Source organism: Lissotriton vulgaris, chromosome 8, assembly GCF_964263255.1.
Source record: "Lissotriton vulgaris chromosome 8, aLisVul1.2, whole genome shotgun sequence".
In the NCBI taxonomy this organism is placed as follows: Eukaryota; Metazoa; Chordata; class Amphibia; order Caudata; family Salamandridae; genus Lissotriton; species Lissotriton vulgaris.
In genome coordinates this window covers 13,764,837-13,836,925 of record NC_141696.1, presented here as the reverse complement: position 1 = coordinate 13,836,925, position 72,089 = coordinate 13,764,837, and the positions used below count along the sequence as shown (strand labels likewise).

The following is a 72,089-nucleotide window of genomic DNA, read 5'->3' as shown; positions in this document are numbered from 1 at the left end:
AATCATGTCGGCCTGTAGGACAGCACATCCCCACACCTGTAACACAAACTGCACAGCACCACAGCCAAGGGACACAAACACACCCGCACCCTGAACAGTCACTCCCACCACCCCCACTACCTGCCCAACCACCAACAACTTCTGCACAGTCACTCCCACCACCCCCACTACCTGCCCAACCACCAACCTCTGCACAGTGACTCCCACCACCCCCACTACCTGCCCAACCACCAACCTCTGCACAGTCACTCCCACCACCCCCACTACCTGCCCAACCACCACCAACCTCTGCACAGTCACTCCCACCACCCCCAATACCTGCCCAACCACCACCAACCTCTGCACAGTCACTCCCACCACCCCTACTACCTACCCAAGCACCACCAACCTCTGCACAGTCACTCCCACCACCCCCACTACCTGCCTAACCACCACCAACCTCTGCACAGTCACTCCCACCACCCCCACTACCTGCCCAAACACCACCAACCTCTGCACAGTCACTCCCACCAACCCCACTACCTGCCCAACCACCACCAACCTCTGCACAGTCACTCCCACCACCCCCACTACCTGCCCAAACACCACCAACCTCTGCACAGTCACTTCAACCACCTGATCAACCAGCCCTTGTACAGCCACAGATACCTAATGTGCAGACACCATCGGCACCTGCACCTCTTGATCAGCCTGGACAACACCCACAGACACGAAGGCGATGACCTCACCCCTCACCGCGTTCCTCCCCCCCAAAATTGCGGAAACGCAAACCTGACCGCCATTGAAATGGCTTATTTGTTTTGGGCTCCTTAGGAGTATTTAGACAATAAATATCTACTACAGTAATATTCTGTTGTGTACTATGTCTCTTCTGACGATGTAGGCATGTGTGTGTGTGTGAGACAGGTACAAGTGTAACACATCATGGCAACACGTTGTAGTGTGCATAGCATATGACTTACTAAATATGTGTCTATATTTGGCAATAGACATTCAAAATGAAGTCAAACTAGTCAGACAAAGTATAATTCTGCAAAGTCATTTATGTAGAAACACAAACAAACCGTCCGTTTCGAAGGGAGAAAGGAAAACAAATGATGATGTTAATGCAGAAGGAGAAGAGAACTTGGATTTGGGTGGGGCAAAACAAATATAATACATCAGGTAGCGTCATGGGAACCAGTCTATTCACAAGGGGAGAAAGAAATCTTCGTCCAAAACAATGTCTCAGTCCAACAGTCAAGTGTCTTTCTGGTCATCATCCAGGAGCACAATGTCTATCTCCTCAGGGTCGGACACTTCCACAGGTCTGGCTGATGCAGGAACAGGCACCACACGGGAACGTGACACACGAGGAGTATGGGGGGAGCCAGTGTGGGCCAACGGACAGGGGGACACATTGACGTTGGTATGGGAAGGCACTTGGGAGATGAAAGACGTAATGGCTATGTTCAGGGACTGGAGTTGTGTGCCGATGTTGTCCATAGATCGGACTAGGTGCGCTTGCATCGAGCGTATCTCCAGACACACCTGTAGCAAGATGCGAGCGGACATGTTAGGTTGACCCTCGACCATCCAACTCAAGTCCCCTGGCACAGCCACAGGAGGAACAGCACCGGCACTGGGGGAGGGGGGGGGCACAGAAGGGAAGTGGTGCCTCAGGTCCGGAGCTGATGGGTTTGGCTTGGCTGCTAAGAGGAGGGAGACAGGTATCAGGGGATTGAGCAGGAGCCCCCAATGGCATGGGGGACTCTAGAGGTACGGTGGGGCAGATGGCAGGCCCAGATGGAACGTTGGCCTTCCCCGGGGACACCTCTTTGTGACCCACTGGTGGTGTACGTGTGGGTGAGGGGCTATCCCCCACATCATGGTCCGAGGTGTCCGGTCCTTCACCCCCCCTTCAATGTCCACAGCCTCCACCTGGGACATAGTACCAGTGTTGTGTTTGTCTTCATCCCGGGTGGGTGAAACCCTCTGGCCTGCAGATGTTGATGGCTCACCTCCTCCTCCTCCTCCTCCTCCTCCTCCTCCTCCTCCTCCTCCTCCTCGTCCTCCTCCTCCTCTCCTTCATCACTGGTGGAAAGAGGGTTTAGCCGTCGCCAAACTGATGGTCTACTTCTCCGGACTTGTTCCTGCGGATCTCCTGTCTCATCAACCGTGCCTGCAGAAGTGTAAGCAAAATCTTGATGTGGTGGTTGTTCCATGCATGACGCTACACATACATAGAATAGCCTAGGTCCAAATTTGTTTATCTCTGATCACACTGTACAGTTATCAGGGGGCGATTTACAACTTCTGGCGCATCTCCGCTAATCAGCAGAGGTGTGTCTGATGAGTTGCAACGCATCAGCCCACCCGTGTGTCACCCCTGATGGACCACATGTACAAAGCGGCACACCGTGGCGCTTGGGTGGGCAGATGTGTGATGCATCCCCGGTGGAAGAGCCGGGCTTTGCTGGAGTGGCGTGGCAAGTGCGAACCTGCCTCCAGCAAGGCTCGGGGGTGCACGATCGCTAACATGCTGCGGCAATCCTGACACCTGCTTCAAGCAGGTACGTAGATTTGACTTCTCTTGGCCCTAATAGTGACTGAGTGGAATCTTGTAGTTTCACTCAGCCACTTTTAGGATGCGATCCTGCACCGTATGCGTCACGTTGTAATAATCCAGCAGCATGGCGCTTTGTGTGCTCCGCCGCTGCGTCACTAAAGTGACCCAATGGGGGTGCAAAGAGGCACAAGTGCCTTGTTGATCTGCCCATCAGTCCTTATGGACTAAATGGTGGTTGGGAGCACACTGCCTCACACTCCCAGCACAGTTTGCCCCTTTGCATCCGGGTATATGCTGTGTACAGTACTAACTAACTCCTGAATCATCTGTGTTTGCTGGGAATGCTGCCAAGTTATTCTCAGGTCACAGTAACACTCACAGGCACACAGCAAACCAAGATGATTTACTTTGCTCTCTCTGAAACTGCAGCTCTCTACTGATGTAGCGCTCATTCCAGGAACACGTGTCTAGGGATATACAGCAAAGTCAGCAGCAAATTTGGTGTATGAATCCAGATTATTCCAAAGTAAGTTTGGAATGTGTACTGCATTTACCAGGATGCAAAGGGACAAACCGTGCTGGGACTGTGAGGCAGTGTGCTCCCAACCCCCATTCTGTCCATGCACTTACATTACATGTATGCACACTGTCATATACTGATTTGAGTTTGACATGGACATCTCATGTGTATTATTGTGGCTTGCGCAACGGCATTATCCAAACCTCAGCCTTGGCATTGTTGTGATCTGTGTGTTGTGTCACTTCTGCATGTACCAGTTCAACTACAAGTCCACCAGAGGAGAACATGAAGAGTCCAGATATAATAGATATTGGCTATTGATATTGATTTGCAACTATTTAACGTCTGGACAAGTGTCATCTGCTTTGTAGCATTGTATGGGACAAGACAAATGTGGGTCACACATCCACGTGGGGTCTGGACTACTCCTCTAGCTACATTGTGTGTCTAGCTTTTTGATGTCCCCACACATCTTCGGACAATCCAGTGCCACATAGTGGCTTACTTGACTAACAAGGTAGTGCAGTACACCGCTGAACAGTGGTGGGCGGTTGTGACAGCTACCTGTACATGTAAAATGTCATACAGGCCACTGAGGGTGAGACGTCTGTCAGTGGACACACCTTGCAGACCTATGAAAACTTGTGAGTGATGCAAGAATCTCAATATCTGTCTTGACTCCAAGGCCCATGATGATCTGTCTCAATTGGAACACAACGCTACAGGTGCAATGCTAATCACAACATCCAATCCCCTATGGCCTGCCTTGTGCAGACTGGACAGTCTCTGTACCATCGCTCATCCAATGCACACATCCGTTATGATAGACTTGGTACAATTGTAGTGGTGCTGGCAGAGCAGAATTCAATATGGATGCATGAGTGTGGCTCATTTACCCAGTTGTCATGAGAAAATTACAACTCCCAAAGTGCACTCTGGCCTGTATAGTCCATATGCCACAGTGTGCCTCTAAAAACTTGGTGACTGCTGCTTGGACATGTAATTGGCTAATGGAGGCATGGGACACACAATGGTACAGCACGGTTTCACTCACATCATACTCCCAGATTCATATTGCATATGATGCACTTACTAGGTCTATGCTGCTCGTGCTCCTCCAGCTGAGCATGGAGGGTTGGCCACGCTGCTCGCAGGACCCTCCTGTACAGTGGTGAGAGGCGAGGATGATGTACATGGTGCTGGGAGGACAGGCCAGCCAGCTCCGTAGCCTTGTGACGGGCCCACCGCTTCAGGTCCTCCCAGCGCTTGCGGCACGCCCTAGCCCTCCTGGTGGACACTCCCACTGCACTGCAGCGCTCGGCGATGTTGGCCCATAGCCTGCCCCGGGCTGCAGTGCTCAGCTGATGCTAAGGGTCCCCATATAGCTGAGGGAATTTCTCCAGCACCCCCTCCACCAAGGTGTCCAATTCCCTGTCTGAGAAAGGGAGGGCTCTCTCCTCATATTCCTCAGCCATTATGGGGAAATTGGTCAGATGAGAGCAGCAGGATTCCTGAGGATCTGATCAGTGAAAGAGGATGATTCTGAATGACCACAAAATGTCTGCCAAGTACTTCCTGTAAAGTATTTCCTGTCTCCCACTCGATGTATTATCTTGCCTGTATGCAATGATGTGTTCTAGTTTATTTTCGTGATTTACGGCCCGAATTCGTAGTTTCCGGTTCTGGGGCGTCGTTTACGCGCACGCGCATTACGATACGCCGCCGGAAACTACGATTTTGCGCCGTAACTTGCGAAAATGACCCGGAACACATTATTTCATACACAAATGTGATACAGGTAGTGGGAGACAGGAAATACATCACAGGAAGTATTTTGCAGCCATTTTTTATTCATCCTGGGCCATCCACAATCAGTAAACAAATCCACTGCCATCCGTTGTTCTGATGTAGGGGAAAGTGAAAGGACAATGCAGGTGTGATTCATGATTATGTATCAAAAGGGGGAACAGTTCATTTCATGTCATTTATGCACTGACAGGGGGTAGAGGGCTGACAACATCCATCCCACTTTCCTATTCTCATACTTTGCATTATGGGACATATAGTTCATATTGAGTACTCAGTATCAGAGTTGAATGAAGTGTTATGTAACATTGGTGTGGAGAAGTGTGGATATGTCAGATACATATGGGGGCAGCTATACGACCGCTGTGTGCCCCAATTGCGCCACAGTAACGTAAGTTTAGTGGCGCAGCAGCGCCTTGACGCCCACCGGGCTTAGTGTGCGCAATACAAGAAACCAGTCATTCATTCATTCATACGCCAACTCCATGCTGTGGGGTATCTTCAACGTGACGCATCTGTGAAATGTGTCATATTGTAAGGCCCTGCACCGCAGTTGTGTGTTCCTGCACGGGGGGCGGGAGGGAGGCCTTCCAGCACACATACGCCTCCGAACAGTGGCAGCGTGAAATGTACAAAATTACACTCAGTCATTTTCATAGCCATGCTGCGTCCCAACCCTGCACCTGCTTGTAGGAGGCCTGAGAATTGATGCTGCATGTTGGGCATCGGTTCGCCGCTTGCCTTGCTGCAGCTGCGTTGCGCTTGCGACCCAACTCCAGTGGTGCTTCACCTTTATGACAGCATATGCTTCACGCTTCTGTCTATACTTGGCCCAAAGCGCACAGCTTTGTAAATGCGGCACAGCCATGATGGCGCAAGGGATGTCTGCTGTGAGGCACAATTACTGGGGCATCCCTGCTGATATGCAGAGATGCAACTCTTATTGTAAATCTGACCCATGGTGCATGATTCTACCATGACATCATCACTCACATTCTGGGCCCATCATTTGTGGGGGAGTCAATTCTCTGGTGGTCATAGGCCTGAGTATGGAACCTTTTGTGATTTGGTGACCCATCCTTATGAGGTCCAGGTATGTCTCTCAGGACATGTATTGTTTGTCATCAGCGTGAATAGTTTGTTTAAGGGATGTCCACTATGCTGATCGCTGACATGGGCACGTAACCTGAGGCACAATCCACCTTTTGACTTCAGTCAGCAGCTGTGATTTGCATGCAGTTAGTGTGGTTTGCAAAGTCGTTTCAGGGTGGGATTTATGGACACTGTTGTGTCTGTCCACATTTCATCATTGACAACAGACAGCAAACCACATGTTGTCCGTGGCACTACAGGTTGCTCATGAGAAATATGTGGCAACGAGCAGATCACGGACTTGCATGCCCTGACATCGGTCATGTGCAATAGCCCGTTCTCCCACATTCAGAGCTAGTCGAGGGTCGAGAGGCATGTGTAAGCCATGCATTAGAGAAATGTTGTGCAAAACACAACAGGCTAGTATGATCTTGCACACGACTACTGGGGAGTACAGAAGCACACCCCCTGTACGGTTGAGACTTCTGAATCGCGACTTCAACAGACCAAAAGTGCACTCGATGATGGCTCGAGTACGTATGTGTGCCCTATTGTACCTACGCTGAGGTACAGTGTTAGCACGCCTGTAAGGGGTGAGGAGGTGTGGAGAGAGTGCATACCCAGCGTTGCCTGAGGAGGGAAGAATGGGCAGTTGTTAACATTTAACTCTTTGACTTTCACAGAACATGATCTATACGTTCATACATGCAGTGTCTGTTGGGTCATGTTTCTTATTGTACAATTGTTACTATTGGGGGGCATTCAGACATTTCTTTGACGCATATCACCCATTTTCAGTGCTTGGTACTTACCCAGTAGCCACATGTTACCAAATTCTCCAGCAGCCATACGCCGAGCAAGAGGTGACATGCGGAATATGAAGCTGTCATGTGTACTGCCTGGGAACGCTGCATGCACATTGATGAACCTTCCACTGGCATCACAGACTGCTTGAACATTGATGGAATACCATCTGTGTCTGTTGCAGAAGATGTGTGCAATGTGGCGGGGTGGCTGAAGGGCCACATGGGTGCAATCTATTGCACCCAGCACACGTGGGAATTGTGCAAGGAGATAAAAATCTCTTGCTGCCCTTTGTCTCATGTCCAGTGTATATGGCATTTTGATGTAGTTGGGGGCTCTGTCAGTGATGCATCTCAGAACCTGATGCAGGCACCGCGACTGGCTCGCCTGGGAAATGCCCACATGGTCACTGGTGACCCTTTGGAAGGACCCAGTAGCAAAGAAGTGGAGGGCAGAAAGGATCTTGAGGTATGCTGGTATTGCATGTGAGCAGCAGGTCACAGAGTCAAGTTCCTGCTCCCACTCACATACCATTTCCAGGATTACTTCAGGAAGGAAACGGTACCTGGCCCTTACATCCTGGCTGGACATTCCAAATAGGTTGATCCTCTGCCTGTAGATCCTCTCTGCTCTCCTCCTCCTACTCCTCAAGTAGTTTTGCTGCATGGCAAGGGGTAGTGCAACAAACACGTTCAGTGACATCCTGAAAAGGGATTGTTTGTGTCTGCTCTGCATTCATACATGCTGCAGGGCTGGTGTGGTGTTGGGTTCTCCAGGCCTACATACTCCGCAGAATACCCTCTACACCATAAAAGATGTTGGCACGGAAACTAGAAAGTACAAAAGACAAGTTTATTAAGACCCCATGGGGTGGTGGTACATTCCTACAGCACCCTTCGGTAATGCAAGAAGTATCACACCGAACATCAGTGCAAATCCTTCTTTTATACAGTTTTACAGTAATAAAAAGGTAGGCGGAATACAATTACAGAGTTTTAGGTACATATATGGTCATTTTTTGGAACACAGCCAACTCATGGGAGGAGCTATAACACCACTGGTCAGTTTGGCGAAACATTCCTAAGTGATGACTGTTCAATCTAAACTGCGCATGTGTGAGCTTGACCAATACTAAAAATAGCCTGTTGCTGGGCAAACACGAGTGGTCAGTGGTACAGAGGAAGGACAAAAGGGCATGCTGACCACGAGGCAACGCATTCAACTGCAATGGCCGCCGATACATACAAAATGGCTTCCGACAACCATAGTCAAGATAAGGTAAATACGTGTAGCAAAGCTTAACGCTAACCCGATCACCGTCAAATTACGACAGACGACCCTTTTAGCGTTTAGCTGAAGCTACCTCATAGTGGACGTAATCAGGGTACTCATCTTCAATATCGATAGACATAATGTTGGCTACTTCTTTATGAATCATTTGTTCATTTTTAGCAAATGCTCGTTTGGATGGAATACAAGTAGAAAGACACATAGAACACAATACAGGGCCACACTGGATACAGAGGCATAAAAAGAATAATATCCCAATTATTACACATAGAATCGTCAGCAACTTCCAACCCCAAGTACTAAGTAGTGACCAAAACCACCCCGAGAATGTCCATGTACCATTATCAGGATGTATCTCAGCAGCAATTTTATGTAATTTAGATATTGCATCATACACAGAAGGTGAATTATCTGGCACGTATACACAACAACTACTTCCGATAATACGGCATGCTCCTCCACGATCAGCTAATACTACGTCTAATACCATACGGTTTTGGAGCGTTACAATTCTGGTAATCTGAAGTTCCTCTGTCAAGTTTCCTAAAGCAAAAGCTGTATCATTAGCAACAGCTTCTACGACACGAGTTAACCGTCTTATTTTTCGACTGTTCAAAGCAGCCCCAACAAATGAAAAGAGGCCTAGGTTAAAATCAACATATTGTTGTAACGCAGTGTCGGTCTGGTCAATATCTTCAAGAACTAATGCTCTCTTTACTCTATTCAATATAAAATCATGGTACAGGACGTAGTTATTATGATACATAGGTGGGGCAATAAACACAGGGGGTAATACAAAAGATATATAACATGTTCCTAACCATCCTATAGGAAGACGATGATAGCCTTTATTTCCACATATAAAATACGTATTTCAGGAGGCCACAAATGAAATGCCATTTGGAGTGTCAAAAGTAAGAGTGGTGTTACATTCACTTCTGCCTACTGGGATTGTAGCTTTATTACGAACACAAAGATCAGATTTGGTATCGATAACAGTAATCACATGTGAGCTGGACATATTTACATTCCTCTGATTATTATAAACTCGTGGTGCTGACACGATGTCGAGGCGGTATTCCTCCCATTCAAACTTAGTTCCTTCAGCTTGCGGATAACCATCTCGATCGTTGAAGCAGATTTTGTTGAGTCGAAAAAGCAGCCCACCTTTCGTTGGCCATCGCAAAGTGAATAAGAGTGTGTACCAGGCATTGCAAGAGCCATTATGGGAGAACGGGAGTGGGATAAGCGGTGTGCCCCCTTTCTTTTGATGTCCAGGCAACATCCCACATACCCAGCAGTTCGAAGTGCTAGTCATATTGTGGGTGTGATGCAGAATCTGAATAAAGCTGTTGTTCAAATAAGTTTGTCTATGTCGTTCTTCATGTTAAGGCAGAGTAAAATGGAAATGTTCGGGGTAGTTGGCAATAAATGTTCTCTTACTGGCACCAAAAGTTCTACTACCCAAGCTATCACAGCTATCACAACAATTGTCAAAACAAATAGCATTGCACCAAGAATTCTCTTGTCTCACACTGCAGAAGATGCCATAGTTCAAAGTTCAAAATGTCTCAAAAAACACAACTAAAAAATAAAAATATGAGTGCTGAGCTCCGAGGTAGCCGTTGGTTTCTTCTCCGAGATTCAAGACGGGTGTCGCTACACTTAGCAGAACATATCCCCCCCCTTGATATTCCCGGCTTCCGTTTCACAAACCCCAGAGCGGTAACTCAACCAGTCTCGTACAAAAACAACTGCTTATCGTGGTCGTAGATTGTATCTCTCTCTTCCAGAAACAGTGTGGTCCGGGAAGGCTCCCTCCGATTCGACAGACGTTACAGTGGGTTCTTCTCCTCATTCAAGATATCTCGATAATCAGACAGCACAGTTGGGCTCACCAGATCCAGAGAGACACGGCGGCAGTGAGTGGAGTGTACCCACCACTTCCTGTTGGTGACTCGCACAGCCGTTCGAGTTGCGAGCAACACCTGCTCGGGGCCACGCCACCTCGGCTCCAAGCTGCTTGTTCTCTCAAAGGACCTGATCATCACATGGTCCCCAGGACGAAGATTGTGAGCCTCTCCAAAAGAATTGTCAGGGAGCGCTTCTCGAACCTGTTGATGAATAGAAAGTAAATCATTTGTTAATCGTGCCAAATAATCGTTCATCATTATACAAGGCACATCATGTAACAATCGAGGCTTAGGAACTCCCCATATAATCATAGGCCTTCCAAACACCACTTCATAAGGTGTGAGGCCAGTTCGGGAATGGGGGGCACTGATCTGATGGATAGTAATGCCAAAGGCAGAGCATCTGGCCATTTCAAAGACGTGGATGCCACAATCTTTGCTAGCTTTAATTTCAGAGTAGCGTTATATCGTTCAACAAGACCTGCTGACTGAGGATGGAATACAGCATGAAATTTCTACTGAATTCCCAATCCCTTCATCACGTATTCCACAATTTTCCCAACGAAATGAGGACCATTATTGCTCCACAAAAATTTGCAAACACCGTATCGAGGGAAGTACTCTTTGAGCAAAACCTTAGCTGTTGTCAGCGCTGTATTATCCTTCGTGGGGAAGGCCTCAATCCATTTACTGAAAGCACACACCACCACTAAGACATACTTAAGGTTATTACAACGCTCAAGCTGGATATAATCCATTTGCAGTACTTCAAACGGTGCAGTATGAATGAATGAATGAATGAATGAATGAATGAATAAAATATTTAATAAAGCGCACGATGGCCAAGCGGCTTCCTGGCGCTAGGGACCTGATCAAGAACTCAGCAGAGGGGACCTAGGGGAGTTTAAGAGGGGAATGCCTGAAGGAAGAGGAAGGTTTTAAGGGCTTTGCGAAAATGAGAGTAGATAGGAATGGAGCGAATAGAAAGAGGAAGGCTATTCCAGAACTGGGGGGCAAGGACTGAAAATCGGGTTCCCCCCGTTCTGGATTTGCGGAAGCGAGGGGTGTGGAGAAGAGAGAGAGAGGAAGATCGGAGGGTGCGAGCAGGGGCATGAGAAGAGACAAGAGTGTTGATGAACAAGGGTGCGGATCGAGAGTGAGCCAGGAATGCTAAACAGGCCAGTTTAAAGAAGGATCTGAAACGAACGGGGAGCCAGTGAAGTGATTTAAGAGCCGGGGTGATATGAGAGGATTTAGGGAGGGAAAGGATGAGACGAGCAGCTTGGTTTTGAATGGCCTGTAGGCGGCGAGATTCGTAAGCAGGTATGCCCACGTACAGGCCATTTCCATAGTCAAGGCGAGAGATGACGAGGGCCATGACTATGGATTTGAGAGCATCAGTAGAGAAGAAACGGGAGATTTTCCGAATTAAACGGAGGGAAAGAAAACAGGAGGACACAACAGAGCTGATCTGAGTGTGCATGGATAGGTCATGACTGACTTTGATGCCGAGAGTGCGGACAGAAGAAGAAGGAGCAGGGGGGGGACCAAAAGAAAGGGGCCAATGTGCGGGGGTCCAGGGGTTAGAGGGGCCACCGGTGAGAACAAGTTCCGTTTTATCTGGATTGAGCTTCAGTTGGTTAGCGCACATCCAGTCAGAAATGAAAACTAAGGTGGAACAGAACTTGGGAAGAGAATCCGGGTGGAAGAAAGATCGAAAACGAGTTGAAGGTCATCTGCGTAATTATACACAGAGACCCCCAGCTCAAGAAGAGAAGTGATGAGGGGGTGAATATAAAGATTGAAAAGGAGAGGGGAAAGAGAAGAGCCTTGGGGAACACCACAAGTGACAGGACGGGGGGGAGCGGAGAAACCGGAGAGATGAACTGCCTGGGACCTATCCTGAAGGAAGGACGCCAGCCAGGAAAAGGCCGCGCCCCGAATGCCCGCTGCGCTGACACGGTGGAGGAGGATGGCATGGTCAACCGTGTCAAACGCAGCGGACAAGTCGAGAAGGACCAGAGCTTGGGGGAGATTGGAGTCGGCCTTCCCATAAGCTCGTCCAAGACTGCGAGGACCACCATCTCCGTGGAGTGGCCCGGGCGAAATCCTGCCTGGTGGGATGCAAGGAGGCCGTTCTCCTCAATATAAGAGGAGAGGCAGGAAGTGACATAAGCCTCGAGGATCTTGCCGAGGTAGGGAAGGAGAGAGATGGGATGGAAATTGGAGGGAAGAGAGGGATCTAGACCAGTTTTCTTTAGAATCGGAAGGACTATGGCAGATTTGAAAGAGGAGGGGACAGATCCGAGAGCCAAAGAGGAGTTGAGGAGGGCAAGGGGAGGTTCAGAGCAATTGGTGAGAAGGGTTTTAAGAATGCGTGCTGGCGCGCAATCCATGGAGGAGCCAGACTTGATTTTGATCAGGAGTTTTAGAAATAGTTCAGTGGAAAGAGGAGGGAAGGAGGAAAAGGAAAAGGAAGGACAGATGGGAAGACAGGTGGGGCAGGGTTGAGGCAGTGTGGGAATGTTGGCTTTGATCTTTACGATCTTGTCGATAAAAAAATCATTAAGTGAAGAACAGAGGGACTGTGAGGGAACCGGGCTGGGGGTAGAGCGATCAGAGGTGGCAAGATTGTGGACCAGAGAGAAGATTTCACGGGGTTTGTTAGCCGCGAGTGCTACTCTCTCAGAAAAATAGGCGGTTTTGGCCGCCAAGATCGCTTTTTTATATTCAGCTAGGAGTGATTTGTATTTGGCGCGCAACAAGGGGCAATAGTTCCGTCTCCAGTGACGTTCCGACCGCCTAAGGTCGAGTTTGAAAGTTTTAAGTTCTGGAGAGAACCATTTGTGCGCGTCGTGTGGGCGAATCGCCTTGATCTTTCTGAGCGGAGCGACAAGGTCGCAAGAAGAGGAAAGCCATGTGCCAATGGCGTTGACCTGAGAATCAAGAGAGAGATTAGTGAGGGTTGGAACAGATGAAGCCAAGGTGAGCGAGAGGGAGTCGAGGTCGGTACGATTCAAATTACGGGCTAAGATGTTCTTGGGGAGGGGAGGCTTGTCAGCCACTCCCAGGTGGATGGTGAAAGAAATGGAAAAATGATCCGACCAGACGCATGGGGAAATAAGAAGGGACGAAACAATGGGGCGGGAGGACCAGATTTGGTCCAGGATGTGACCCTGAACGTGGGTGGGGGTTGAAATATGAGATGTGAAGTTTAGGCATTGAAGAGTACCTGAAAAATCTTTCGAAGGGAGGTCTTCCCTGGGGTCGCCCGGCCAATAATTGAAGTCGCCGAGCAATAGGACGGAGGAATTATTGACCACGAGGGTGGCCATAAGGTCCTGAATGGAAGCTACAAAGGAGGGCATAGATTGAGGAGGACGGTACACAAGGACAACAGTGAGGGGGGCAGGTAGATTGAGAGAGCGGGCCACGAGAAAGTCCACTTTAGAAATGGGGGGGTGATTAAGAAGTTGGAATTTGAGGGTTGACCGAATGATCATCGCCACCCCTCCCCCCACCTTGCCGTCCGGACGGTCAGCCCGGAGGGCATAATAGGTGTCGGGAAGAATGGCTAAGAGGTCGGGAAGGGAGTCAGCAGTGAACCAGGTTTCGGTCAGAAAGAGGAAATCCGGGGAATCGGAGGTAAGGAGATTAAAAAGAGCCGTCTGATGTTTAGCCGCTGAGCGGGTGTTAAGCAGTATGGCAGAGGCTGCGGTGGAGGCAGAGAGGGAGGAATAGCAAGAGGCGGAGGAGAGATCAGCAGCTGGGGGGGTAGTGCTAGTGGGGCTAGGAAGAAGCGGGGTCAGGAGAGGGAGAGGAGAGGCGAGAATACCAAGTGTGTCAAGGTGTCGCAAGAGTGGAGATGAGAGTGGGGAGACAACAGTGAGAGCTAGGAGTTGTGCTGAGGTATAAGTCAGAAAAAGAGCAGGGGGTGTGGCCCCTGGTCCCGGCCCGTCGCGGACGGGCGCAGACGGGCTTAACTTAGGCGCAACTTCGGCACGCCTTCGTCGCGCCCGCTGCGCGGCCGGGGCTGGGTAACCATTAAGTAGAGACACATGAGGGGAGAGTTCGGGGGTGTGGCAAGGGGGGAGGGGCCAAAGAACTGCAGCGCCGAGCCCAGACCCGCCCAAGATGGTGGAGCCGCCCGTTCCACTCCAAGAGTCAGGCAAGGAGGGGGCGATCAGCGGTGGCGGTCTGGGTTGCGAGCAGGACAGAGGCAGCCAAGAAGAACAGAAGCGCTGGCTCCGTAGCGCCAAGCAGCAAAGCAGTAGGTGGAACAAACCCTCCTTTCGGAGTATGCGTCCCTTTTGCAGGATTGTGCTGCAAGCATGTCAGACAGGTCTGCACTACTCTTTTGGCCGTATTGGCAATCTCAGGATGCTCCCAAACTCGCGTTAGCAATCGAGTAATTGCAAGATCTCCAACATGTGCCAATCCATGTGTCATCTGGACCATCGCTTGCAAGTAAGCTGCAGGCAATTTCCATCTTTCCATAACTTTGCTTCGCCAGCAACCCTCATCATCCAGCACTCCCTCTGCTGCCCAGGTTGCGAGTTCTGTTTCAGACGCTGATTTCTGAATGTCTAGTATCTCCTCTCTAGCATCGTACCATCGCTCAGCCTGTGATTTCACTACATACATTGGCGAAGCATTTCGTAACATAGCCGTTTCTCTTGCTATGCTATCTGCAAAAGCGTTACCTTGTCCTACTTTGTCAGTGACCTTTTAATGTGCACTGCATTTGATTATCGCCACTTTCTTTGGACAAAGTAACGCATTCAAAAGATCACGCACTAGTTCTCCAAGCATGATGTGTACTCCATGCGAAGTCAAAAACCCACGCTCTCTCCAGAGTAAGCCAAAGTCATGCGCTACTCCGAAGGCGTACCGGCTGTCTGTGTAGATATTCACACATAAGCCAGCACTCAATTCGCAGGCTCTTGTCAAGGCTATTAGTTCCGCTGCTTGGGCCGATTTCTGTGGTATTCGTGCTGCTTCTACCACTGTCTTAAGTGTCTTGATCGCATATGCTGCAGAAGTTGTGCCATCTGGCAGCCTTAAACACGATCCATCAACCCACAGTTCCCCATCCACATCTGGAAGTGGCGTATCCTGTAAGTCGACACGACCCTTTGTTTGTTCTTTGGTCAGGAAAGCACAATCATGGTGTTCTTCCACTTGGCCCTCCGCAACCGGATATGGCAATAAAGTGGCAGGGTTCAGGGTAGCACATCTCTTTAGTGTGATGTGTGGCGCCAACAGTGTGAGCTCATATCCTGTTAAACGTGCACTCGTAAGATACTGGGTCTTTGTTTGATTTAACAGTGCATCTACCGCATGGGGAACTAGCACTAACAATTTGTGTGACAAAACTATTCCCTCACTCTGCCGTATAGCCACTGCTGTTGCTGCAACTGCTCGAAAGCACCCAGGTAATCCTCGTGCCACAGGATCAAGTATTGCCGAAAAGTATGCGCAGGGCCTCTGCTTATCCCTGTGTGTCTGCACTAACACTGACAATGCACACCCATCTTTCTCATGTACGTACAACGTGAAAATCTTCGTGTAATCCGGTGTACCTAACACTGGTGCAGAACAAAGGGCTTGTCTCAATTGTTCAAAAGCAGTCTGACATTCATCTGTCCATTCAAGAGGCATTGGTGTAGTTTTGGACAATAATGCTAACAAAGGTTTTATAATATGCGAAAACCCCATTATCCACTGTCTACAAAAGGACGTTAAACCTATGAAGGCACGCACATCTCTCTGAGTACAGGGGACTGGTGTATCTAAAATTGCTTGAATTCGATCAGATGTTAATGCACGTCCCTCCTTAGACAAAAGATGACCGAGGTAGGTCACCTTTGGTCTACAATATTGTAGTTTTTTCCTAGACACTTTGTGATTATTCTGAGCAAGAAAAGAGAGCAAAGCAAGAGTACTCTCCTCACACTGTGCATACGTGTCTGCAGCTAGTAAAATATCATCGACATACTGGATGAGAGCTACTCCGGACTGCAAATCAAAAGAATCAAGCTGTCTTTTTAAAGCCTGGCTATAGATGCTAGGACTTTCTGTATAGCCTTGAGGAACTCGACAAAATCTATACGATTTAATATTTAATGTGAAGCAAAATAGATATCTGCTATCAGGATGGATGGGAATGGAAAAGAAGGCGTTCTTGAGATCTATTACAGAAAACGTGGTAGCGGTGGGTGGAATCAAAATAAGCAAGGTGGTGATATCAGACACCACCGGGTACTGGGGCACTACAATTTTGTTAATTTCCCTCAAATCAATAATAAATCGATAGACTTTGTCATCAGTATCTTTCTTTAAGATCAGAAGAATCGGGCTGTTACAGACATTGTAGGGAACTTCCTCCACTACTCCTGCGATAATCAAATCCTGAACAATGTGAGTCAAGGCAATTTCACCTTCCCTAGAGATTTTGTATTGTGGTACACGTGGCAAAGACACACCCTCCTTAAAAGTTATTCGAATAGGTGGAATGAGCATCTGTCCCACATTTGTGTCCGATGTAGTCCATAACGTGTGTGGGAGAGAGGCTAATGCTTCAATTTCTTGCATAGTACATAGTCAACCTACATCCGGATAATTGTCATTCACAATAACCTGCACTCCTTCAGGAGCGCAGCATATTGTTGCTCGAAAATATTTAAGCAAATCTATGCCCATAATATTGTCTGGGGTATTCGGCGACAATAAGAATGGGCACGGGCCAAAGAATCTGTCAATGTAAAACGTAAGAGGTTGTGACAATGGGCTAAGAGAGGGTGTTACATTGAACCCTATAGATGTAATCGTTTCGCCAGACAGGGGAGCCCTTGGAACCAAGTTTTTAGACAGAGCACTACGAGTAGCTCCTGTATCACCCAAAAACTGATCAGTAGAACCCAAAACGCCCGCTGATACATATGGACCTCTTTGATCTACTGGCACTTCAACCGATTCCACACCCCATCCTACGCAATCCTGTGCATGTACATAGTCCTGAGACTCCGCATTCTCACCCTCCGATATCTGGTACTGATTCCGTCGATCAAAAGTCTTATGATCACCCTGACCACGACCCCTCGCCTCAAACCTACCACGATCACTTGCTCCACCTCTCGCTCCCGAATAACTATTCTGTGTCCTTCCACCTCCTCGACCACGCTGATTACGTTGTTCACGAATCACCGGACAATCTGAAGCCCAATGTCCAAACTCTTTACAATATGCACATTGATCCTCAGCAATGTCGGTACGACCGTAAGACGTACCATACCCTCCTCGCCTGCCTCTATCATTCCCTCTTGGCTGTGTAGCACAAACCTGAGCCAACATCACCTTCGTCTTTAACTCCTTCGCCTTTTTATCAGTACTTTCTTTAGCCTCTAATTCCTGTTGCTCGTAATACTGAGCCATAGTCAACAAGGATGCAGGGGTTGCCGTGGTCCAGGAACTTTCACTAGTTTTCAAACGTTTTGCAATCTCCAGCAGGAGATTAGCCACATACTTATCAACAAACAAATGCCGACCCGTATCATCCGTTAATAATTGCCCACTGAAATCATGAAAAGCTTCTTCGAAACGTGAAAAGAAGTCAGACACCGACTCATCCTGTTTCTGTTTGCAAGAGGCTAACATAGTCCAATCAATCTTTTTAGGGGGAACAAGCGTTTTTAATTTATTCAAAATAGCTGTCGGAAGATCTAGAATTAATCGTTCTACAGCTTCATCTCCAAAAGCACTTAAAAAATACAACTGTTCTCGCTCCGACCACTTACTCATCTCATTTTTAATCTCTGATATAGTTATTTTGTTCAAATTAAGCTTGGGAGCAAAACTGCGCAACTCCGCAGTTACACTAGCACTTAACCTCATACTCTTACTCCCTTGACCATCTCCGTCACAGTCCTCATCTGGGGCCGTAGTCAAAACGTACGGAGGCGGGCACCGATCTAATAATGAAAAATCATCAACTTCATTAGTAAGGACAGGATAAAGCAGACGCCCAATAGGATATTGACCACTCGTTTGCAAATTGCGTTCCCGTGCCTCCCTCTCTTTCTTCTCCTGCAACTCCTTCTCCTCCAGCTGTAAAGCCTTATCTCGAGCAGCCTTACGCTGCTCTTTTTCCGCCAAGGCTATTTCACGCTTCATTCGTTGATGCACTGCTTTCTCCCACATTCGTACACAATCAAACATATCTTGTCTAGACCTGCGCTGAAACAAACATTGCTCCACAAACTGAACCTTTCGTAAATCAAACGACCCATGTAGTGGCCATTGCAACTCGGGATCAGATCTGGTGTACTTATTCCATAATTTACTGTATAATACAGGGGGAAGACCGAATTTCACATACATGTCCCGATTGGGAGTCCCCTCTGGGGGAGCCGGCTGAGATTCATTTAATCGATAAGTGGTACCATTTCCAAGACAGCACATTCCTCGAAGTGTGCTTAAAACAGGCATGTTCAAAAAGTATCACAAAAAACGTGATACCACAAAAATGGCACTTAATATACTCCACACAAATATGCTGTTCAAACCCAAACAAATTTAGAGAAATATCTCTACATGCCCACCTATGTGAAGTGCACTGCACATATAGTTCAAATCATAGGATCAAGCGTTAGCTAACTCAAAACATATTCAAAGAACCACAGTAAGCGTCCGTAGACTACCTTACCAATCACAAGCTTACCAAATTCTCAGATATCCAGATTCCAACTGCCAAGGTCTTTGATCAAATCAGCCAAACCGGCACTGTACGACAACTCAAACGAACAGGATCTCAGTCGAGGACCGGCGCCACCTGGAAGGTCAGATCAGAAGGAAAGGAAAAAAACACTGTGGGTGCCAAGACTCGGGTCACTCAGTGGCTGCGTACGCGTCCATGGTGAGTTTCCAATCCTTCGTCACGACCTCTCCTTCGGGCATCCGAGTCGCCGATGAGTCCCTTCGTGGTCGCCAATTTGTGGTGTTGGGTTCTCCAGGCCTACATACCCCGCAGAATACCCTCTACACCATAAAAGATGTTGGCACGGAAACTAGAAAGTACAAAAGACAAGTTTATTAAGACCCCATGGGGTGGTGGTACATTCCTACAGCACCCTTCGGTAATGCAAGAAGTATCACACCGAACATCGGTGCAAATCCTTCTTTTATACAGTTTTACAGTAATAAAAAGGTAGGCGGAATACAATTACAGAGTTTTAGGTACATATATGGTCATTTTTGGAATACAGCCAAGTCATGGGAGGAGCTATAACACCACTGGTCAGTTTGACGAAACATTCCTAAGTGATGACTGTTCAATCTAAACAGCGCATGTGTGAGCTAGACCAATACTAAAAATAGCCTGTTGCTGGGCAAACACGAGTTGTCAGTGGTACAGAGGAAGGACAAAAGGGCATGCTGACCACGAGGCAACGCATTGAACTGCAATGGCCGCCGATACATACAAAATGGCTTCCGACAACCATAGTCAAGATAAGGGAAATACGTGTAGCAAAGCTTAAAGCTAACCCGATCACCGTCAACTTACGACACTGGGATTGGCTGCTGTGTGTCAGCTGACCCATGGTGGGGGGTGGGGGGACCTTGGCCAGGTGTTTCCTCTTGGCTAACATGACAAACGGCCCATAATCGTAATTTACGGCCCGTAATCGTAATTTTTTGCCCGTAATCGTCATTTATGGCCCGTAATCGTAATTTACGGCCCGTAATCATATTTTGCGCTGAAGTGCGGTAAAGTCCGCCAAAGTGCCGTAAAATCCGGCCCGGTGGTGGAAATTACGGCCCAGCGGCGGACGTAAAGTTAGTAGTCGTAAGTCTATTCTGTGAATCCCAAAAAGTAGTAAGTTCATTCTGTGAATCCCGAAAGTAGTAAGTGAATTCTGTGAATCCCGAAAGTAGTAAGTGCATTCTGTGAATACCAGATAGTAGTAAGTGCATTTTGTGAATACCAAATGTCTTAAGTTCATTCTGTGAATCGGGCCCCCTGTGTTGGGGTTCCCAATAGCGCTTGATATGGGTGAGATATGATGGGATCATTCCTGTTCACCCTTTGAGACGCTTGCATGGTTGGGACTGTAATTCAGTATTATTGTTAACAGACAGAAATGAGGAACAGGAACACGATTAAATGCACTGCCGGGATTTACATCAAACCGGTTTGAAGGTAGGCGGCTCCTCCCTGATTCAATTAACATGTGGCTTTCCGTCATTATACAAGAGTGACATTGATGTCGTATTAATTTTGAACTATAGGACTGATCCGGCACAGTATTCAAGAATAAGTGAGGTATGCCTTAACAAAAGTGGTCGAATAAAATATTGGGTTATGCTGCATGGGATTGTGACACTACACACTTTGGAGTTGAATTTTTGCCATGTTCTATTTGATTCACAACTGAGCATTGGTATGCTGAGGCAGGGGGTACTTCAAAAAATGAGTGTTTTCTACAGTATACAACAACAAAGGAGTGCCAGAGGGTCTATACAGAAGGTAAGTTAACAATGTGGGTCATCAAGCAACACAAAAACTATCTAACTGACTGAGAAAGATGGTAATCAAAGACACCCTGGCAGATGGTCAAAGATACCCATCAGTCACCACTCGGAACCGCCCTTCATCATTTGGGATTCCTTTTGGACCATCTACCCAGATGTATTATTCTCAGAGAAAAGATGACCAAGGTGGTAAATGGTCCCTTTGACTGGGATAAAAGGTAGTATGGTCTTAGCACTCCTTTGGACTGGTGAGTGGCAGAGCGTAAGGCAACCAATGACGTGCAGTGCAAAAAATGAAATAAATTACAAAAAAGAATAGAAAAGTGTGTTTAAAATTGGATGTGGGAGTAACAAACAATATTTATTCGGATGATACTCGCTTCTACCAATATTAAAAATTTGTCAAGACAGGTTACAAATTAACTGTCTAGATGTAGTACCAGGTCGACATGTTTCAGCAAATAATGGACAGGATTGTCCTTGCTTTCTTCAGGACCTAACGACAAATATTGCTACTGCAAATAAAGGTGAAAAAGTAACAGAAAGAAGCCAGATATAAAGACAAGTATGGAGATCACCTGAAATGTTTCTAGGTGACGACTCTTGACTGTTCTTACAAGTCATGTAGTTTACTAAAAAAAGTCAGAAAGAAAAAGTTAAGTGCCAGACATTACTATGCATAGCAGCTTGTAGTCGCATTAATGCGCCTTTTCCGTCTTTACAAAAACGGAGGTGTTAACGCATTACACAGCATTTTCCATAATAGGAAAGGGAGTCTTCTCTCTATTTTTTCAACAGTTCTTGGTGGGGCTGTGTCTGTATGTGTGGGTGAGTTTTTAACGAAGTCTGGCATGTTTTCGATTCTCGTTTACTTGCCCCTTTTAGAGCGATGCTTCACTCTACTCCTGAATCAGAAAAGGGGGTGGTGATGAACAGAGTGTCTGAATTAAGCAGACCACTCTTACCCAGTCCAAAGATCAGGGCTTGATCCATCACCGTTTTTTAGCTCACTGCACCATCCCAGCTCAGAACTTGGCTATATGCAAATTAGTCTGACCCTGGCCCAGTGCATCACGGTAACAGGGCAGACCAAACTACCAAGCCAATTCTTATACTGGGAAGGAAACAAGCTACCGGGGACCGGTTTCTGGCATTTCAGCCGTCTTCGGCCCGGCTTGCTTGAATCCTGATGGTGCAATGAGCTAGGGACTCACATCTGAGTATACCCTTGCACGCTTATGGTGGACAAAAATGAATCAGAAAAGGGGGTGGTGATGAACAGAGTGTCTGAATTAAGCAGACCACTCTTACCCAGTCCAAAAATCAGGGCTTGATCCATCACCGTTTTTTAGCTCACTGCACCATCCCAGCTCAGAACTTGGCTATATGCAAATTAGTCTGACCCTGGCCCAGTGCATCATGGGAACAGGGCAGACCAAACTACCAAGCCAATTCTTATACTGGGAAGGAAACAAGCTACCGGGGACCGGTTTCTGGCATTTCAGCCGTCTTCGGCCCGGCTTGCTTGAATCCTGATGGTGCAATGAGCTAGGGACTCACATCTGAGTATGCCCTTCCACGCTTATGGTGGACAAAAATGAATCAGAAAAGGGGGTGGTGATGAACAGAGTGTCTGAATTAAGCAGACCACTCTTACCCAGTCCAAAGATCAGGGCTTGATCCATCACCGTTTTTTAGCTCACTGCACCATCCCAGCTCAGAACTTGGCTATATGCAAATTAGTCAGACCCTGGCCCAGTGCATCATGGGAACAGGGCGGACCAAACTGCCAAGCCATTTCTTATACTGGGAAGGAAACAAGCTACCGGGGACCGGTTTCTGGCATTTCAGCCGTCTTCGGCCCGGCTTGCTTGAATCCTGATGGTGCAATGAGCTAGGGACTCACATCTGAGTATACCCTTCCACGCTTATGGTGGACAAAAATGAATCAGAAAAGGGGGTGGTGATGAACAGAGTGTCTGAATTAAGCAGACCACTCTTACCCAGTCCAAAGATCAGGGCTTGATCCATCACCGTTATTTAACTCACTGCTCCATCCCAGCTCAGAACCTGGCTATATGCAAATCAGTCTGTCCCTGGCCCAGTGCATCATGGGAAAAGGGCAGACCAAACTACCAAGCCAATTCTTCACCAGAAAGGAGGTGGAGCAGTGAGTTAAATAACGGTGATGGATCAAGCCCTGATCTTTGGACTGGGTAAGAGTGGTCTGCTTAATTCAGACACTCTGTTCATCACCACCCCCTTTTCTGAATCGTTTTTGGCCACTATAGGTGTGGCAGGGTATACTCAGACATGAGTCCCTTACTCACTGCTCCATCAGGATTCAAGCAAGCCGGGCCGACGACGGCTGAAATGCCAGAAACCGGTCCCCGGTAGCTTGTCTCCTTTCTGGTGAAGACTTGGCTTGGTAGTTTGGTCAGCCCTGTTCCCATGATGCACTGGGCCAGGGACAGACTGATTTGCATATAGCCAGGTTCTGAGCTGGGATGGAGCAGTGAGTTAAATAACGGTGATGGATCAAGCCCTGATCTTTGGACTGGGTAAGAGTGGTCTGCTTAATTCAGACACTCTGTTCATCACCACCCCTTTTTCTGAATCACTCTACTCCTGATCCGCAGCCAGGTGGGGTGAGGTCTTCACTTTTTACAAGTTGTGGTAAGATTCATATATTTTTCCTGCATGTGGCATATAATTATGTATCCCTCCTTGTCAATAATTGACACTACGTTAACGAGTGACAATGTCAGCATGATAGCCTGACTGCATTTAGGTTCACAAGTAATGACCTAGTGATTGTGTGTTTTGATATGTGGTTTAGCAACTTGCTGACACTTAACTTTTTCTTTCTGACTTTTTCTAGTGAACTACATGACGTGTAAGATCAGACAAGAGTCATCACCTAGAAAAATTTGTAACCTGTCCTGACAAATTTTTTATATTGGTAGAAGCGAGTATCATCGGAATAAATATTGTTAATTACTCCCTCATCCAATTTTAAACACACTTTTCTATTCTTTTTTGTAATTTGTTTCATTTTTTGCACTGCACGTCATTGGTTGCCTTACGCTCTGCCACTCACCAGTCCAAAGGAGTGATAAGACCATACTTCCTTTTATCCCAGTCAAAGGGACCATTTACCACCTTGGTAATCTTTTCTCTGAGAATAATACATCTGGGTAGATGGTCCAAAAGGAATCCCAAATGATGAAGGGCGGTTCCGAGTGGTGACTGATGGGTATCTTTGACCATCTGCCAGGGTGTCATTGATTACCATCTTTCTCAGTCAGTTAGATGGTTTTTGTGTTGCTTGATAACCCACATTGTTAACTTACCTTCTGTACAGACCCTCTGGCACTGTTTTGTTGTTGTATACTGTTTTGGGAATGTCCCCAGAGCTTGGTCTTTAAATATTCCCTTGGGTCCTCTGCCTGATCGGTGTGTTGTTGTTGTGTTCTACAGTAGACATGATTAGAGATTTGTGAGCACGCTAGCATTGGTTTCCATCAGGGCACAGGCGCTGTCTGGTTGTGTGTTGTATTCACACTGCAACTACTATTGCGTTGTTCATTGTATTTTTTTGCCCTGAAGAAGTCCTGGGTTATTCCCTCCATGCCGAAACACGTGTTGGCTAAAAGAAGAAAGAAAGTAAAGAAAACATAGGATATTCATTACGTTTTAATTACCAGCATATATTTTATTAATTTCAAGCGTGTGCTTGGGAACATGGTGTTTTGATTTATTAGGGTTCATTTGTTATCCCATTTGGAGGGTGGAGGGTGAGTGCCTCTTCCTTCAGAGCACAGCAACATACACAGAGATGTTTTACCCGAGCTCCATATGGGTGAGCGCCACCTTTCACCCTACATGCCCACATTATGAACCCCTATGCACTCTATTCTGCCTCTTCCTGCTCCTTTCAAACCAGTATGTGTCCTCTGTCTGCTCGTTTCCGACCTTTATTCTGACCTCGCACCCACAGCGCCCAGATGCCCCTGGGGTGGCCGTGCTGCGCTATACACATGCGGATTGATTGATAATGGCTGGCATACTTGTCATCATGTGTGGTCCGACCCTCTCCAGACACGCACCCCCCTGAGAGCGGGCACCCCCCTGAGAGCGGGCACCCCCCTGAGAGCGGGCACCTCGGAGAGCGGGCACCCCTCGGCAGGGGCACCTCGACTTCCTCCAGAGAGGGCATTCCACCCGCAGCCGTCACCCGGAAGAGTACAGAGGGGTGACTCCTTCATGCTGCAAGAGCCCAGCACATTCAGATGACGTGTCTAATTACACCTCAAAGAAGTGAATCCAGTTTCTAATTACGGGACAAGAGTTATGAAATGTGGGTTCCTTTCCTCTTCGCCTCCGAGCGCAGCTGCTGCCACCTGCCCGGGCACAGGGCCCGCCCTGCCCAAGCCTCGCCTGCCATCCTGGGCACGGCCCTATAAGAAGCACCGCGGCGGCTCTGGTACCCACAGTCTCCAGGAAGCTCTGAGCGCCGGCTGGCATCGAGAGGGCGCACAGCATCTCTGAGGTAGGCACAGGGGCAGGAGCGAAGGAGTCTGACTGGGTGGGGCCCTGGGGTGCCAGGGACTGTGGGGAGCGGCGGAGTGCACCATCTGAGTGCTGGCATCGAGAGGGCGCACAGCATCTCTGAGGTAGGCACAGGGGCCGGAGCGCAGGAGTCTGACTGGGTGGGGCCCTGGGGTGCCAGGCACGGGGGTCTGGGTGGGGCCCTGGGGTGCCAGGCACGGGGGTCTGGGTGGGGCCTTGGGGTGCCATGCACAGGGTCTGAGTGGGTGGGGCCCTGGGGTGCCAGACACGGGGGTCTGGGTGGGCCCCTGGGGTGCCAGGGACTGTGGGGAGCTGGGGAGTGCACCATCTGAGTGTGGCATCGGAGAGGGCGCAACAGCATATCTGGGGTAGGCACAGGCGCCGTGTGCCTGGAGCGCAGGGGTCTGAATGGGCCCCTGGGGTACAGGGCACTGTGAGGTGGCCAGAGGGCGCGCGCCGCCCGCACCCCTAGATTCTGTACCCGTGGAACAGGAGTTCTTTTTGCCGATGCTAATGCCCCCCCTGATGGAAGCCCCCCAGGGGCAAACATGCCCAAGAGAACAGGGCACCGATGGGTGGGAATCCGTCCTTGATGGGAGGACCACCTCCCGACTCAAGAGGGGTGAGACGAAGGTTTAAGAGCTGTAGAACACGGGTGAGGGGGGGTGAAGTGTCTTGGGAAGGGGCACACCCCTCCCTGGTGCCCTGGACCCGCGCTGTGATCTCATTGTTGGAAAACTGTGGAGCGAGCTGTGTATTTAAGGAGGAAAAATAACTTCATTTTGCCCCCTGGCGTGCCGGGTTAGGGGGGTGTGGGGCAACTGCTTGAAAGTGCTGGATTTGAAAGGTGGAGAGCCGAGGTGCCGGGGCCGGAGGGGGGCATGCCCCAAGCCGCCGGGGCAGAGGACCCCGCGCCAGAGCTCAGTGACCCCGGTGATAGAAGTGGTGAAGGGGCCCACGGGCAGGGCGCCTCGAAGGCCGGGTCAGGCTTCCAGGAGCTGGTTGTCCTGTGAGTGCGTATCCGGGGTGCGTGTGAGGGGCGCAAAGGGCGGTCTGAGGGCAGGTGCGGAGTCAGGGGCCGGGCTCAGGGGGCTGGGGTGGTGGTCCGGTGATCTGTGGATGGGGCAGGGAATGTGGATTTGAACAGTGGGGAGGAGTTCGAGGAAGCAGAAAGGATATGACGACAGGAGGTGACACTGATCCAATGGTGGAGCCTTGACACCCAGCAGTAAGAAACTCTAGCACAGCTGTGGGCCTTTCCAAAAGGCGCGAGCTTCTTGACACTACTTTCTTCTGCATTCTGGGCCCACCCACTTGGATCTTTAAATGGAAACACTTGTCTCTTCCCTCAAACTTTCAAACCTAGGGGCCTATTTACAAGCCCCTTGCGCCACTTTTGTGTCATTTTTAACATGGGAGAAGTGACGCAAAAGGGGCGCAAGGGCCTTGTAAATAAGCAGTCTGTCATCTCTACTTGACAATCTCCCCCCTCAGTGTGCCGTAAGTGCAGCTTCAGTGCTGCTGTGGTGAATGATGACACAACACACCGCCCAAACCCCTCCCACTCAGAGCTGACGTCATTCTGATCTTGCCACAACAATCCCTCCCTGGCTCAATGCCAGCTCTAGGCTGGACCTACAGCCAGTCATTGGAGAAGGCACCACTGTAGGCACGCGGAGGTATTTGTAGAGCCCTTTCTAGCTGGGAAGAGCTCAGCGGGTCCAGCCCGAAGCAAAGCCACGCGGGCAGGCACGAGACGACATGTGCATTCTAGTCTGTTGAGTCTAATGCTCTTTAAGGTCTGTCTCTTAACCTTCTTCCTGGATTGCAGGAGTCTCAGCGCTACTCTGGTGTAATTCTCTTCCTCATCATGGCTTGTAGATCGGTAGGATCTGTCTCCTGTATTTTTCACTTAAGCTCAATGTGTGTCTCCTGTTGGTGTGGGGCTGTCCACGGGGAGTGGGTGGGTCCTTGTCCAGATATGTTGGGTTGTTGTTCCTGGCCGTCTTCTAGATGATGCTGCTAGCCCAGAAGATGATACAGGTCTGGAAGACGAGCCCGCATATTAAGGAAGGGTTAATGTGATGAGACGTACCACTGTGATAGGATACCTTTCAGGGGTGTTAAGATGGTGCCAGGGAGACCACCAAGCAGAGAATTTTATCTATCGGGTGGAAGAGGACCAGGGCTTGCACTATTGTTTTGAAATCCTCCTCTAGGAAAAAAACGTTCACTTCCTTCAAGAAACCACCCTTAAGGAAACCCTCACCCACCACCCCCAGGTCCCCTAGCAGAATTCTGCAACCACATCACAGACGTCATCATTCCCCTCTCCATCAGAACAACCAGATACATCCTCCTCTGGGACCTCAATCACCACCTGGAAGACACCGCAGACCCTAACTCAGGAGCCCTCCTCGACAGCCTCAGCAACCGTAGACTCAACCAGCTCGCCCAAGGTCCAACCCACATATCAGGCCACACCTTCAACACTATTTTCTCCTTCAACAACAGAATCACCACCACCCACACAACCCTGCTCACATGGACTGACAAGTACAGTAAACATTTTAAGTTACCCGCCCACCAAGTCACCAAACTAAGAAAAAACGAAAGCACATCAAGACATTAGAGTGAAATATTCAAACAAAAATGAACCAATACCCTACAGGAACACCCACCCAACCACACTGAGAACCTCAATGTTAATAAATGGCTGCCCGACTGCACCAACCATACTGCTCTCACCAGAAAGAAGACCTACAAAAACAACAGATGACCCAGCTGGTACAGGAACTCCCTCAGGGAATCCAAGCACCACTACAAACATCTTGAAAGAAAATGGAGACTCGATAAAACACCACCTGAAGATCCAAATACAAAGCTGCCCTCAAATTCCACCCCCAACAACTACAAGATGCAAAGAAAAGGGCCCTAACGCTCAGACTCTTAGCTAGCCCCAACAACGGCAAAGTACTCTTCGCCATCATCAAGAAGTTCTCTAAACTCACAACTTCCAACGACATCATACCATCACAAGCCCTCTTGTAGCAACCTCTAAAAACTTCTTCAAACAGAAAATTGCCAAGGTCTACCACACATTCGACCCACAACATAACAATACAAACTCCCCTCACCTGCTGGACACATACTTCATTGCCAAACAGCAGCTAAGCAACTGGAAGCCCTTCCGAAACAAATAAACCACTGCCCTGGTGAATAACACCCACTCAGGAGACCACTTGGATCCATGTCCCCACTTCCTATACAACCTTGGAAGAACCATCATCTCCCCTTTGCTCACCACTATCATCAACACCTCCATGCCCACTGCCACCTCCCTGGCTTTCTGGAAAAATACAGAAATTAATTAAAAAATTAATGCCTTATTGAAGAAACCAAGAGCGGAACCCAACACCCTCCGCAGCTACAGACCCATCTCACTCCTCCTTTTCCCATTAAAGTCATTGAGAAAGCCATCAATATCCAACACGCAGACCACCTAGAACTCCATCAGTTCCTACACAGCTCTCAATCAGGCATTCAAATGAACCACAGCACAGTGACAGCCCTCATCACGGCCACAATAACATCAGAAGCCACCTTGTCCAAGAAGAAATGGCCGCAACTCAACCTCCTCAACTTCTTTGCAGCTTTCGATCCAGTCTCCCACAAGTCACTCATCGGAAAGCTTCAGCACTTGGATATCTGAGGACCAGCACTCAAATGGATATCCTCCTCCCTCACAGATATAGTTCAACAAGTTAGACTTCCCCCTACACCTCAGAACCCAAGAAACTCATCTGGGGAGTCTCGGAAGGATCATCTCTCAGCCCAACACTCTCCAACGTCTAAATGACGCCCCTCATGGACAACATCAGAGCCCATGGCATTAACATAGTACGCTACAACGATAACCCACCGCTCATTGTCTCCCTTACCAATGCAACCGACACTGCCAAAGCAAACTTCGCAAACTGCATGAGCAACATCACTGCTTGGATGAAAAACAACTGTCTCCAGCACAACACAGACAGAACTGATTTCCTAAACTTTAGCAGCAACCTCCTGCCCCTGGAACTACTGTTGGTGGCCCTCCGAACTTGGGCTCCAGCCACCCCTGCAGACCATCCTGGACACCAACCTCTCCATGAGCAGACAGATCCACGCCGTCTCCTCATCATGCTTCACATCCTATCAATGCTATTCAAGATTTTCTAGTGAATCCCACTGAACATCAGAGGAACAGTCACCCAGGCTCTTATCACAAGTAGATTTGATTACTGAAATGCCCTCTATGTCAGAATCCCAGCCCATGTCCAATGCAAACTCCAAGCCTCCCAGAACACCGCTACCAGGCTCATTCATCATGTGAAATAACCAAATCTTTCCACACTTCCAATATCTCCACTGGCTCCCAGTCCAGGAAAGATGTAAGTTCAAGCTACTCACCCACGCTTACCTCAACCACAACCAACTATCTGTGTCCCAGGCAAGAGCACACCCCACTCACATTAAGAAGACCGAAAGCGTAGGACGCACCTACACATACCTCATAAAAAAACACTGGAATGACCTCCTAAAACACCTCAGAACCTCCCACTCCCTCATGGACTTCGGAAGAAACATCAAGACATGGCTCTTTCTGATGAAACAGGCATCCTCTCTCCCACCTCAGACCTCCCATGCTCAGTGCCTGGATCACCTCACAGGTAATTAGCAGTGGTTTCCAAATTCACATAACATAACATGAGGGAGTGTTGGAATAACTGTGTTGATGTCAGCGAAGTGATTGATAGTGCTTGATTTGTCCCCTGAAGAAGGGTTTGCAAATACTTAGTGTGGCCTGGCTCAATGCCTGACAGCTCTCAAGAGTACGTCTGATGATCCCTTCATTGATGGTGGTCTTCTAGAGGGTTTCTTTATAGGGATGCTGGTGCCTGAAGATGATGGGGAGCTCCTTTCTTCTCTTGTTCGCTTCTTGCCTGTGGATGGCACTCTTATTTGTGGAGAGTTCAGGTTGGTACCATGATCTAGAGCGGTTCGGCTCCGATGATCATATGGTTTTCAGTGGAGCCTTCTGCTGGACATGCTGTAGATGTCCAGGAAAGTGTTCACATCTTGGTGGGCTGGAAGGAGTTCAGGAGGTTCATGAGGTGCTTCTGGAGGATGTCTTCTTCTCTGGCCATGGCTGTGGGTGTGAATGTGAAAAATGAAAAAGGAGACGGTAAGCTTATCTGCCCAGACCACGAGTATCTGTCTGACCAGATCACGTGGCTTCTTCTTGGATAATGTGAAAGCTAATATGCAAGCCCATGTCATCTCTTTAGCTAAGTAGGAACATGATCGGCTCATCTTCTTTTGAAGGGTTAGATCCTTCTCTTGAGAATGATGTAAAACATTCATTCAAGCTCTGGTACTGTTGAGACTGGACTATGGACATTCTGTACTAATAGGGATTCCTGCCAGAGTGCCATTTCACCAATGGCACAGCAAGGCTTTATTACATCACGCCAATCCCAATCACACTGACCGGGGCCCCCTCCCAGGCTTCTTTGATCTAGCTTGAACGTTTTGGAAGACACTTCCCTCTGGGGCTTCACTTGTACAGGTTTTGCGTGGGTGATTGTGTTGCACAAAGCAACATAAAGCATTGCGTCAATTTAGCTACCATTAGCAAGGCCTGCAGGTGCAGCGCAAGACTGCAGAATGCTGCAAGAGCGCCCAGGTAATCCTAGCAAGCCTAGGCCTTAAACTTCCTACTGAATTAGCCCAGCAACTGAGTTTCAAGCGATCAATGAAACCTCTGGCATGCTGACTCCCTCCTCTTTGGAAACAAAGTTAAAAAAGAAACCAAGGGTTATTTAGAGTTTGGCGGGAGTGGGACAGCTGCTGAAACAATTGGTGGAAGTCACACCTGCCCTGTTCAGTTTTTTTTTATGCAGCTCAACATATACTGTGCTGTTTTAAAATAGATTAAGGCATCGCAACATGTTTTTTGATTTTGTAGCTTTATTATTTGTCAAGTCATTTTATGCGTTATGTAATTCACGTCATGGCATGATATTATTGTATTCTTTTAGTTTTATTTAGTTTATATATTGCCTTCTGTATTGTATAACTGATAACTGCCATATCACCTGCTGGAGCTAGTCTGTACTATACTGTACAATGGTATTAAATATATTTTAAACTTCTCAAAGGCAAATTAATTAATTATAAAATGTTGTTCCTTCACAGATACAAAGTGACTCTTGTGGGGACCACAGAAGCCATGTTACTCTTCGTCGTGTTCCTCTCGTTGAGCCTGAGCGGGGTGTTGAGTCAATTCCCTGCCGCGTGCACCACTGAAAAGGCCCTGAAAGACAGGCGCTGCTGCCCCAAGTGGAAGGATGGCAGCATGTGCGGGGCGGACTCTGGAAGAGGTCAGTGTAAGTTCATCAGAGAACCGCACATGCAAGAAAAGAGCATGGTGGACCAAAACGACGACCGCCTAGAATGGCCTCATGAATACTTCGACAGTGTGTGCGTCTGCAACCACCCGTATTATGACTTCGACTGTGGGGACTGTGTAGGCAATCGGACTGGGGAAAAGTGTGACAAGAACAAGAAGCTGATGCGCAGAGAAATCCGCGAGCTCTCACCCAAGGAGAGGCTGAAGGTCTTCAGCTACCTGAGCCTGGCCAAGATGAAGAAGAGTGCCAGATTCCGAATACTATCTGCGGGCAACAGATATGACCGAGCCACCTTCCGCTTCTTGGAGGCCTCCGTGTACGACGTTGGTGCATGGGTCCGATACTACGCCTACAAGCCCATACTACAAAATAACAGGTTCAACTTTTCCACCACGTTTGCCACCAGGGGCCCAGCCTTCTTGACCTGGCATCGCTGGTTTCTGTCTTTCATGGAAAGGGAGATTCAGATCATCACTGGCGACAACAACTTCACCATGCCATATTACGACTGGAGTAGAGACGGGAAACGCTGCGAAATCTGCACTGACGAATTCATGGGCAAGAGCGATTCCCAGGGGGTCCTCACCAGCTCCTCATATTTTGCCAATTGGAAGGTAAATACTTTTGCTTTAAAATGTATTAAGACACATTTTTTTTCATTCTATATAGGGTTTAGCCACCCACAATGTGAGGATGAATTGCTGGATGTGGGGAGAATGTTTATGAGGCTGATAGTGAAGTATCCCATTTCAAGTAGAGTTTTGAGCATGAAACTTACACTGATGGCACCTACATAGCCTTGACAGTGGACACAGAAGCCTCCTCTGCAGGATGACGTCTATTTTCACCAGCGACTAAAGTGGCTTGCTTGTGATGATGCTATGCCTATGTTAGACGTAGCCTCATAGAACACATTCTGGCATTAGGATAGTCTTGCAATGAAGTCCTGGCCTGGAACCACCTTGCTCTGATTTCCAGCATCAATTGGGGTCTGGTGTGTGCTTGGGTATGTCAGCTATGACACCAGTAGTGTACTATTGGTTCTGCTGTTGTTTGCAGTAGGTGTGTTGTAGTAATTAATATACCAACTGCTTCTAGAGTTTATTGGCAGTGGCGGGCAGTCCAGCCTGTCTGGGTTATCTGTCTTTATCATTTGTCACCATGTTGTTACAGGAATCAAAAAGATGCAGATAGCATTGGTACTGGGGACACATAACCCCCATCTTCGGGTCCATCTGGACTGAGTTGAGTGGGTGTGGGACTTCTCTTTGACTCCTTCTGTTGATTGGTCTGCACATGTGGTATAGAATACAGAGTGTTGGTGTTAGTGCTGTGATAACCAACTCTTTGAGAAGTCTTTGGTGTGGTTTTGTCTCAGACAAGGAAGCCCCTTGTTCTCTATGAGCAGTGACAATAAAGTACATTATAAGCAACATTATGACACACGCAAGCTCAGCGGAACCTGTCGTACAGCGTGTCATGGAAGGTTCATTCGAGTGCCTCGATCCTCACTGACAGTAACGTTTCTCTCCAGAGTATCTGCAGCGGGTATTATTTTGACTACAAGTACTGTCCGGTGGCAGAAGACGGATGCAAGATGGAGCCGCTTCAAAGGAGCCCTGGCGCCGACCCCAGCATCCTGAGTCTGCCCACAGTGAAGGACGTGGAAGATACACTTAAGTGGGATCAGTACGACACACCGCCATATGACACGAGCGCCAACAATAGCTTCCGCAATGTCCTTGAAGGTATGGTCACAGGGGAGTCTCAATGTGTGTTTATGGAGATTGTCGACACCATAGAAAAGAATTGACTGTTAAGGGAATATTAGCTAGACCCAAGAACATAGCCAGCAAAGTCAGGGAAAGGATGGTCTTTCTTGGACAGACATCCAAGCCCTGACCTGAATAATTGAACCCATGGGCTGTATTAATCAAGTCCCCGGGGGCACAACAGGCGTTTGCACCCTCTTTGCATGCCCCGAGGCACTATGGTATTACTGAAAGGGTAGCAGACTCTGGTGCGGCCCTTATGTTATACCGATAGTGTTGGCACACATAAATCGCCAGTTCTATCATCAGCGGGTCTTCCCTCATTTGCATGGGGCATGCCCCATGCAAATCATGTAATCCCTGTGCCTCTGTGCCTGCGCTGTATTACAGACGTAGGCGCAGGGGCAAAGAAGCTCTCAGGAGTCGCACTGTCAGTGCGCCCCCTGATGGCAGCCCTCTGCAGGGGTTAAAGGGTGTCCCATGGCCCCCCAAGCATCCTCTTGCATGTGAGTGCAGTCATTCACTGCAACAGCATACAAGGGAAACTCTAATCCCCCTTCAAAGTGAAATTAAATTGCATTGATATTACACTGTAAAATAATTTCAGAATATTTTTTAAAGAACAATAGACTTTAAAAATCCCCCCCCCCCCCAGTTTCTCAAAGAGAGATCTCTGCACATGTAGGTGGACAGTTCCACCTCAGTGGCAAAGTTACTAGCGGTAACCCTACACTTGTGAATCCTCTTGTTTGAGGGTCCATCCGCTGATATGATGGGGTGGAGACATGTACGTCTACACCGAGGTGTGACCCTACACTTGGATACAGTGAATTTGGAAATGTCAACAAGAAAGTGTAGAGTTACACCGAGGTGTAGAAGTAAATATGCAATGAGTAAATATACAGCTGTTTGTTTACCTGTGTGAATTGAACACCCACCTCTTTCCTATGAGGCAGCACCAGAGGTAGACGGAAGGGTGATGGGACTGGAATGTATCCCAAGGAATAGAGGGGCACATTATCAAGACAGGCGATAAAAAGGCGATAATGGGCTTGATAATATGCTCTATGGAATTCCTGCACATTTAACCTGGGCTTCAATTGAAATTGAGCCCAGTTTTCTGCCTGTCTTGACAATATGCCCCCAGAGTCTCTTTTATAATACATTACAAGGATATTGCAAGTAGCTTCAGGCTTTGTTTCTCTTTATGGTTACAGAACTCCTGCGTGACTGGTGATATCCTTAAAATGTGCAGTACAGTCCACTTTGTACCATGTCAATGTTATTGTACCTGAGTCTTATTGTAAGTGGTTTATTCCATTGCTTCATGAATGAATTGCAGAATTATTGAATGCCTGCATGCGTTCCACCATGTCACCGCAGTATCACAATATGGTAGAGGATTGTTATATCACAGTAACGCTGAGTTGTGACCTGTGGATTTCTTCTTCCTTCAGGGTTCATGAGCCCATCCGATGGAGTGACTGAAAAGCTCAGCATGCACTTCCTCGTCCGTTTGTTCATGGGCGGGAGCATGTCTCAAGACACTATCTGCAGCGCGGACCCTCTCTTCCTCCTTCATCATGCCTACATTGACAAGTAAGGATCTGCAAATTCAGAAAAGATGTACACCCTGCCACAAGAAGGGAGACAGCATGGAACACCCTCTGACATGCAGCACCTGTGACATGCAGTAAGACAGCACGCGACACCCTCTGACATGCAGCTCCATGTTACATGCAGTAAGACAGCATGCAACACCCTCTGACATGCAGGTCCATGTGATATGCAGTAAGACAGCATGCAACACCTTCTGACATGCAGCTCCATGTGACATGCAGTAAGACAGCATGCAACACCCTCTGACATGCAGCTCCTTGTGACATGCAGTAAGACAGCATGCAACACCCTCTGACATGCAGCTCCTTGTGACATGCAGCAAGACAGCATGCAACACCCTCTGACATGCAGTGCCTTGCGACACGGAGTAAGACAGCACGCAGCGCCCTTTCACATGCAGCAAGAAGCACCTCGACACATGCCAGGTGACAGCAAGCACTGCCTGTCACATTCAGTAACACTCAGGGCCATTTGCACATGCAGTGAGCCAGCACACAACACCCCACCATATGCAGTGAGAGAGGAAATCCTTTGTCACATGAAGTGAGACAGCAGGCAATACCCCATCACATTCAGTGAGATGGCAGGCAATACCCCATCACATTCAGCGAGACAGCAGGCAATAACCCTATCACATACAGTGAGACTGGGGGCAATACCCCATCACATTCAGCGAGATGGCAGGCAATAACCCCATCACATACAGTGAGACTGGGGGCAATACCCCATCACATTCAGTGAGATGGCGGTCAATACCCCATCACATTCAGTGAGATGGTGGGCAGTACCTCATCACATTCAGTGAGACAGCAGGCAAGACCCCATCACATTCAGTGAGACAGCAGGCAATTCCCCATCACATTCAGTGAGATGGCGGGCTGTACCCCATGATATTCAGTGAGACGGCGAGCAATACCCCATCACAGTCAGTATGACGGCGGGCAATACCCCATCACATTCAGTGAGATGGCAGGCAATACCCCATCACATTCAGTGAGATGGTGGGCAGTACCTCATCACATTCAGTGAGACAGCAGGCAAGACCCCATCACATTCAGTGAGACAGCAGGCAATTTCCCATCACATTCAGTGAGATGGCGGGCTGTACCCCATGATATTCAGTGAGACGACGGGCAATACCCCATCACATTCAGTGAGACGGCGAGCAATACCCCATCACATTCAGTGAGACGGCGAGCAATACCCCATCACATTCAGTGAGACGGCGAGCTATACCCCATCACATTCAGTGAGACGGCGAGCAATACCCCATTACATTCAGTGTGACAGCAGGCAATTTCCCATCACATTCAGTGAGATGGCGGGCTGTACCCCATCACATTCAGTGAGACGGTGAGCAATACCCCATCACATTCAGTGAGACGACGGGCAATACCCCATCACATTCAGTGAGACGGCGATCAATACCCCATCACATTCAGTGAGACGGCGAGCAATACCTCATTACATTCAGTGAGACAGCAGGCAATTCCCCATCACATTCAGTGAGATGGCGGGCTGTACCCCATCACATTCAGTGAGACGGCGAGCAATACCCCATCACATTCCGTGAGACGACGGGCAATACTCCATCACATTCAGTGAGACGGCAGGCAATTCCCCATCACATTCAGTGAGATGGCGGGCTGTACCCCATCACATTCAGTGAGACGGCGAGCAATACCCCATCACATTCAGTGAGACGACGGGCAATACCCCATCACATTCAGTGAGACGGCAGGTGCCCGGAACATGCAGAGTGAATGCACAGAGTACCCTGTCACTAGGTTGCTCTATGTTCACTGTTTTGCTTTGTGTGGATTTCAGAGATGTCTTCACATTGTTTTCCAAAGATTTGAAATGAGTGGTTATTAGTGTCATATTTAGCTGTTTAAGTCCCAAAATAGACAAACAAACTCTGTTTTTCCTGTGTTCACAAAACATGTTATTTTCTTTGCAGACAGTGTTATGAGGCTCATATTAAAGGAGAAATCATGCATTGCAGAGCGCCCGATGGACTTGGCTCAGAGTGTTTTAAGCAGACAAAGCCTGTATATTGCAGGCTCTCCCACACTCACATCTCATCATCGTCACTCACATCTCATGATCGTCACTCACATCTCATCATCGTCACTCACACCTCATGATCGTCACGCACATCTCATGATCGTCACTCACACCTCATTATCTCTCACACCCACTCTGCCAGGAAGGACTCGGTCTAGTTTACTGGATAATTAATGTATTCAAAAGGAAGAGTGCTCTATTCATGTGTTTCAATATACCAATTCCTGGACCCAGTTGGGTGGTCATTCCCCTATTCCTTCATGAATATTATGAAAATGTAGGGGTGGTCAACCCTGCCAATGGCATAGTTTCTTCTGAAACCTTTAATATTCTGAATGCCACTAGATTAATTTATAGCTCTGCATTCTTGGGCATGTGAAACTTGATGCTTGATGCTTTAAACATGACCATCACTCCCTTCCTGCAGTCTTTGCCTGACTACATTAAGGTGGAGATGTTGTCATGTGAGCAAGCATTGCTGACAAGTGTCCCCATCAAAATGTTTAGCTTTAAGTCAGTCCTGACATTTCAACAGGCATCACATTGTATTCTGGGATTTCAAATGTTGCTCCTAGCATTTCAACTAAGAGCTCACAAACCCCACCAGTAATGCGCAGTTCGGTAAATATCCAGGAGTAGTTGAAGGTATCACACATAACAATAAGACACTTCACAGCAATCAATGTTGTTGTGATTTGGAAAGTGTTCTGCCATGTTTTCATCCTAATCCCATGTGGACAGTGACAGCACTCTTTTCACAGGTACCTGTGACTATACCTTGCATTAAATGTTTAAAGTCTGGGGTGTTTGACAGTTGACCGCCAACCAATACTGACTTGTGAAAGAGTTAAACACTGTCAAAAGATCAAATATGAATTTAATATTCCCACATTCACTATACTGTGTAAAATAATTACATCAGACTAAAAACATCCTTCTAAACTCATCGCCTCTAATGCAGCTTGAAAATCTATATGAAATGAAAAGAAGCAGCACAATATTTTAGTGACATTCCTAAACAACAAAACCCAAGTACAATATTTTCAGACCAATTATTCCTGATCCTATCTTCCTTAACAAAGTAACATTTTGTCACCCCTTCTGGAAGAAACACACATTATTCATTCTTGCTCACTTTCTTTGATTTGCATTTAATTTTAGTTTATGGTTGTGCAGATGTTTATCAGTGTTTACATGTTTTCATTCATGATTGAGGTTTACCGTCTGGTGGAGTTTTATCAGTTATTATAGGCTTAAACCAAAAACAGGATCGCCTGCCTATCACAGTCACAGTACCAGGACGCTGCATCCTATCACATGCAAAGAGACAGAAGGCAGCCTGTCGTCACATTAAATGAGACAGCAGTCAGTACCAAGTCACATGCAATGGCACAGCCATCGCATCGTAAAATGCAGGGTGAATGCACTCAGATGATTATCAGCGTGGTGTTAACAGTTGTTATATGTTTCAACATGAAATAGGATAGCCTACCTATTTTATTCAGGGAGACAGCACACAGTGCCTGTCACATGCAAAGGCTTAGCATGCAGTGCCTTCTCACATGAATTGAGACAGCAGACAATGCCCGATTACAAGAAGAGGCAGTCTATAGCCCCCTTCATGTGCTGGGAGACAGCATGCAGCACCCTACCCATGCAAGGAGGCAGCACAAAGTGCCCTAAGACATGGAAAGTGACAGGACTCAACAACTTATCACATTTAGGTAGACAGACGCAATGCCCCCTACGTGCATGTAGTCAGCATACAATGTCCCACCACATTTATGTAGACCCAGTGCAGTGCACATCACATGCAGAGAGACAGTACAAAGTGACTTGTCACATGCAGACAGGCAGCATTAGCCACTCTAGAAACCATGTGGAGACACTAAGGAATGCATTAATACATGAAGAAATCTGTGGATAGTGCCCTATCATATTCAGGGAGAACTTGCACAGTGCCATACGTTATGTAAAGAGACCTTGTGCAGTGGTCGTTACATGCAACGACACAGCACAGTGTCCCATCATATGTAGTCAGGCTCGGCACAAGCCTCTGTCATGTGAAGCGAGACAGCACAAGTGGTCACATGTAGTGCCCCATTGCAAGAAGAGAAATAGCACAGTGTTATGAAATCAGTGTCTGTAGATAACATAGCACAGTGACAAAGAACAAACTGCTGGGTGGAGGTATATGGGGTGAATTAGGGAAAACCTTCACACAGATCCCACCTAGTGTCCTGTGGGAACGCTGCCAGGTAATCTTGCTTATAGTGAAATATAATTTTAGCCTCGATGTAGTTTGAATTTGTGCCTCATTGGTGAATTGAGGTGAGTTAAATAGTATTTTAGCTGTGATATTGTATCATTTTGCTCTGTTGGTCTGGTTTAGCGAGTCAGGCCCCACAACCACCTGGCACCTGCTTGTGAGCAGGCTAACCAACTATTATACACACAAGTTCTGCTTCAAAGTCCAATTCATACTGTTCTCTTTCTCAATAGACTATTTGAAACCTGGATCCAGAAGCGAGGAGCAACAAGTGCCATGTACCCCACAAGTGGCATCCCCGGGCAGGACCCAGATGAGAATATTGTGCCATCCATGCCACCGAAGAAGAACAAGGCTTTCCTGAACAAGGCAGAATATTTTGGATACACCTATTCCAAGTATCCCCAGTAAGAATATTTGCTATTGGACTTCACCTGCAGTCCCAAGCATACGACTCACTCTATGAACACTTGGCTCTAGATTAGAAGCATCTTTACAGAGGTAGACCGGTGGCTTCAAGCCTACATTTCCTTGGTGTTTTAACAGAAAGGATACACAGGTGTAGCCTGAAACCATGTGATGCCCGGATCGAGTCCTACAGCACACATACAGTGTGACCAGTGAAAGAAGCATGGCATGCGGTCTCTCATCTGTGGGGTTGCCAGTGACCTGTTCGTGGCAATGGTTCATTCTCTCTACTCTTCTTCCTTGTATTTAGATTGCTCCCAGAAATTGTTCCTCTGAATACCACAAAATCATGATCATTAATTTAAATCTCTTGTTTTTCTCTTTAACTCAAATTTCAGCTTTTTTCTTGTCTTTGTCTTTTTTTGTGATCTGTCTATCTCTATCTTTCTCTCTCTCTCTCTCCCCCTCTCTCTCTCTGATTTAAAGTTTGGAAAACAGAATGTGTACCATTGCTGTGGTGGAACAATTTACTCCCTGCATAACAAGTGTACTCTGAAGCCAAATTTGGAGATGTCCGCCGGCTCAGCCGACATCTCTTGCACTTCTTGGAACTGCTGTCACTGCGGTTCTTGTAAATACATTAAACATTTGACAAACAGCTCTGTTGATGCTGGGACAGATTACCCTCTCAACCCAATTTTAAATTAGGCCCTCTGTCTGTCTCCCACTCTCTCTTGCCCTCTCGCTCCATCCAGATCTCTTTTGTATGTATCATTCAGACTAGATTTTTCAGGAAACTGAGAACTTCTCTGTTTTCATACCGGAGCCTTCTCCTCTCTTTTATAAGAGTATGACTAAAGGATGGGTTTACTTAAAAGTGCCACCAAATGCACAGGATGGACAACAAGGAAGTGGAGACTAACACTCATTGATGCGTTTTAGGTTATGTAAGAAGCTCAGGTACCACCACTGTTTTTAGCTCACGCAGCCCTTCTAGACTTATGCAGCCTAAGATACTTTTCCAAACTGCCCTGCGGTACCACCTCATGTATTTTACCTACCTCAATGGCTCTCACCATACTCTTGGGGGCACGTCCTCACAAACGATGCAATATTGTTGCTGTATTTAAATGAATCTGTGAAATAAAACGTATTAATTTTTAATGTAATAACGTCTCATCTATCTGTCAATTGCTATACCTCACTGGCCAGTGTTTATGTTCTATGATTGGATCTTCCTACCACAAACCCAACTGTTCAATGAGATTGACTCAAGGAAAATTCTGCCCAATAGCCCCAAAAGCCTCTCTATTTAGTTAAGATTTTTCCTGGTTTTGATTCCTTATTTTTTTTTTTTACCAATTTGGTGATTTGTTGCTGTTGTGGACTAGTTTTTGCTTCTTTGGGCCATTTCCTACCCTGGTTGTCCCAGTGGAGTACAGATTCTGAGACCAGGGAACACATTGCACAAAGATTGGCCAGCTGAGGCCTGTCTATACTGTATCCAGAAGTAATGAAGACCAATGCACAGGGAAGGCAGAGATTCTGCATCTGAGACCTGCACAAAAAATACACAGAGATAGAAAATCTGACGCCCAGGTGTATGGTATCCAGAGGTAACTTGACCTGTGCACAAGGAGGCCAGAGGAACAGCCTCTGAGACCTCTGCATATGTACCCAGAGGTAGAGCATCTGAGATGTGTGTACTTATATCCGGATGTAACAAAGACCTGTGTGCAAAATAACCAGAGTTGGATCAGAGACCAGTGTAAACATCTGTTATAGTCTTATGGGTGAACGTGCATTTTACAAATACACATGTTATGTTATATTACACCGAGCTAGAGTATTTGAGACCACGGCATATAATACCCAGGGGAAGAACATCTGAACAGTACCCAGAGAAAATGCATTTGACATATGTGTGAATAAGACATTTGCAGTACCTATATAGTAACCAAAGATAGTGATTCTGAGGCCACTGTATACGGCACACAGAGCCAGCGCATCTGACACATCTGCATAAAGTTCCCACAAACAAAACACCTGACTCCAGTACAAACAACACCTAGAGGCAATGCATATGACACTTGTGTGTATAGAGCTTTATTTACAAGAAATGACTCATCAAAATAACTTGTGCATGCAGCTAAATTCATTACGACACCATAGATGCGCAGTATTTACAATGTCGCAAGGATCCCGCAAGGCATCTGGCCTAAAAGTGGCGCTTTGTTGTAGCTGGACATAAGACTGAGGCAACTACAGCAAGGCGCCAAAAAACAGAGGCGATGGTATTGACTGACACAAGTAGCCTGCTGTATGGGGACCGATGTAATATAGTACGAAAATGTGAAAACTCAACTTTGTTTCACATAAAAGTGGGCATAGTGAACTTAGATTTACCGCTATACCTATGTATGTGTGACATATTGTGTAAGACTACTCTGTGTGGATACACGTCATTAATGTTGTGTAATGTGACATTACGGTGTTACTTTCCTTATGTATGCACTTACCTGTTGAGAGGGCGTGGTTTCCTTCGAGAGTACATTGTTGAGAGTGACCTCAGCCTGTCAGGTTTATGTGTCATCGCCAATGTATCATTCCTAAGCCAGAGAGTTAGAGGCGCAGGGATTTTGACGCATTGCACGTGCATCACCCGTTTCATGATGATGAGTTACTTTTCCCAAAAAGTGATACAATTTGACATGGGAAAGCCTACCCTGCATATATGAATTCTAATGTGATGCAGCCGGTTCCGACAAAAGTAAAAACCAATACAGGCCGCTGAAAAGGGATGCATCTGTGTAGATGCTTCACCTTGAAAATATGGATCAAAGAAAGCTCCACGAGTGCATCAAAAAACAAAAAAGCAACAGTGACGCAAGCTCTCAAGTATCTATAAAGTACCAAGAGGTAGTGAATCTAAGCTCAGTGTGCACAACACAAAGCGGTTGTGCATCTGAGACGTTTGAATATAGTACTTTTAGGGTATACATTACCAGTACCAGAAGCAGACCATTTGCGACAGATGCGTAAAGGACTCAGTGGCAGACCATCTGAGACCGCTGCATTCAGTACCAGAGATAGAGCATCTGAGACCAGTGCATAAATTACCCAGAGGTAGAGCATCTGAGACCTTTGCATACAGTACCAGAGATAGAGCATCTGAGACCTGTGCATACAGTACCAGAGGTAGAGCATCTGAAACCTGTGCATTCAGTACCAGAGATAGAACATCTGAGACCTTAGCATACAGTACCAGAGGTAGAGCATGTGAGACCTTTGCATACAGTACCAGAGATAGAGCATCTGAGACCGCTGCATTCAGTACCAGAGATAGAGCATCTGAGACCAGTGCATAAATTACCCAGAGGTAGAGCATCTGAGACCTTTGCATACAGTACCAGAGGTAGAGCATCTGAGACCAGTGCATAAATTACCCAGAGGTAGAGCATCTGAGACTTTTGCATACAGTACCAGAGGTAGAGCATCTGAGACCAGTGCATAAATTACCCAGAGGTAGAGCATCTGAGACCTTTGCATATAGTACCAGAGGTAGAGCATGTGAGACCTGTGCATTCAGTACCAGAGACAGAGCATCTGAGACCAGTGCATACATTACCCAGAGGTAGAGCATCTGAGACCTGTGCATTCAGTGCCAGAGATAGATCATCTGAGACCAATGCATAAATTACCCAGACGTAGAGCATCTGAGACCTTTGCATACAGAACCAGAGCTAGAGCATGTGAGACCTGTGCATTCAGTACCAGAGACAAAGCATCTGAGACCAGTGCATACATTACCCAGAGGTAGAGCATCTGAGACCTTTGCATACAGTACCAGAGGTAGAGCATCTGAGACCAGTGCATACATTACCCAGAGGTAGAGCATCTGAGACCTGTGCATTCAGTGCCAGAGATAGATCATCTGAGACCAGTGCATAGATTACCCAGAGGTAGAGCATCTGAGACCTTTGCATACAGTACCAGAGGTAGAGCATCTGAGACCAGTGCATTCAGTGCCAGAGATAGATCATCTGAGACCAGTGCATAAATTACCCAGAGGTAGAGCATCTGAGTCCTTTGCATACAGTAGCAGAGGTAGAGCATGTGAGACCTTTGCATTCAGTAATTGATATTAGGATGGGATGCACAGCTTGTGAGCGTAAATTCAGTGCGATTGGGTTCACCTAGGGTAGCGTAGATACCCCTAAAAACGCCGGTGATAAGTACATGGAATGTGATTCCAGTGGAACACTGGAACCATCCCCTTGGGAACACCTTAATTTCCTCTAATGGATAGAGGATTCCACAATGTTTAGTGTTTCAAGTTTTTTTTCTTTTTATTGATCAAAAGTTCATTAAATGTTGATTCACAACGTATAGGTTTAGTTCATATTTTCACTCATTGAAAAGCATGAGTGACATCATGATTGCTCAGACATCATTAAAGTTCAAAATATCCAATGCATTTCGGGCTCTACTATACGCCCTTCATCAGGGAATAATGCTGATGATCGGTAAATTCAAACGTGAGTCTGGCCGCTCGTCCGAGGGTCCGTGCTCACGGCGATTTGCGATTTCTCAATGCATTTCCAGGCGTGAGCTTTTGGTGGAGAATGGCAAATGGTGGAGTAAGAGAAGTGCAGTGTTGATCAGAAATGAGAACTCATCATAAGCAGCATAGTTATCTGTTGATCCTGATACAGCTGATGATAACACCGGTGATCCGGCTGATATAGAGGGGTGGGTGTAGGTGATGGATGTGCCGGTGAAGGCAGTTTGGGTGGTGGAAACATTGCCTTCAATGGCCCCACACACTCTGCTGGCCATCTCCTCGACTTATTGTTTTCTAATGCATCTTTCATCTTCCTCGATCCAGCACTTCCCAGTATTGTGCTCAGATCACCACGTAATAAAATTTCAGATTCAAGGTACACAGAGTTACTCTCCTCCATCATGTGTACCTAAACTATGCCGTCCATGGAGAAACATTCAAATAGAGCCCTTTTCTACCTTCTTCTCTATCCCTTTTGCAACAGACACTACCCATATTGACAAGGAATGTCTGACATAATATCGACAGACAAAATATCGAAATGCAAAAATATCGGAGCAAAAATATCGACAGCAAAAATATCGGAATCCTATCTTCATTAAGGTAAGTACAAAAATATCGAAAAAATAATATCGTAGTACAAAAATATCGGAATCAAAAATATCGTTTTTTTAAATGTATTAATAATAATGTAAAAATAATTTTAAAAGACATATAATTTTACAAATATTAAATAAAAATAATAAAACAAAATTAAAACAAATACATATACAATTAAAATAAATAAAACACTTAATAATTTAATGTAATTTTAATTTTTTTCATGTAATTTATTTGATTTAATGTAATATTTTTTTGTTTTTACCCTGTACGCCTGTACCCCAAAAACCCAAAACTGACCCTGAACCCTAAAAATATCCCTGTACCCCAAAAACCCAAAACTGACCCTGAAACCTAAAAATACCCCTTTACCCAAAAACTGAAAACTGACCCTTATCCCTAAAAATACCCCTTTACCCAAAAACTGAAAACTGACCCTGAACCCTAAAAATACCCCTTTACCCAAAAACCCAAAACTGGCCCTGAACCCTAAAAATACCCCTTTACCCAAAAACTGAAAACTGACCCTGAACCCTAAAAATGCCCCTTTACCCATGAACTGAAAACTGACCCAGAACCCTAAAAATACCCCTTTACCCAAAAACTGAAAACTGACCCAGAACCCTAAAAATACCCCTTTACCCAAAAACTGAAAACTGACCCTGAACCCTAAAAATACCCCTTTACCCAAAAACTGAAAACTGACCCTGAACCCTAAAAATACTCCTTTACCCAAAATTAATTAATATTATTTAATTACCAATTAATTATTAATTAACAATAACAATAAAGTAAATATATTAGCACAATTGCTGTAATTAATTTAATTTAATAATTAATATTATTTTTCCCTATTAATTAATTAAGAATAACAATAAATTATATATTAAAAAATTACTATAATTAATGTAATTAAATAATTAATATTATTTAATTACCAACTAATTAATAATTATAAATATGTACAAAATTATATTAAATAATTAACTAATTAATAGAAATTAATTACCAATTAATTATTAATTAAAATATGTACAAACATATATCAATTAATTAATTATTATTAAATTACTTCCCACCCTATTCCCCTATAAACCCATAACCCGCTACAGAATATATTTATCAATTCATCAATTAATTAAAAATAATTAATAAGTATTTCTCAATTAATTAATTAATAATTCCTACTAATTAATAATTAATTTAACATAAATAAATTACTTCCCACCCTATTCCCCTATAAACCCACAACCCGCTACAGTAGTAAAAGACAATATTTAATTAAATTACATTAAAAAAAATAATAAAACATAATAAATACAATATAATATACACTAAATTTATTTAAAAATTGATATTAGTAACATTGAAGTTATTAATTTCGATATTATTGACATCGATATTTACAACTTCGATATTACTGATATCATACTGATATCGATATTAAGACTGTCGATATTACTTACCTTCGATATTTTGTCCCATCGATATTTAAACTTCGATATTTTTGTATATCGATATTTTGTCTGTGTACCATTGACAAGTTTACTATAGAGTTGTATACATCAATAAGCAATACTTTGGACATCATCGCCCCCGCCAAGCCCACCAAGTGTCCAGCCAAACTCTCACCTTGGTTTGCTCCTGATTTTAAAATCGACAAAAGCACAACACGGAAGGCAGAACGTAAATGGCGAAAGTTGTAAAACGAACATGATAAACAACAATACAAAAAGCTGCATAAAATCTATATGGTCCACATTGCCTTGGCAAACAAAACATACCTTGCTAGCAGAACAGATCAAGCCTCCAACTCACACAAGGAACTCAACAAAATTATCAAGGAATTCACCAACCCCTCAGCATGCCAAACTCCCCTCAAAGCTTCCCAAGAGTGGGTTGATGAACTTTCATCCTATTTTAAAGAAAAAATAGACAACATCTATAATCAATTTCCTCTCATCTCTAGCCCTCCCATGGATAACAATTCAACCCCCACGTTACCCTCCCCTTCTCTTATGCAATTTCGCACAATAAGTGAGGAAGAGGTGGGCCTAGCCTTGAATAAAATAAAATCTGGATCCCCAGATGATCCAGCATTGGCCCAAATCATCTCAAAAATCACTCCAGGCCTGATTCCACACCTAACTAACATCTTCAACCTCTCCCTCTCACAAGCCACACTTCCCAAATACTGGAAAGAAGCCACAATCCGTCCAATTTTAAATAAAACCACTGCAGATCCAACCCAACTCTCCAATTTTCGCCCCATTTTCCTTCTACCTCTGTTTGGAAAAACAATGGAATCTCTGCTCAATCAACAGCTCTATCACTACTTGAAACAAACTAAACTACTTGATCCATCCCAGTCTGGCTTCCGGGCATGCCACAGCACGGATACCGCCCTCCTAGAAATCAATACCAAAGTCAGATTTTCCAACTGTATGGCCTCAGTCAGAAATTGGATGGCTAACAACCACCTGTTACTGAATGCCAGTAAAACGGAGATCCTGCTCTTTGGTAATGCACACAAATTTTGGACCGATGTATTGTGGCCTTCGGTCCTAGGACCATGTCCAATTCCCAAAAAGTCAGAACGCAACGTAGGCTTTATTCTCGACGACAAGCTCTTCATGGCCGAGCATATTAACACCACTGTGCGCATCAGCTTCGGCATCCTGAGAACCCTAAAAAAATCATTAAGTGGATTACGCTCTCCTCTCGGATGCCCCTTGTCCAGGGCCTCATCAATAGCCGTCTAGATTACAGCAATGCATTACTCGCAGGCTGCAACGAGGAACACCTGGCTAAACTCCAGATGCTGCAGAACACGGCAGCAAGATTGGTTCTCAATCTTCCTTCTCGCTCTCACTCAGCTCCCTCTCTGAAGGCCCTTCACTGGCTGCCCGTGAAAAAAAGTATCATCTATAAAACCTGTTGCTTAATTCATAAAACTCTCAACGGTAATGGACCTGTGTACCTCTCAAACAAGCTAAGAAGATACACACCAGTCTGATCCCTCAGTTTTTCCAACAAACTACTTTTAGCTGTAACTAAAGCTCGTACTATCAGAACAGGGAACAGAGCATTCTCCAAACTTGGTCCAGAAACATGGAACTCCATTCCTATTCAGCCACTCGATGAATGCATGCACAGAAGCTTCCGTAAACTCCTAAAAACCTGGCTTTTCCGGCAGGAGTGAGTCCTCGATTCATCCCCCCACACCCGCTGGCACTCTGAGACCTACGGGTGATATAGGCGCCTAACAAATACCAATAACATAACATAACAATTAAAAAAACTCTTCATATAAGCTGATTTAAACTCTACTCCACTATCTGATACAAGAAATTTAGGAATACCTTCTCTATGAAACAAAGTTTTCAAACAGTCTATCACAGCTTTGATTTTGGGTTGTCTCAAAAAGTTACATTCAACCCATTTAGAATAGTATTCTAGCACAACCAAAGTGCGCCCCTTAGTCTCCTGTAAACTACTTATAGGACCAATAAAGTATATTCCTAATTTCTCCTGTGGTTTCTCCAGAAACTCCACTGGGGATAATAGAATGTTACAAGTGCAAAGAGGCGTTTCCGCGCACATGCACTCTCTGCAATAGGTAATAAAGTTCTCAACATCAAAATACATTTCATTCCTGGTATGCGGCCAAGTGGTGTGGAGCTGGCCTGTGGCAGTCACCTGAGTGGGACCCGGCAGCTGCGGTACTTCACCATGTATGGTGTTGCGGATAGGAGAAGCAGCCGGCCCGCACCTAACCTGTTCAGGCAGAGGGGGCCCGCCGAGGTCCACATTGTGATTTGGTACTTCCTGTGCCCCCCACCACCGCTGTATGTAAAGAGGGCTGAGGAACATTGCTGCTCTGTCTAGGCCAATGCTTATATACAAGCACAACTTGAAGACATGGAGGTAAGGTCCAGACGAAACAACTTTTGTCTGGTGGAAGTGCCTGAGAGTGAAGAAGGACCAGGTGCAGACCTCTTTATCAAAAACGTCATCATGAATGTTCTGCAGCTCAAAGGTCTCTCTAAATATCTCTCCACTGACTGGGGCCATAGCGGTCCATGACTGCTCCCAGACCTGGTGCACCTCCCCTACTATTATGGCAAGAATATTTAATCACAGAGATAGAGATGCTATACTTCAGACGGCACAAATCAGAATTGAAATTTGAAAACGCCACAGCTAGCCTATAACACAGCTTCATGGAGTTCATAAAGGAACTTCGGAAGAAGGACATTAAATAAATGATGATTTTCTAGGCCAATCTGTGTGTACTTGCTAACGGGAAAACATGGGACTTTGAGTCTCCAGAGGCAGCCTGGGAGTGGCTGGAGGGCTACCTCGGCATCTGTTGGCAGCTGAAGAGCAGCCCCCTGTCCAACATGGAGACAACCGGACAGTGGGGCAAGATAAGTCAACCCAGAGTGGTGGGGGCAGCACACACAAACTGCATAAGCAAACAGGTCAACCCTTGCAAGTGACTAAATCCTGATTAAATATATGCCTGCCTTGGAGTTCTGCCTCCACGACAAGACTGATGCTACGGCCTAGAACTGCAAGGTATTACGCACTGATACGCTCACAGGGGGGGGGGGCGGCAAAAAATATACTTGATCCATACTGGAAGGGACTAGGTGTTGGGGCCTATCTGGCAAGTTTTACACCAGTTTTAAGTTTGCTACAATGTTCTTAGGGGCAACAGGCGCCTTGCTAGTTGGGGATAGGTTGGTAGTTTGGAACCTGCCATGCAGTGTAGCTGGGGGGGGTTGTTCTTAGCCATGGGGTGTTACATTTTGAGTTACAGAGCAGTGACACTAGACTGGATAGCTATGACTCTTCGGGCGTACACACCATTCTGAGCGACACATGCCATATTCTATCATATTTGATAGAGCCATGACACAGGCCAAGCAGCCGACTTAAAATCCTCATGAAATGTAAATGACCTTGGTGATAAAATCAACCGGGGATGGTACTCCAATACAACAAATGACACAGCTCCAATATTGTACTACTACAGGAGACCCATCTTTCGGGAAACTCCTGCAAAGTCATGATGAGATGTGGTTATACAATGATTGTGCATGCAGGGTACACCACTGACTCCATAGGGGTAGGGAACCTACTCAAAAACATAGTCCCATTTATCCTACACAGGACCTGGACTAACCCCCAAGGAAATTTCGTAGCCAAGTCGTGCATGTGGGGGATCCCCATCAACCTATGTTTGATGTATGTTCCACCTCACCACCAGCACCTCACGCTACCAGGTTTGGGTGACCTTTTGCTTCAACTAACTGACAGGGTACTAGTCATGGGTTGGGCTATCAAAGCCACTATGTCCGAAGACATGGACAGACACTCTCAGACCCAGTCTACCTGTCAGAACCCCACAATGGCCACCTTTGTCTCTGCGCTGGGACTGGCTGATGTATGGCATCTCAGCCACCCTCTAGAACAGCAATACACAGGCGTCTCCGAGCACACCATAGCGTCTCCAGGCTATATTACATATTCAATAAAAAAAAAAAGAGGGGTGACCAAGGAGCTAATAAAGGTCCTGTGTCTATGCTCCTAATACAAATCTGATAACAAAAAAGAGGACAAAGTTCCTATACAAGGGTGAAAAAGTCACTGGTGTATCAGGATGCAAACAGTCACCCATGCATTAAAAACAGGGAAGGGTAAGGGAAATGTAATCCTAGGTATAACGTACCCTAATATGAGAGGGAAAGGCATTCAACATCCTCTGCTGCCCTCACACACCCCGAAGGATGTCATGTTTCATCATCGGGCATTTTGCTCCTCGTAGGGCCGGCGCTGCAATTCCCTACAGGTCCCTCGAAGGGTCACTTTATCGGAGATCTTTTTGAGGAAATGCCGGACGTTGCATGCGGGTGTGTGGGGAAGGGTAAAGGAGGGTAATTCATGTACGTGCAAACGTGATAGTGTGATACATTTCCAAAGGTATGAAAGCAGCGTTAAGTTTTACTTGATAAACCCTTGGCAGTTAAGAATACTGCTTAAAAATGACTGATCCCAAAAGGCCCACTATGCCTGGATGTCTATAGTTGCGGTCGACATGTTTCGCTCCTCTGTCGCCCTTAGGTCATTGGCGCTTCTTCAGGACCAAACAAAAAACAGTGAAGTGCACGTGAACATAATACATACAAGTTAAAATGAGAACCCTCTTATCTTAGCCAGGGCGGGTAAGGAAGCCTGTATACCCTCTATGTAAATTCAGCTGCTACACAAAAGCTGCTCCTGGTTGATGCCTAGGAAACAAGAAAACAAGATAAACCACATGTGAGCGTCAGTAACTACTTGATGCATCACGAGGTGCCACTTTTTTGTACATCTAGTTTCACAGAAAAATTGCGCAGGCACACGGGAAAGGTCCACCATGAGGCGGGGGCCGTTAGTACAAAGAGCAATTAGCTCAAATAACACTTATTTTGTAAAAATAAGACACCCAGACTGGGCTACATGGAAGTGGTTAAACGTGTAACAACTATGAGGCAGTGAGGTTCCGTGATAATAATGGTGGTGTTTTTGACTCGTTCGAATATGGACGAGTTTGGTATCTATGAACCGTAAATGACGAGTTTAGTGGGTGTACGCATTTTCGCTATGCTGACCTGAACCGTTCGTCTTATTCGTGGGTTTCTTCTTCTGAACCCACGGGTTCCATTTTAGATACAGCATCCATTTTGTCTCTTGCCCTCAAGTAGCCAGCGAACGGACACTGTCCGCTTCGTGAACCTGGGACTCCCAAACTCTTGAGGAAGACACGTGTTCCTTTGAGGGTGTCTTTATGACGAGGGGGATGACACTGCAAAGGCAGATGGCTCCGCTCGAGGCTCATCTTGCCGTATCGGTCTATTGTTTCAGCCGTGCATGCATTAGGCACGACTCCTTTGATCCTGCAATTGTGTTTCCGATATTGCCCCTTACGCCAATCTGCTGTTTATCTCTGTCTTCCTTCCACCTGTTTCTGTCTCTTTCTTAACTCGTTTACAGCCAGAATGGAATGTACTTAATGGTGGAATAATGTACTTTTACAGTTGGGAACCGGCGATGCTACTGTAATTATGTTCCGGGCTCCTGAAGACATGAAAGCGACCCTTTTGAAGTTTACTGTGGGAACTGAGTTGTAGCCTTTTGTTCGCCATGTTGTGCTATGACGGAAATATGTATAAAAGGAGCGATCCACTGTTTCAATTTGAAGCAGTCTCCCAGAACCTACATGCGTTGTACTTCTTGTGACTTCTGTGTTCCCTGCAGTAAATAAACCTCGATCTTTGACGCCGAAGGAAGTGTCCTGTGTCTCTGTAATTTGTACACCGGAACAGGTAACCCACGAAGGTTTCAGGTGTTGTCCCCTGGCACCGCTGGGTCTTAGAATAACCCAGTCCTTCAGTTGGCGCCCAACGTGGGGCGACATCAGCGGTACCGGTCCAAAGCCCAACGATTGTGAGGAACTTCGTGTGAAATCTCCGAGGGAAGGTGCACCCCGCTTCTTCGATCCTGTTGTCGAAACAAGTGGCCCGAAGACTTTTCCCGCGAAGATCCCCACCTCCTAACGGCTGTGACGGACTGATGCCCTGACTGTCGACCTGTTTTGGCGCCTGGCGTAGTCCTTTGTACAGCGAGACGATAGACGGGCCTTCCTGGTGACGCCATTGCTCTTTCAGTTAAGTATTTGTGGGTAGCTCCCAGAGTCCTTGGTTGTTGTTGGTGCTTGGTTGTTTGCATGGTTCCTATGGCTGAGATACCCGCCACCCCCTCTCAACACAATCCCCAAGAATGGGAATACGAAAACATTTCTGAACTTTTGGAAGGCGGGAGGGAGTTACCCTCCCGGCCGTATTTATTAAAATATGAAACAAAATTAAAACATTAAAATAACAGTTTCATATCATGTACAATTTCATTTCCATATTACAATGTTTTGGCTGACCTTAACATATTTCTAATACAAAGGTTCTCCTAGCGGATACTAACATCCTACAAATACATTCTTAAATTGAAATTGTACATCCTAACGTTAAGGGCCAACGGCAAGGTCGTAACCGGTGTCAGATCCCTAAACCAGAACTACCCCCTCACTTGTGAGGGGCGGCCACACAGAGGACTGTACCTCATGTGCACATACCAATTTCCCTTGTCTTGACGGGGGCCCCAATTAACTCGACGCCATTTTATGGTCGTCCGAGGACTCGTGTGAGGTGTCTAGAAGGTAGCGTGGACCCCCCTCCCCACCCCACACAACTTACCACATCTGCCGTCGCAGATGTCCTGGCCCCGGGAAATTCCCAGGAGGGGCCCGTAGCCCCTCCTATCCAGGGAGGGGCCTTGACCGCCTTCCCTTTCCTTTCGGCGTCCCATCCTTAGAAGGGACCGCCTCCCCGTTGAGGGGCCAATGGCCACCTCCCCCCGGGCGCTCCCATCCGTAATGGGTGACGCCCCCCCCATAGGGATCTTCCAATTACTGCTCACCGATCATGACCTTACCGCCACAGGCCGGATAGTTGACCGGCTATCCGGACCCCCCACAAAACTCCTACCTAAAGGTCATGCTGTAAACTCTTTAGCCAGGCTACGAGGTCTCCTATGAGTAAAGAATTCCCCACCCAGGACAAATGGACCCCATCCTCCAGATACATACTGTCCCCCCTGATACAACCATGAGGAATCGAATGCAATGCACTTGTACGAAACAGTCTAGCCAACTTGTTATTTACCTCCTTCACCGAATGATTTATAGCAGACACAGAATTCGCCCCCCGCCACACTTTTTGTGGAATCATATGGGACCATGCAATTGTGCACCCTGGAACCCTTCTCGCCAACCAACTTACTGTGGATAGTATCGCCTCGAGAAGTAGTCGTCTACCAGTGGTCACCAAATCATTGCCCCCAAGATGCACTATGATTATAGATGGCGGTGACCTTGTCCGCCCTAACAAACCCTCGACAAAAGGTTGAAACAGGTCAATACAGAGCCCGCCCCTTCTGTAGAAGGTCACCCTGTACCCGTATTCCCCAGCCATGTGAATCATGTCACCTGCTTTGAATACGTCCGCGGCACGCCTCACGTATGAGTGGCCCACGACCCACACCACTTTTTCCGCAGCCGGTGATCTTTAACCGCTGGTTCCCAGGTGTCGGGTCGACTGCACAGTCCGCCCCGCCTCGTAAGCTTGCGAAACTGTAAACCAAACAAAAACAAGAAGCGTGAGTACATGATTACAGCTTCACAACATGTGCAACCGCACATACCTTTTGTAACAATTCGAGGACCAACGCCCCAATTGTTTCACTTTTTCCACACTCAGACCCCTGGCTGTAGCCTCCGTAGCAGCCCCTATCCGGAAGGAATGGGTCCCAAAATCGCCCGGGTTCAAGCCCGCGGCCGAAATTGCCATTGCAAGCACCCGCTGGAACTGAAACCTCGTCAGTGGGGTGGCATCAGTGTGTCTCAACAGAGTCCCCCCCCACGATGCCGCCCTCTGCGCCAAATATTCCTCAACGCATACGACGGGGCACATGGGAGATCCGGGACTCCGATGGACTACTACGCTGTCCCCGATCGCACCCTGATCGGTTTTGGACCTGGGAAACGAGACAATCATTGTGTCCCCCTTAACTTGAACGTGCTCTCGGCACAGTCCCCCCCGTATCCTGCTTGTTCCTTGCCACCAGTTCGCTTACCCGCATAGCCCCATGGAATGCTAATGCAAAAGCGGCCCGGAATAACACTGTTTCAGACTGGGATGAACAAGTCGCAGGGACAACGGAAAATAACAGGGCCAACCTTTCCAGACCTATCGGGTGCCTCTCATCTACCCTGCGACCCTCAAGGCGTTGCCACCCACGCAGCGCTTTCTGTACTACGAAAGATGCAGTAGGGTCCTGGATCCCATGAGCCCGCGCCATAAAGGAAATGGCGGCCCGATGCCTCTGGGCCGTGGCTACTGATTTGCCTGCCTGATGTAACGACAGCAAAAACTTTACGACAGACTCTTCCTGGCCCCAAAGCTCCCCCCTAGCAGAACCCAAAAAGGACCAATAGGAACGGAACGCCCCTTCATATGCCTTCCTTGTCCTGGGTGCTAAACTCTCTCCCACGAGGTTTTGTAGTTCGGGGCACCGAGAGACCAGAGAGCTTCGGGGAATGGTGCCGGCACCGGGTCCGCTGTGGGCAGAAAACCCCAGAAGGCCTGCATACGGAAACGAGAAAGCACATCAGCAGCCTGATTCAGTACTCCTGGCACATGTCTCGCCCTAAAGAGCACGTTCAATTGCATACATAGTAAAACAATTTCCTTGAGCAATCTCAGAATCCATTTGCATCGTGCTGCCTGACTATTGATACACTCAACCACGGTCATGTTATCCGACCAGAACACCACAGAGTGATCCCGAACCCCTCAGGCCATGTTTGTAGGGCCACCAGAATAGGGAACAGTTCGAGAAAAGCAATGTTACTTGTCAGCCCACACTCGTGCCACCATGACGGCCACTTTTGAGCCGACCAGTGAGTACCGAATATGGCGCCAAAGCCTATACTCCCCGCCGAATCTGTCCACAGCCCCAACTCCTCGGAGGACACCGCCGGCTTGCTCCAGACAACCCGACCATTGAAATCCGCCAGAAATGCCAACCAAATGCGCATGTCCTGGCGAATCTCGGCCGAGAGCCTCGTGCGGTGGTGCCCTTCTTTAAGACCGACCATGGCTTGTGCAATCGAGCGGGAGAAAGGGCGGGCCATTGGCATTACTCTAAGGGCAAAATTCAACTGACCCACAGTTTGCTGCAATTGATGCAAGTTCACCTTGGTTTCCCGAATACATGCTTCAAGGGAGGCCCTGAATTTCACCACCTTTTCTTTGGGCAACCGGAAGCAACCTTCCAGTGAATCGAGCTCTATTCCGAGAAACTCGAGCGAAGTTGATGGCCCCACCGTCTTACCTGGTGCCAATGGCACACCAAACTGATTCATCAGACCACAAAATTCTTTTAAAGCTTGTGCACATTCTGGATCCCCGGCTGCCCCCAGGAACAGAAAATCGTCAAGATAATGCATAACATGTTGAAACCCCGTCATTCTTGTGAATACCCATTGCAGAAAACAACTGAATTTCTCAAAATAAGCACAAGATATGGAGCATCCCATTGGCATACATTTATCCATGTAATAGCGACCCTGAAACATAAAACCAAGGAGACGCTGATCGTCTGGGTGTACCGGGAGCAACCGGAACGCCGACTCGATGTCTGATTTGGCCATCAGCGCTCCGGGCCCCAGGCGATTCAACATGGCGACGGCCTCATCGAAAGATGCGTACCGCACCGAACACACCTCCGGGTCTATCGCATCATTCACCGAAAGACCTCTCAGGGCTGACAAGTTATGTATTAATCGAAACTCACCCGGGTCCTTCTTAGGGACCACTCCCAAGGGGGAGCAAACAAAATTAGCAACTGGTGGCATGTCGAATGGTCCGGCAACCCGACCCCGGGTCACCTCCTTCACAATCTTCGCCTGTACCACCGCCGTATTTTGCAGGACCGACAGTTGGTTCCTACAATGTGCCTTACCCTGAAAATTCCCCACTGGGATGCGGAAACCATACGAAAACCCATCTCGCAACACCCCAGCGGAGACATGATCCGGGTATTCATTGAGCCAAGGAATCATTGCCATGGTATCAACCGGGGTAGGTAAAGGCGCCCCTCGGACTATTTCAGACCTGTTTGGCGCTTCCCCTACCTCCGTTATCACCCGTTTTGGCTCTGCACATGGTCTCAGGATGCGAGGATTGCCCACACCCCCCACAGTCGTGCCTAAACTTGCATGACCCCTGGGGCCTTGTACACTTTCCCCTGTTAAAATTCCAGCAGATCCCTTTTTTGCCTGTATTGCCACTCGACCTTGAGTGATGCTCATTACTTGAACCTGCCCGAAAGGGTGCCCCAGATGAATGGCGGGAAGACTCTCCCCCGTTTCCCCCCACCAATATTGCCTTTAACATGCCTGATTTCTCCATCTTTTGCCATGAAATGGAGTCGTAACAATCCCACGTCAGAGATGTGTCGAACTCCTTGGCCTTCCGAAAAACATTATCATAACAAAACCACTGATTGCTCTTATATGACTGAGAAAACTCCATAATACGTGTCTGGTACACGGGTAACTCGGCCAACAGTTCAGGCCTTCGTTCCCCCATAATTGAAGTGAATATGCCAAACGCTCTGCCCCAATTACCTATGTTCTCATCGACCTTAAAAGCGGCCATCTTGGCGCGCCAAACACTCGGGTGCAAAAACTCTTTTTGACCCTTCACATGCTCGATCTCATAATGATCAGTTAGCAAAGAAAACATGTTTACATACTTCTCAGCCCATACCCTCTCCTTGATTTCAATCGGAATATGCTGAGCCACTTTCTCCCTTCTCGAGGGTACGGACCCCTCCCCCGCAATCGGCAGTAGCCGCTTACCTGAACTAGAAGCTGTAACCGTAGTCGCTGCCGAACTCGTGCCCGCCGCGGTTTCACCCACTGGAGCCTGCGGGGGAACAAAAGGACATGGTGCCTTTGCAGCCTCTCTTGATTGCCGCAACTGCCTCATTACTGCCCTGGCGTCATCCGCCGTGGTGCCCTCGCTATCTTTCCCCAACCACGCTGCCAGCTGTGCAGCCAACTCGGGAGGCATATCCTCCCCGTTCACAGGGGTGACTACAACGGGAATTGGTTGCCCCTCCTTCGGTACCGGGATCGGCGCCTCAGTCGGTGTATCGGGGAGCGCCGGCGGCGCCTCGGGAACCGGGGTCTCTCCCCCAGTTGTCCCCCTCTTGGACCTTCTACCTCTCCCGCTAGGGACTACTCCCGGCAATGCTGGTCCGACGACTCGCTTTGGGCCCCCTACACCGTTCATTGCCGCCATCTGTTTCTTCATCTCGGCCATGTCTTTTACGAGCATGCGGAGCATCTGATCGGTACCGACCCGCTTTCCGACCTTCTTGCCCGGCATTCTCGAACGATGATTCTCTGAAAGAACAAAGACAAAATTACAACGCTCAAAATTGGCTCTTCGTTCCGTCTCGAGCTCACGTGCAGCGGGGAGGTGCAGCTTCAGAGCACAGGAACAAGAGGATGCTACCTTGGCTTGTCGCTCCTTTTATCCCTCTTCGGGCGGGCGTAAACCCGCCTCCGCCCGCCTCCGTGGGCGTGGCTGGCGGCTTCGGTGTCCAGGACAACCCACTCTAGGGCGGGAAAAAGCGCGCCCCGGCTACGCCGCTTCGGGCATACCAGCCGGGACTCGCCTCCCGCCCAAGATGGCTTCCCGGGGGGATCGGGGTACTCCACCATACGTTCGGGGGGACCGATTGGTCGCCCCTTTCCAATTGCATTTGCGGTTCTTAGTTGTTGGTTCTTAGTTGTTGGGTTTTATTTGACGATTGCAATTGCCAAAAACCGAGGGTTTTGCATTTTTGCGAGGACATCGTAATCCGATAACCCTTGAAGTTTGTGAAACTCGGTTAGTGTGCACGATGCCTGGCCGTAGTACTTTGTTTAGTTGCTTTAAAAGTTGTGGTGCGGATTCCCGATTGGAGGACTCATGTCCGATACCTCCAGTTGGAACTCCGATCTATGAGCTCTATAGTCGTCATGGAGTGGGTCCTATCGTGTATAACGATTATTCGATTCGCTACACTAAGGAGGATGGTGTCCTTAGTTGGCCACCTCATGGTAGTTTCGAAACAGCAATTTTAGATAATCTCGAGGCAAAATTGTTCAAAAAGAAATCTAGGCCGGCCATGTTTGATTCCTTTCGGTTATGGCGAAAAGAGGCCAAGCAGAAAGAAATCAAACAGCTTAAGAAAAATAAGAGAGAAGGTATCGTTACGGTGATGAGAAATGCAGAGCTGTTCCAGCGAGACAAAGAAGAGAAGGAAAAGGAAGTTTTTGCTAGACTGCAACATATGGCGGTGGATAAGTGTTATCCTGTTTTACCGTCGAGTTCTGATAAGAAGGGAGAGGAAGTGGTAGAGGACCCTTTGTTGTCCTACCTACTGAAATCACCACCTTCCGTATGCACAGGATACTACAGCTCCTGCGGTTCCTCCTGTTCCTCAACCTATTGTTCCGGCAGCTGCTGGTCAGCCTGTCACTGGTCCTGTTCTTCCGAATCCTCTTGTTCCCCAAGTCGTCCCTATTCCCTTACCTGCTCCTGTTCCCACTGCTCCACTGCTCCACTGCCTATACCTTCTCAGTCTACTGTTCCCGCTACTTCTGCTCTCTTGGCTAGTCCTACCTCTCCTACTGCTCCTGTGTTTAGTCCCCATGTTGTTGCTCCTGTACTTCTCTCCTCTTCTCCGTCTGTTTGTAGTCGCATACCTAAGGCTGTTGCTACTCTTTACTCTCCATTTGGACCTATCCTTGAGTCCGATGTTTCAGATGTCCCTCAACGTCGAAGTCAAATTCCTGGTGGTAGGGAGAGTGATACGTTAATAAAAATGGCGCGTAATTGGATTAGGTATCCCGTTAAAAACACCCCGCGTATAATTTATGACACGTTTTCTCAATTTAATGAACCAACACAGAGATTTGTGTTTGAGGAAATGTGTAAATGTTTACGAGAAGTAATGGATACTGATGAGGTAGACAATGTGCCGCCCGAAGTGACAGTACTCCAGCAGCAGTTTTCGAGTGGTATGATTGTGGGTAGTAATGTTCGACGTGCTGTAGAACATCTTCTATCTTTTCGGCCTACTGTACTACCTCGAGCATTGTTTAAGGATGAAACTGAGGAGTGGATGGCAACACCTGGTCAGTATCCCATGCGAGAAGTTCCTCCAGTGTGGATGCCTGGTAATCCTGCTGCTAACCCTGCGATTTTACCACACTTCCAGAGAGTTTGGATACACCTCCCATGGAAACGGTCAGAAGTTTTGCAGGTGAAACAAACTTTGCCTGACCCCCGCAAAAATCCGGCTGGTTATTATAAGGAGTTATCCCAATTAGTGGATGCTACTATTATGAACCTTGCCGATATTGACATGTTGTTCGGTAATGTAGTACCTCAACCAATTTGGGCAAAAATCTGTCAAGAGAATCACGTAGCCGAGTTGGGCGGTGATTGGGCTGCTCTTGCGGCGGCCGACGGACGACAAGTTGGTGGGGCTAAGTCTGAACAGCTTATTGAGAATTTGCCCCAGAGGATTATTACGCTTATGAAGACACTTATGCCAGCAATGAGAGTCAATTGGGATAAACTGTCAGCGTGCAAGCAAAAAAAGGACGAGAGTGTCTCCGATTTCTTTACGAGATTTGAGGAGGCATTCATCGATCATAGTGGTCAGGATATGAGTACTGAGGGAGGTCAGCGATTGTTCATCAATAAATTTGTATCGAATTTGTTGCCTGACCTTAGCAACAAATTGAAAAATTCCAAAAGTTTGTGGGCTGTTTCTACCTCTGCTCAGATATTAGCCACGGCTCAATATTACAAAAATAGGGAGAAGGAGGAAAATGATCGTGCGGATAAGAAAACAAAGGATCTTAAAACGAAAGTTTTGTTGCAGCAGGCGTATCCTCCACGCTCGAATCAGAATGACTCTCGGCAGCAAAATAGATCGCAATCACAGCCTTCTAGGTCGCAGTCGTACAATGACTCTTCCACGCCGAGATCTATGCTCGGATATAATCAATGTGCATATTGTAGAGGTGAGGGTCATTTGAAGTTTGATTGTCCGGTTTTGCGCGACCGAAATAATGGTGGTTCGGCTCGAGGAGGTCGTAGTGGTCCTCAACAGGCTTCACGTGGTAGAGGTCGTGGTGTTACTCAAAATCAGAATGAACGTTCTAATAATTCATCAGATTCAAATAATTGCTTTGATCAGCATGGTTCATCGTCAGGTAGATCTGCACAGTATCATGTGGATGGCTGTTACGTCGAGCATGATATTGATGACGGTAACTACTAGGACAGCCATAGACAAAGAGAGGGAGTAGTATCAGTTCCGGTTGATCAGAGAGGGCCTTACGTCGCAGTTGCCACATCGGGCGTAGTTGAGCCTTTTCTGTTGGACACTGGTGCAGCGAAAAGTTCCATCATGCATTCGAAACTGGCGCACCTTTGTCTGGCTTAACGAATGTTTCCGTTGGATTCTCTGGCGCCCCCATTAGCAATCCGGTTTCTCGCCCTTTGCCCCTTACAATAGGGCCTCGTGAGCTACAAGCTCCTTTGATTTTGACTACTGGTTGTGGTGAGAATCTTTAGGGCCTGGATTTGCTGAAACGGTTATATGCGACCCTGTACTGTTCTCCTTCGGGAGTGGAGCTTACATTGGGTCAGAGAGTGATCTCTCCTATGTATTTATTAACTGATAAGCTCCCACCGGAATTGAGTTCTCTTCCTAAGTCTTTGTGGGCAACAGGTCCCAATGATGTGGGCCTGCTGGACATATCACCCTATGTTGTCCAATTGAAATCGAATGTGCGATTGCCACGCATTCCCCAGTACCGTATCTCTCTCGATGGTGAACGAGCGTTGTTAGCGATCATCTTTGACTTGATCAAGAAAGATATTATCGAGGAAACTCAAGGAAATGTGTGTAATAGTCCTGTGTTACCTATTTTGAAACGCACTGATCCATCTAAGCCTCCTGTGTATCGTTTTGTCATTGATTTACGGGAGGTGAACAAAATTGTGATTCCACAATTTCCTGTGGTGCCTGACATTACGGCTTTACTGACTCTGATTCCAGCCTCTGCTTATTGGTTCTCAGTGATCGATCTGAAGAATGCTTTCTTTAGAATTCCGATTGCTGAAGAAAGCAGAGATCTCTTCGGCTTCTCATTAGGAGGTCGCAGCTTTAGGTTTAAACGCGCTCCTCAGGGCTACTGTGAGAGTCCATCGATATACAGCCAAGCCCTGAAGAGTCAACTTGATGCGTTTGTGTTACCGGCTGGTGCGGCCTTGATCCAATATGTTGATGACTTGTTAGTGGCTGCTGATACTAAAGAGATCTGCAAAGCTGCTACAGTATCGCTGTTACAGCATCTCTGTGACTTACATCACAAGGTGTCACCTTCTAAACTGCAATATTGTTGTCAAGAAGTAACCTATCTAGGTCACTTATTGTCAAAGGAGGGAAGAAGGTTGACCCCAGAGAGGATTGCAGCGATCGCTCGAATGACTGTGCCAACAACTCAAAGAGATGTGCGTGCCTTTCTAGGTATCACGTCATACTGCAGGCAATGGATTCCAAATTTTTCATTGCTAGTGAAGCCATTGGTAGCCCTCACGTGCAAGGATGTTCCGACTCCTTTGCCATAGACTGAAGAGTGTCAGAAAAGTTTTTCTGAATTGCGTGATGCGTTGTGTTCGGCTCCTGTGCTAGGTACTCCTGACTACAGCAAGCCGTTTACATTATACGTTCACAAGAGAGGGTTGTGCGTTAAGTGTCTTGACGAAACAATTTGGCGGTAAACAGCGTCCATGTGCATATTTATCCTCGACCTTGGACCCAGTAGCTAGAGCGTTGCTGAGTTGTTTAAGAGCGACAGCGGCGGCTGCGGTGTCCATCCGACAATCTGCAGGATTGGTCATGAATAATATGCTTACGGTGATGGTTCCGCATGCAGTTGACACTCTTTTAAATCGTACAAAAACCCAACACTTGACGAGCGCAAGGTTGTCCGCTTATGAGTTGACGCTTTTGGCAAGTCATATACAAATAAAACGCTGTAATGTACTAAATCCGGCGACGTTGTTGCCAACTCATATGGAATCAGATGATGTACCACCACATGATTGTTATTTGCGAACTGAGGAAGAAACGAAGGGTCGTGTTGACCTAAAAAACACTCCATTGGCAGATCCCGATAGTATTTTGTATGTTCATGGTTCGTGTTTCAAGTTGCCGAATGGTGATGTGACGACTGCGTATGCTGTGGTGACATTGAGTACGGTTGTGGAAACTGCGAGATTGAGTCAGAATTCCGCGCAAGCAGCAGAGTTGATTACGTTGACGAGAGCGTGTGTTTTGTCGAAGGGAAAGCGAGTGAATGTGTTTACTGATAGCCAATATGCATTTGGCGTTGCACATAGCTTTGGTCGTCTGTGGAGAGAAAGAGGATTTATGACATCGCATGGTACGAAGATCCAACACGGACAGCTCGTGAACGATCTTTTGGATGCAATTACATTGCCTAAGCAGGTGGCAATAGTTAAGCGCGCACGAAAGGTAACGGATGATGTTGGTCGTGGTAACGCGTTTGCGGATGAGATTGCTAAAGAGACAGCTAAAAACCTTGCAACCCGAATGTACGTTACGAGTTCAGTAAGGTGGCCGGCAGAGACTGGTATGTGTGAGGACACTGTTGAGAGCTTGAAAGCGATTCAGAATGAGGCCACCGAAACTGAAAAGACTAAGTGGAAAGAAAGCACAGGAAAGTTAGATGCCCATGGATGTTGGATTGATTTGTCGGAGTGTCAGAGGTGGATGTTGCTGGATGCATATGTGCTAGCCGTTGTGACTATGGCTCACGGCTTGTCACATATTAGCGCGAAAGGTATCTGCAAGTTGCTGTCCCCTGTATGGAAGAATGATAGTATTGCTAAGTGTGCTGAGAGAGTGGTTAAGAATTGTATGATATGCATGATGTACAATCCTGGCAAGGGCACTCCTACTCCACCTGGCCATTTTGCTCCTCCTACATGTCCTTTTGAGGTTATCCAACTGGATTTCATCCATATGGAGAGATGTAATAATCTGAAGTACGTTTTAGTTGTGGTTTGCGCATTCTCCAGATGGATCGAGGCTTATCCTCTTAAAGATAGTACTGCACTATCAACAGCGAAAGTCCTACTGAAGGAATACTTTCCTCGGTATGGAATGCCACGGATTGTATGGTCCGATAACGGAAGTGAGTTAGTGGGGAGTGTGATGCAGAGTGTGTGTAAGGGCCTTGGAATTCGACAAAAATTCCATAGCGCCAATCATCCCCAGTCAGCAGGTTTAGTTGAAGGGTACAATGGTACTCTGAAACTGAAACTTGCTAAGATTCAAGCTACGACTGGTTTGTCATGGCCTGATGCCTTGCCTCTGGCTCTCTTGTCAACCAGGGCGACTGTACACTCTCGAGTAGGGCTTAGCTCATATGAGATTGTGTTTGGCCGCCCTGCGAACATTTGGGGGGTCCCGAGGCCTAGGGCCTTTGATAATCTTGAGTACCCAATGTTAATTGATTATCTTCATGATCTGACTGCTAAACTGAGGTTAATTCATCAATAGGTTTTTGAAGCACTGCCGGCACAGACAGAGGGTCCTGGACATGGGCTCCAACCGGGTGACTGGGTGGTCACCCGTAATTTCGGCAGAAAGCGCAATTTGGAGCCGAGATTTGTGGGACCCTTCCAAGTCCTCTTAGCCACAAGGACTGCAGTTCGTCTGGAAGGCCGGAAAAATTGGGTGCATGCCACCCACACTAAGAAAGTGCCTATTCCTTTACCAGCAGATTCTTGGGTGAGGACAGGAATCGCCGCAACGGAGACCGAAACCCCAATAAAATTTGTGCCGTTCAGTGATGCTCAACTTGTAGGAGACACTTCATTGCAGTCAGAAACATTTGTTGAACCTTTGCCATTGGAGAACTCGAGGCTTGAATTATCATCTGATCGACAGGACTCTGTTCCGCAACCTGAACAATTATTTGAAGATCAGACTCGTCCTGGAAGAAGCAGATATTTTCTTCGTTCTCATAACAAAGAATAATAAAACTTTTTTGTTTTTGCCCCTTTTTGAATTCATATTATCCCCCTTACTGGAAATCGTGAACATTATGAACAATTGCATCCTCAATTAATTCTTGAGTTCTTTTCCACGTATGTTTTTTTCCACAGCTAGGAGATTCGCATTAAAATTGAATGTTTGAATAAAGAAAACCTTGCATCCGGGTTGACCGTAGGGCCGTGCGGGTACTTCCTTCTGTTTAGCAGGTTCCTGACACTAGGCCGGTACTTTTGTCGATTCCTGGGAACTCCTGGGAATTGATAATCGCTACTCAGAACGAAGTGCGTCAAGAACGTTGCGGACGGTTTTTAGAGGATGGAATTCTCAAAGTTGTCGGAAGTGGAGAAGATGCTAGTTCAAAGATCGATGTTACATAGGGTTGTACGGACAAAATGCTTTCTGTTTCAGGTGTTCCTGCTGTTTTTAACTGTTTCCATGCTACTGGTGGGTGGAGTGTATTTTGGACTACATTCTTCTGAACCAAAATCTACTCCCACTGTTTCTCCACATTCCTTTCATCCTCCACCCCAACATGAACAGATTAGACGTGCGGAATTCATGAACAACTCCTTTGTCCAGCTTCTTCATCAACATCAGTTGGTGATGAACACTACTAATTGTTGGGTGTATGGTTTAATGCCACATACCATGGATCGGGGAATTCCGTATTTGGTCCTTCCTTATAGTTCCCAGGGGTCAGCTCGAGCATTCCAAACTATGTTTCGTAGTGCACTAGATTCTTACCCCCATCAAGAGCCACGCACTGCAGATCATGGTCCTGGCCCGTACCACAAGCCTTTGGCAAGAGCGATTGCTGATTTAGATAGAGATATTTTTGATGCATCGCTTATTCCAGAGGAAGAGGTGCGAGCATACAGGGATCTGAGTGAGGCTGAGTATAGCATGTCAGCGGGTGATAGGCAGCTTAAAAGCTCGTCTCCGATCTGGATCGTACCCCATCTCGGTAATTTCTGCTTGAAAGGTCTTGGCCGAAGTCCGCGAGGTCAGCTCGGGAGGAGTGCTTGCACTGAAACGTATGTTTTACCAACGCTCTCTTCCCCTGTTCTTCTGACTGCCAAGGGTACATACTTTGTATGTTATGACCGCGCATATACATGGTTGCCTCATGACTCCTCTGGCACCTGTTATATTGCGAATCTGTTGCCGCCGACCTTTACAGTTGGGTCGGACTATCACAAGACTAGAGTTGTGAGAGGCGTTATTAGCGAAGAAGACACTGCCGGTCAGGAAGCAGGAAACTTCTTTAAGGGTTTCCTGCCATTTTGGGGACCTATGATCAATAGTAGGAACCTGAGACAGTTGACTCGTGTGGTAGAATCGACTGCTAATATAACTGCAAGTGCTCTTGGTAATCTGACAGCAGAGCTTCAGGCGGATAGGCTTATGACGTTACAAAACCGTATGGTTTTAGACGTTGTTCTTGCAGATAGAGGTGGTGTATGTAAGGTGATCCATTCGAGTTGCTGCATTTTCATCCCTGATAACGCTCCAACTGTCTATCACGCCATCTCGAAGTTGCATAAGATCTCCGAGTCCATACACGTGGACGTAGGTGATTGGACGCTACTAGGATGGTTTTGGGGTCTGATGTCGACGTGGGGTTGGAAGATTCTGATGATCATTGGGGTTGTTGTGGCATTTCTGTTCACGTGTTGTCTTTGCGTACAGAGTGGTCCTGCCTTATGTAGCCTTTGTGCTACGACGTGTATAAGACGGCCATCTGTTACCAAGGAAGCATTGATGGATAGAATGATGTTGCAGCAACATCTGAATGATCTGATGAATATCGAGATTGATTCTGACATCGACTAGTGCTTGCCTACATGAGGGCAAAAGGAGCGTCTGAGGTTCCGTGATAATTATGGTGGTGTTTTTGACTCGTTCGAATATGGACGAGTTTGGAATCTATGAACCGCAAATGACGAGTTTAGTGGGTGTACGCATTTTCGCTATGCTGACCTGAACCGTTCGTCTTATTCGTGGGTTTCTTCATCTGAACCCACGGGTTCCATTTTAGATACGGCATCCGTTTTGTCTCTTGCCCTCAAGTAGCCAGCGAACGGACACTGTCCGCTTCGTGACCCTGGGACTCCCAAACTCTTGCGGAAGACACGTGTTCCTTTGAGGGTGTCTTTATGACGAGGGGGATGACACTGCAAAGGCAGATGGCTCCGCTCGAGGCTCATCTTGCCGTATCGGTCTATTGTTTCAGCCGTGCATGCATTAGGCACGACTCCTTTGATCCTGCAATCGTGCTTCCGATATTGCCCCTTACACCAATCTGCTGTTTATCTCTGTCTTCCTTCCACCTGTTTCTGTCTCTTTCTTAACTCGTTTACAGCCAGAATGGAATGTACTTAATGGTGAAATAATGTACTTTTACAGTTGGGAACCGGCAATGCTACTGTAATTATGTTCCGGGCTCCTGAAGACATGAAAGCGACCCTTTTGAAGTTTACTGTGGGAACTGAGTTGTAACCTTTTGTTCGCCATGTTGTGCTATGACGGAAATATGTATAAAAGGAGCGATCCACTGTTGCAATTTGAAGCAGTCTCCTAGAACCTACATGCGTTGTACTTCTTGTGACTTCTGTGTTCCCTGCAGTAAATAAACCTCGATCTTTGACTCCAAAGGAAGTGTCCCGTGTCTCTGTAATTTGTACGCCGGAACAGGTAACCCACGAAGGTTTCAGGTGTTGTCCCCTGGCACCGCTGGGTATTAGAATAACCCAGTCCTTCAGTAGGAGCCTGCTAATGTTGAAATATGGTAGAATTACCAAACGTGAAAATAGGTGGAACACCATCACCATGCTTACCCAGCACTAGTAAAAGCACTCCTCCAATGGTCAAGAGAATGGACGCCCGCGGATGGGCTAACCTTAACACATGACTGACAAGGGACCAGTCCCATGCATAGCTTTGTAAGCTAGGCATAGGGATTTGAAATGTATCCTCTTTTTCACTGGCAGCCTGTGAAGTTTTCTTAAGCCTTTGGAAACAGACTGAAATTTGGGAATGTCCAACAGCACCTGGCGGCTGCACTCTGAGCCCGCTGGAGTTTGAACACATGCTGTTTTTGAAGGCTGCACACAAGGCATTTCCGTAATCGAATCTGGCCAAGGTCAGAACGGTCAACAGTGTTTTTACTGCTTTTGGGGGGATAAATGTGTGAACTTTCCTGATTGTCTTTAGCATCAGGAAAGTTATGATGAAACCTTATTAATCTGATGATAAAAAGTTAGTTGATTGACAACAAAAGGCTGAGTGAGTACACTCTGTCACCTGTATTGAATTAACCAATGAGAACCAGCGTATAGTCAGCCAATGTGTAGGAGGGGCACAAAGCAGTTCAAGGAATACGGATTGGTCCTGATGCCCATTACACGTAGCAAGCATACAACTGCGTCAAACACTGATGACGGTGAAGACGCGTGGAGGCATGGCTGTTGAAAATATGGCCCTCATGTATGGGGATTTGCGCAGGGCACAGTGGCAAGTCACGTCGCTTCGCTGCCCTACGCCAAAGTGAAAGGAATGCACCGTATTTATCCAACGCGGTGCATTCCTGTCCTTTCCCCAAGTGCTGGACCCAATTCGGCTAGCTAGCCAATTATACGAAGGACTGTTTATTGTGCAGGAAGAGGCACCTCCCTCCACAAAAAGCAACCCTAAGAGGCGTTTTCCTCTTTCTATGTGTGCTGCAGAATGTAGCACACACGGAAAGAGGAAAAAATAAAGAAAAATTAAAATATTTCTCCTCGTTACGCCTCACCTCAAGAGATGTTGATGCATTCCCAGGTTTACAAGTCCTTGTAAATCTGGGAATGTGTCCAACACTTTGGGCCGGATTCACAGAACTAACTTAAGACAAAATCCTAAACTTACTACCATTTTTGTATTCACAGAAGGCACTTACTCATTTCGGTATTCACAAAAGGTAGGAGTCCTAACTTTACTAATCCTAAACTGAGAAAAATCCTAACTTTAGGACTCTCGGTATTCACAGAAGGCATTTAGGAGTCCTAAAGTTAGGACTCCGAACTTCTGTGAATACCGAAATGAGTAAGTGCCTTCTGTGAATACCAAAATACCGAAATGAGTAAGTGCCTTCTGTGAATACCAAAATACCGAAATGAGTAAGTGCCTTCTATGAATACCAAAATGATAGTAAGTTTAGGATTTTGTCTTGAGTTAGTTCTGTGAATCGGGCCCTATGGGTGTTGTGTGAGAACACCCACAGCCATAACCACGGAATGCCTCCCCTGCACAGAGTAAGGCGACGCAGTAACAGTACCACTTTGCGTGGGTGAAACGTGACTCAAGGCTCTCATAAATATGACCCTATATCCGAAATGTCCTACGAGCTGGTATCATATTCCCTGAAAACATTCATTGTTGTATAAATAAAACCTTTTAACTTGAAAACACCTGTTTTGAAATATACATGGAGTGTTTCAATAATTTACCACTAGATGGCAGTAAACGCTCACAAGTGTTTCCCTGTTCAATGAGGAAATACAGCTTTGCTTTTAATTTACAGAAGTCAAAGGGGCATATTAACAAGGGCTTTAGCTCTGCTTTTTTGGCTTTAAAAGCCAAAAAAGCAGAGATAAAAATAGGACCCTATCAGCAACAGGGTGCTAACACGCAAATTTGCATGTTAGCACCCTTTTACTCTACGCTTCCCCTTGCATCTCGAATGAGATGCAGAGGGGGCGTTCCAGAGAAAAATAATAGGAGAAATGTTGCTTAGCGACATTTCTCCTATTATCAAGGATATCGCTAACCCTATTAGCAATTAAAAAAGCAGCGCTAACCGCGGGTAACGCTGCTTTTTTTACGTCTGGTATTTTTCTGGCTTAGCCATGATATCCTACGTAAGGTGGCTATCATGGCTAAGTATGTCTATCCCTATCAGCAAGCTATTGCCAAACCTTGTTGGATTATCGCTGTATTTCCAGCAATAATCTCACACTTGGCAGCTTGAGCTCTGAATTTGATCGCTTTGGAGATAAGCGTTGCTGATAGCGCGCTATCTCCGCGATAAAATTTAGAGTTGGCCGGCGATAATTATCCTAGCGCTAAGTGCGCTTAGCGATAATTATCGCCTGGCCTTGTAAATATGCCCCAAAGCTTCTAATATTCCAGTCTTTACGTACGAGGAAGATTACTGACGAGCGACTCCCAAAAACATGAATGAATCAGGAAAATCCAAATTTGAACAGTCAACAAAAACTCGTTGATATTCCCATCAATGTAATTATGACTAAGAAATATGAAGCTGTAAAAATATCAGCATTCAAAAAGTTTCTAAAATATCTACCACTGGCCTCCCTCAATGGGGTTGTACATGCGTTAATCACCTCCTGGCTGGATCACGCCAATGTAGTCTATCTGGGAGCCCCTTCAAATCTGCTGCCTCGGTTTCAGCGTGTACAGAATGCTACAGTATTAGTGAGTACAGAAGGCTTCATGTTCAGCACGTGCTGTGGTTTTGGCGCATACAAATTGCTGCAGTTTCAGCACCTGCAGAATGCTGTGGTTTCTATGTGTACAGAATGCTGTGAGTTCACCACATACAGAATGCTGTGGTTTTGGTGAGTACAGAAGGCTGCATGTTCAGCACGTACAGAATGCTGTGTTTATCAGCATGGACAGCATGCTGCAGGTTCAGCGTGTATAGAATGCTGTGGTTTTTGCCTGCACAGAATGCTGTGGTTTGAGGACATACAGAATACTGCAGTTTCAGCGCCTACAGAATGCTGCGGTGTCAGCACATACAGACGGCCGCAGGTTCAGCACATACAGAATGTGGCTGTTTCAGCGTGTACAGAAAGATGCAGGTTCAACTCATACATAATGCTGTGGTTTAAATTAGTACAGAATGCTGTGGTTTCAGCGAATACAGAAGGCTGCAGTCTCAGCACATACAGAATACTACTGTTCCAGCAGGTACAGAAGGCATGCTTTTTCAGCCAGACTTAAAACAGACTTAAGTTAGGATTTTGTCTTAAGTTTGTCTTAAGTCTGTCTTAAGTTTGTCTTAAGTCTGTCTTAAGTCTGTCTTAATTCTGACTTAATTCTGTCTTGTCTGTCTTAAGTGTGTCTTAAGTTTGTCTTAAGTCAAACTTAAGACAAAATCCTAACTGTACTACCACTAAATGCCTTCTGTGAAAACCTAAAGTAGTAAGTTTAGGATTTTGTCTTCAGTTAGTTCTGTGAATCGGCCCCACTATTCCTTAGGTTAGAGCGCCCTCCAGTGCAAGTTGATGTAACGCTTGCGTTGTAATGGCAGCATTCAAAATGCATTGTGGTGTAATCAATCACCTCGATGTAAAGGATGTTTCCCGGGACATCATCACACCACAAAACAACAACTTTAGAGCACAGAACTAAGGGCAGTCTGGGAAGTGTCTGACTTTGTTTCACAATGCAGTCGGAAGGGGCTGCTCTTGGTTGTAGCTTACACATATATCCTGGCCGAAATATAATCTTACAAAACATTGGGGCATATTTACAATGAGCTGCCACTATCGTAGCGTCACTTCTTTGACACTGCAGCGCCTATTTTTTTCGCCAGCTCCGCTAGCGGCATTTTCCATTAGTGATATGCAATGTAGGCATTCACTTGAAAAAAAAACTTTGCAAAACTTATGTTGCCATGTGTAGAAGGATTTTTTTAAACTGCGCTACAATTCAAAAACAGGCACAAAGTCACATTAATAACAGTTTTTTACCGCTGAAGAAAGGCTGGTCTTAAAAATGACGCTAGCACACTGGTATCAAAGCAGAAGAGAACAAAATCAATTTGGCAACTCAACTACGGCATGGATCTACTGCTATTGCAGCTCGAAGCTCCAAGGAGACCACCACCAGCACAGAGGCAGCGCAGGAGAAGGGAGCGGACATACAGGTAGAGGATCACTGTCAGGAAAGAGGAGATCATAGCGCATCACAGGCTCTAAAGGGGGTCCATTGTCCGACTCCAGGACCAGATTGCCCCAAGATGGCAGCCAACATTGCAGCACTTCTACAACATCCTTCCACAGGCCAAGTTACAGGGTGTGCTCCACATGCTGGCGTCTGGAACTTTCCAACTCAGCACAGCCAGTGGCAGGAGTATCTCTGGCATCCTTCTCCAGGTTCCTCCCCTCCATCCTGGATGCCATTAAAAGCCTCAAACCTCAGTACCTCATGTTCCCCAAGACAACACAGCAACAACAGGAGAACAAACAAGGCTTTTGAGCAATTGCAGGATTTCCACATGTGTTCAGGGCAATGGACTACACAGATGTGCAACTTGTTGCTCCAGCAGCAACATCACACATCAACTGCAACGGGAAGCACACGCATTCCATGAACGTGCAGGCAGTCGTAGACTATCTGGGCCTCATCATCAATGTACTCACGA

At 46.8% G+C, this 72,089-nt stretch overlaps 1 protein-coding gene across 2 annotated transcripts; it reads left to right on the top strand.

Annotated features, from left to right (window-relative positions):
- The first annotated feature begins 24,993 nt into the window (after positions 1-24,993).
- On the top strand, positions 24,994-40,838 carry LOC147693229 (tyrosinase-like). Of its 2 annotated transcripts, none has more exons than XM_086933636.1 (5): positions 24,994-25,055; positions 31,316-32,144; positions 33,065-33,278; positions 34,760-34,901; positions 39,492-40,838. In XM_086933636.1, exons 2-5 carry the CDS (start codon positions 31,350-31,352, stop codon positions 39,667-39,669), a joined length of 1,329 nt encoding a protein of 442 aa, XP_086789762.1. In that variant the 5' UTR covers positions 24,994-25,055; positions 31,316-31,349; the 3' UTR covers positions 39,670-40,838. The 2 variants fall into 2 exon arrangements, with proteins under 2 accessions (XP_086789762.1, XP_086789763.1); XM_086933637.1 differs by lacking the exon at positions 24,994-25,055 and adding an exon at positions 25,150-25,179.
- The last annotated feature ends 31,251 nt before the right edge of the window (positions 40,839-72,089 follow it).

Bases quoted from the DNA above. Each gene is read 5' to 3' on its own strand.
- LOC147693229 (XM_086933636.1), top strand. From the start codon at position 31,350: ATGTTACTCTTCGTCGTGTTCCTCTCGTTGAGCCTGAGCGGGGTGTTG. The intron at 33,279-34,759 runs GTATGGTCACAG...TTCTTCCTTCAG, and splicing joins CTTCCGCAATGTCCTTGAAG to GGTTCATGAGCCCATCCGAT. The intron at 34,902-39,491 runs GTAAGGATCTGC...CTTTCTCAATAG, and splicing joins CATCATGCCTACATTGACAA to ACTATTTGAAACCTGGATCC.